The 72,089-nt window shown below is 32.6% G+C and overlaps 5 protein-coding genes and 1 pseudogene across 8 annotated transcripts; 3 read left to right on the plus strand and 3 right to left on the minus strand.

The window, feature by feature from the left end:
* Positions 1–9,992: 9,992 nt before the first annotated feature.
* On the plus strand, positions 9,993–12,013 carry LOC120121802 (NAC domain-containing protein 10-like). Its single transcript, XM_039141094.1, has 3 exons — positions 9,993–10,494; positions 10,581–10,770; positions 11,215–12,013. Exons 1-3 carry the CDS (start codon positions 10,291–10,293, stop codon positions 11,817–11,819), a joined length of 999 nt encoding a protein of 332 aa, XP_038997025.1. The 5' UTR covers positions 9,993–10,290; the 3' UTR covers positions 11,820–12,013.
* Positions 12,014–15,095: 3,082 nt separating this feature from the next.
* LOC120121873 (glutaredoxin-C9-like) lies at positions 15,096–15,652 on the minus strand. Its single transcript, XM_039141165.1, has one exon. The coding sequence runs from the start codon at positions 15,543–15,545 to the stop codon at positions 15,126–15,128; it is 420 nt and encodes a 139-aa protein (XP_038997096.1). The 5' UTR covers positions 15,546–15,652; the 3' UTR covers positions 15,096–15,125.
* A 9,523-nt stretch (positions 15,653–25,175) lies between these two features.
* LOC120121914 lies at positions 25,176–31,135 on the minus strand (annotated as a pseudogene).
* Positions 31,136–51,864: 20,729 nt separating this feature from the next.
* On the plus strand, positions 51,865–54,311 carry LOC120121866 (OPA3-like protein). Of its 2 annotated transcripts, none has more exons than XM_039141158.1 (4): positions 51,865–52,193; positions 52,974–53,108; positions 53,633–53,719; positions 54,124–54,311. In XM_039141158.1, exons 1-4 carry the CDS (start codon positions 52,065–52,067, stop codon positions 54,187–54,189), a joined length of 417 nt encoding a protein of 138 aa, XP_038997089.1. In that variant the 5' UTR covers positions 51,865–52,064; the 3' UTR covers positions 54,190–54,311. The 2 variants fall into 2 exon arrangements, with proteins under 2 accessions (XP_038997089.1, XP_038997088.1); XM_039141157.1 differs by having other exon boundaries at positions 51,867–52,193; positions 54,140–54,311.
* Positions 54,312–57,596: 3,285 nt separating this feature from the next.
* On the plus strand, positions 57,597–61,225 carry LOC120121803 (transcription factor VOZ1-like). 3 transcript variants are annotated; one of them, XM_039141095.1, is made up of 5 exons: positions 57,597–57,753; positions 58,194–58,456; positions 58,625–58,774; positions 59,605–60,130; positions 60,260–61,225. In XM_039141095.1, exons 2-5 carry the CDS (start codon positions 58,229–58,231, stop codon positions 60,811–60,813), a joined length of 1,458 nt encoding a protein of 485 aa, XP_038997026.1. In that variant the 5' UTR covers positions 57,597–57,753; positions 58,194–58,228; the 3' UTR covers positions 60,814–61,225. The 3 variants fall into 3 exon arrangements, with proteins under 3 accessions (XP_038997026.1, XP_038997028.1, XP_038997027.1); XM_039141097.1 differs by having other exon boundaries at positions 57,608–57,842; XM_039141096.1 differs by having other exon boundaries at positions 57,608–57,764; positions 58,191–58,456.
* A 4,361-nt stretch (positions 61,226–65,586) lies between these two features.
* Positions 65,587–67,697, minus strand: LOC120121915 (WUSCHEL-related homeobox 9-like). The gene is made up of 3 exons (XM_039141190.1): positions 67,077–67,697; positions 66,043–66,813; positions 65,587–65,816 (listed from the first exon to the last, which is right to left on the minus strand). The coding sequence occupies exons 1-3, from the start codon at positions 67,204–67,206 to the stop codon at positions 65,587–65,589; spliced, it is 1,131 nt and encodes a 376-aa protein (XP_038997121.1). The 5' UTR covers positions 67,207–67,697.
* Positions 67,698–72,089: the final 4,392 nt, after the last annotated feature.

Consider the following 72,089-nt stretch of genomic DNA (forward strand, 5'->3'; position numbering starts at 1 on the left):
AAGGCCGTTTGGGTACGGTTTACTCCACCATATATATCACCGAGAGGAGAGCTCGTTGCTGTGAAAAGGATACATCCACGTCTTGTTCTGCGCAATGCTGGATTCGTGTTTGCTTCGATAATGAAAACACTTTCTTTAGCTCAGCATCCTCGCGTAGTCCCCATCATAGGGTTTTCACAAGCACCGGGTGCATGAGAGAATCATTTTGATGGAGTTTGTCGGTACGGTGAATTTGGATTTCTATTTGTATGATATACGCACCAATATTTTACTCGAGGAATAAAAAAATAGTGTCCTGTCTTTTTAAAAATGATAAGTCGTCACTAATCAATCTTAGATCACAACAAAATATTTGAATCTGTGAAACCCATAATTAAATTTGGAGACACAATTGTGTATAAGGATCAACACCCTCGTAACGTCCGTAAAAACGACAGTTACTCAATCACAAATACTTTGTTTAGACTCGTGAATACAATGAATCTTATTTTTAGATTAAGCTTAATGTAAAAAAAAAACTCAAACTATACTTCTTTTTCCATTTAGGTGCCTAAAATTTTAAATGTTATCATTTAAGTGTCTGAATCGTGACATACATCAAAAAAAATTCCGTAAACCACTCAGAATGTGACATGTTGTGCCTTTAACATTTTTTAAAAAAATTATTATTATTTTTCAAAAACCCTCAGAATATTTTTTAAATTTCAAAAAAGTCCTAAAATCCTTAATTTCAAAACATCCATCCTACCTGTTGGCCGTCCACTGCCGCTGTTGCCCCCACTGGCTACTTACTCACCGGCCGCCACCTACCCTCGTGATTTCAAACCCTCAAAATTCCTAAATCTAAACTATAAATCCCTAAGTTCTAAAGTCCACCTATCCCAATCGATGGGTGAGTGGTTGGAGGGTGGTCGACGAGTGAGTGGATGTTACCTGTGGTGGTGGTAGTCAATCTTGAAATTGAAGGTCTTGGGATATTTTATGAAAAATAGGAAAAGTTGAGAGTTTTTTTTAATTAATGAATTTTATTTTTAAAAAAATTAAAGAAAATAAAAAATCAAGTCACGTGTTAAATATTGATTGATTTATTTATTTCTAACGAAAATTTTAACGGTCGTTACTGCATAGGCACCTAAATTATAATATTAAAAACATTAGACACCTAAATTGATAAAAAAACATGTAAGCATCTGAATGGAAAAATTAATATAGTTTAAACACTTATTTTTTATATTAAGCCTTTAAATAAATAAATAAAAAGGTATAGTTAGGAGACAACCTATCTTATCCGCTCTCTTTGATCTTTTTCTAATATATATTGTCCCATTGGAAGAAGTGAAGAAGATATTATACGAAGTTATTGAGGAAGAAACTATAAATTGTAGTTGTAATTTCGTTGTCAGCTACGGGCCGAGATACAGTAATGCGGTCGGGTGATTTTGGGTCTCAAAGGAAAATTTGTAAGGCCCATTGGAGGCTTAACCCAAGAAATATACTTACCGATTTCGGTAATATCATATCCCATTGGGTGATTTTTTTTCTTCTGAAGATTTGTTAATGTAACAAAATGAATTAGTAATATCATTTTCATAATGTTATATAACTTATAAATTAAGCCTTTTAAATAAGTTAGTGACAGCTGTATAATAATATTTTTATCTCTCTAAAATTTGTTGAGGAGTCGTAATTTCATTTCATTTTCTTCAATAGATGATCCATAAATATATTAATAAATATTTTCACTCAATTAAAATAAAAAATATATTTTCTATTAATATATAGTGAATATAAGATAATATTTATTCTAATATTCTTAATTATTTGATATTAAACATTTATATTTTTATATACATGATATTTAAATTCGAAATCTAAAAAAATAACAATAATTTTTTAACGACTAAAGTCGTTTGATTCGTGTTAAATATATATATATATATATATATATATGGGTGATAGTTTCATTTGGAATCCCTTAACTACAAGAAATAAATGGATAATGAATGATCGAAACAATGTGGGTCCTCTAAATTGATTCTTAGCTGTCTTCAACTATCGCAATCTCTCTTCAATTCCTGCATCATGTAGGATGGAAAATGTAACACGTTCTCATTTCCTAAATAAATATCTAAACTCATTTTCATTATACTTCAACTCATCAATATCAATATAATAAAACAAGACGCGTTTGCACTCACTTCTAATTTTACATTTTTGAAAAAGATAAACTATAAATTTAATTATATCACATAGTAACTAATAGTTTTATAACTTTTAGAATTTAAAATTAATTTAACCATTTTAAAGGACTCATGTCCCCTCCCAGCACTCTGGCTTTGCACCCGCATTGACTTTAAGTATTGGAAAGTTAGAGGTGAATAAATAGTCAATTAAATTGAATTAATTAAATTGATTTAATCAAATTATTTAATTTTATTTGATTTATAAAGCAATAAAATTAACTTTATTCAACAAAGAAATCTTTATAATTTGATTGTTTTGATCTTAGTAATAAAAGTAGATCAATTTTGGAGTATGGGAATGGGTGTATAAAAAGAGTAGGAGGGACTCATTTTTTATTTAGGGTAAAGTATAGTAATGGTCATTGAATTTTTCTAAAGCTTTCATTTAGGTTCCTCAACTTTTAAAACTTGCAATACAGTCCCCCAGCACTTAGTCCGTTTGCAATATGGTCCCCGACGTTACACTGCCGTTAATACGTTTGCAATATGGTCACTGAAATTTTCAGGCGCTTGCATTTAGCCCCCCAACTTTTAAAACTTGCAACATAGTCCTCAATTTCATTCTAAACCCTAAATTCTTTTTCGATTTCGCTTCTCTCTTCTCATTCCAGCGTAACCGGGGATGCATGGGAAATTCTAATATAACTTTGAATTATGAGGAGGTGTTGACTTGAATAAGGGTCCATTGAGAGAAAACCCGACCAAGAGACTATCGGGACCATCAACGATTCAAGGTGTAATGTTAGATACATGTTATCTCAGGTGAATCATAGATGTTCGATGAAATGATTGTGAGAAAAAATGGGGTTAGAAATGCAGAGTTGACAAATACTACTAATATGAACTAAGTATCATTGTTGAAAGTCACCAACAAAGCTGGAATTATTTTGTATAAATGACATATAATAATTTCTTCGTTTAATCCTTGTGGTTAAAGATTTTCCAACAGATGACCAAATATAATGAAATTCCAAACAACTCATTCACCTCTAAGTCTCTATCGCTCACATGCACTCTCGTTTGATTTTTTCTCTTCAAATTTTCCACTATGTAAATTGTAAACCCAAGCACATCTCTGTCTTTCAGCTTTTTATTTACAAAGAAAAAATGGAGAAAGAATTGTTAGAACGCAACACCGATTGCGTTTATTTCTTAGCCTCTCCCCTCACTTGCAAGAAGGTATTTATTTTCTCTTTTGGGATATCCGGAAGTAAGTTTTTCCTCTTTCGCACTTTCTCATTTTCATCTCGCATTGTGTGTTTTTTTGTTGAAATTTTTATATTTCTGGAACTGCATGTCAATGATCTGGATATTTAGTGTTAGTTTTGAACCAAAACCATCTAATTTTCTTTCTTTCTTCTTAATCAAAACTTTTAGTACTCCTTATGAAAGATATCCAGTTCATCCGAATAGAAGTGAAATAGGGTCCTAGGCTAAATTTTTTTTATCTTCTTAATTGGTTTTTCTTTAAATTAGGGAATTGGTTGTGATTATCGACATAGTGAAATCGCCAGGCTCAATCCGAGATACTGTTGGTACTAGTTTACTAGGAATTGTATTGATCCGACCTGTGGTTTTCGGTGTCCTATGAGCTCGTATTCTTTTTGATAAGTTCATGTTGATTATGAGACTGATATATCGTGAACGAATTGGATTTCTTTACATGTTTTGGAAATTTTACAGTTGAATTGTATTGAATTATAACTTTAGAAGACAATTCTACATGCACGCAACTTGAAAGATATCATGACAGGGTAGTATATTTGAAGCAGCTACTTGACCCTGTCATGATGCCTTTCGAGTTACGAAAGAGACTGAAAGGTGAATTTACTATTTGAGATTTCATTATTGTAACATCCCAAAAAGTGGGCTAGTGACCAAAATGCAAATTTTAAAAGTTTGATGGTCAAAGTAGAAAATTGGTAAAAGTTTAAGGAATTAAGTGTTGATTTTCCCAAAAAATAATGTTATTTCATAAATGGATTTATTTAGTGACCAAATTATAAATTTGGTAAAGTTTGGTGACCAAAGTATAAACTTTGAAAAGTATAGGGACCATAATGTAATTTTAAAAAGTTACATATGGGTCACGAAAATAATAAAATAAAAATATTATTTTCACATTTTTAAAATGTTGGAAAATAATATTTAATGGTTTAATTCCATGTTTAATTTGAACCTTTGCATTAAGGTGATTGAATTGTAATTTTTGGAAATTACAAAGGCAAAAAGGTAAAGTGGAAAACTAATTTGACTATTGAAAGATGATAAGGTTGATATTTCTCTGATTTGGAATATGATAAGGATAGGAATCTTAGTTTTATGGTAATTATGAAGTTATATTAAGGGTAAAGTGGTAATTTGACATTTAATTAATTTTTAATTCATTAAATATTAAGAAAGATGAAGAAATATCATGCTAATGTTCATCTTCTCCATATTCAACGTGAGATAGCTTCCAAGGTAAGAAAAATATTTCTTTTCAATTTTTGAGCCAATTTCTTTGGAATTCGGGTTATGTCGTGAAATAGGAAAGTGATTTATGCGAAAAACACTATCATTTGGTACCAATATTTCTTTCTAATCTTGCTGGATTTCAAAGATCCCAAATTTAAGGGTTTATGTTCATGATATGATTCATGAAATTGATGATAAATCTTGATGAATCAGAGGTTATAGATTCATTTTCAAGCTTGATTTATGGTTAAAACATGTTCGATATTCCTAGAAATTATTATGTAAAATTTGGCTAAATTATAAGTTGGAGAACTTTGTGTTATGATGAAAGTTGATTAGGTATTTGATTGTAGAGATGTTATAAAGTTGATTGAAAGTTGATTTCATGCTTGAATCGAATCAAAATCGAGCAAAATCATGGAAAAACTAGTTTTTGATCTTTAAATCATTAGGCTTTGGTCTTAAAGGATGAGAAAAATTATGGAAAAATTATATAATATCTGGAAATGATGTAGAAAGTATTTTACAAGCTTTGGAAAAAATCAAGGACCATTTTGTAATTTTCGAAAAGTTGAGGGACCAATTCATAATTTTGAAAAAAAGTTAGGAATGGTTCTATAATTGTCTAATAGTTGATGTAATATGCTGGAAATGTTATTTTGGGATTGAAACGAGCATTTAGAAGTGAAATATGACCATTTTAGAAGTTTAAAAGGATTGTTGATTTAAATGCAACAATTACATAATTGGGGTGATTAAAGTTAATTGTACCTTTGTAAAAGTAATTGGTTGGTGATAATTCCATTACTGGAATTTATGGAATTTCTCGAATTTATGGAGTTACTGGAATTTCTGGAATTTTTGGTATTTAAAATTTAAGTGATAAAATGGTGAATGACCATTTTATATAAATTGGAAAAGTTGGTACCAATATTAAAAAGGAATTATTAAGTGTTAAGTATTTTTGATAGAAAATGAGTTTCAAGTATATTATGGATTTTGTTTTAGGGATGTATTTATGTTAGTACAATACTAACATATGTATCGTTATAAAATTGTGATTTGTACATATTGTGATTGATTTGTGACTAAGACAAGTCAAGTATAAAAGGATTGTTGTGGATTATATTGAGGAACATCGTTTGGATATATAAAGTGTCAAGGTGAGTGCAATTTAATTTGTACTTGTGTTATTGGAAAAATATTGGCTTGCGATGAGCCAGTGACGGAGTTACTATGGTAAGAAGTGACTCCTAAAATATTATTTGATTTGTGATGCATGCATAATATTATATATGAATGTTTTGTACATCATTGGGTAGTATTTGCAATAAGTCTATTTCCCATGTTGGAATGCATGATTCCATAAGTACAAGCATGTGATTAATATGGTGCTTATATGTGACATGATTTACATGATTACATGTATATACGATATGTGATACTGAACTACATGAATATATGAGAATATGATATCAGTTGTGTGATATGTTTGACATGTTATTTTATGTGACATGATTGATGTGAACATATGAGAATAAAATATGACATACATGTTTATATGAACACATGAGAAATGATATAAGCTATATGATACGATCTACATGTTACATACACATGTGATATATTTGATATGATATGAACCTATGTGAGATGGGTTATATGAAAAGGGATCTATGAGATCATACAAGAATGATACAAGTGATGTGAACTATTATAAATGATAATGCCCATGTTATGTGATATAAGAGCTAGTGGTATAGTTGGCATGCCAAGAGTCGAGGGTTACATCATTCGGGATGACAGGTCATCCGGGACACAGATTACATCCTTCGGGATGACAGGTCCTTCGGGACACAGATTACATCTTTCGGGATGATCGGTCCTACGGGACATAGATGACATCCTACAGGATGATAGGTCCTTTGGGACACAATTTATATGAGCTGTAGTGACAACATATGTGTGCACAACCTCAAAGTACTCGCATACCTTAAGTTCTCAATACTGTACATGGGCTAATGCATAGATAATACATGGGCTAATACATGGGCTAATGCATAGATAATACATGGGCTAATACATTGACTAATACATGGGTTAATACATGGTCTTATAAAAGATATCAGTACGGTACATGGGATTACAAAGGACATCAAAAGTATACATGGAATAATATATGGATTATTAAAAGAAATAACATAAATACACTATATGTGATGCATATGCTTGGTTATATGAAATACATTACATGATTTATATGTGATATTGCGTGTATTGCTTAGTTAAATGTATTATATGATATGTTACAAATGTTAAGTACAAGATGACATGTTTTAAATGGGTTCATGATAATGATATTGATGTTGAGAATGATAGAGATCATTATAATGATGTCATATGTACATGTATGCATTTTGTTATGTGAAATGTTCTATTGTTTCTATTCTATGTTTTATATGTCTCACTAAGTCAATGACTTAGCGTGTAATTGTTTCACACGTAGGATCCGAGAAGAAGAAGAATGATAAAAGTTAAGCAAGACAAATCAGTTTCTCCTTTCCAGAGATCAGATCAGAAAAGAATTGAATAGTATGTATTTTGTAAACTGATTATAGTTGGCATGTAATTAAAGATTTGAATCCGCTATGCGCTAATAAGTTTTAATAAACTCTTATGATTTTATTTTATGAAAATTATTCATTCATATTTAGTGAAAGTTTTAAAATTATTCATTATTTTATACAAGTAAATGTTTTGAAAAGTCAATGTGACACCTCAGACTCGTATCCGGGTCGGGTACAGGTTGGGGGTGTTACAATTATATTTGATCATCTGTTGGAAAATCTTTAACCACAAGGATTAAACGAAGAAATTATTATATGTCATTTATACAAAATAATTCCAGCTTTGTTGGTGACTTTCAACAATGATACTTAGTTCATTTTAGTAGTATTTGTCAACTTTGTATTTCTAGCAAAACTTAGTTATGCTGGAAATTAGAAGAGAGAAACGAAAAAGGAAATTTGAGATTGAAAATGAATTTGGGGTTTAGAATGAAATTGAGGACTATGTTGCAAGTTATAAAAGTTAGGGGACCTAAATGCAAGCGTCTGAAAAGTTCAGTGACCATATTACAAACGTACTAACGACAATGTAACGTCGGGGACCATAATACAAAGGGACTAAATATTAGGGGACTGTATTGCAAGTTTTAAAAGTTGGGAGAACTAAATAAAAACTTTAGAAAAGTTCAGTGACAATTATTATATTTTATCCTTTTATTTAATAGTATTTTAAGTCTTTATCTATTTAAATTTAGGTAAAATTAGATATTTTTCGACCAATTTTTTAGATTATACGTAATAAATCTTTATTATTTTAAACTTAGGTATTTTATCGCTCTAAATATTTGATCCCAACTTTGTTCTTGTCGAAGTGGGAACCAAATGCTTGAAAATGATGTTTTTGTAATATTTGCTGCCCCGTGTAACTTAATTGGGTTGCTAATATGAATCATTATCACTGGATTTTTCTGTTTTTTTTTTCCTTTTGTAGGAAGAAATTTAAAGAGACAGACACATAGAGCCAAAGAGGAGAAAAAAAAAATCGGTCCCGTCCCCGTTTAAATCCCCGACTTCTCACACAAACTCTCTCCTCTCAAACTAACGCATTATTCACAGAAATGAAATGTGCTCAACTTTGTATTTGCTTTATTCTTAACGTAATATTAGATTATATTTTGATATCTCATTCAAATAAAAAATTTAATTTTTATTTATTGTTTATGTATTATATAATTTACTGCCAAGTGATGTAATAAAATATTATGTGTTGCTCGAGTAGGTTTTAATACGATACAAGTTAATATTTACGTGAGAATTATGATTTTTTAGTCATCTACTTTCTTAAACTTCATTTTAATTTTTTCTCTCAGCCATTCGATCAAAAGCAAAATTCAACCATGTATCAAAGATAAAGATTAAATTAGATTATTCTGCCAAATCAAATCTAATCTAATCCTATTCAATCCAATTTTACCTTGTATAAACGTTATCTTGTATAAACTATTGACTTTCCGTATTTTTGTATAATTTAATTTCCTTGTAATCCTATATTACTCATCACTTTGAAAATTTACAACTATCAAATACATAAATCCTTTACCCTGATAAACATATGTGGATATACTTATGTATATGATAGTTTCAGTTTTAGCAATGTTAGCTAATTATTTAAAATCTGGATTATAAAAATTAACATGTATAAATACAAATGTAAGAAATATATAAAATAAAGCATAAAATAGCAATATATGAAAATACATACACATATATCTTCAATAGCTTATAAAATTGGAAATTTTAAAACTTAATATCAAACTCATTTTCCATTTCATTTCATATATTAATTACATAATTGATAAATAAATAGAGTAATTAATACATACATACATACATACATATATATATAATTATCACCAACTTGAAAGGTTGGAGCGGGCCATGATACATACGAGAAATATATTTAAGAGTCTTTACATCACATTAATCTTTATCAATTATGGCTAGGAGGGGAATTTTCAAAACCATTAATCAGTATTGAAACTTATAAATAAATCATTAATATCATATACACTGCAAAAATAATAAAAACAAAAACTTTAACTGTTAAAAATATAAGGATTCGAGTATTTAATTTGTTTAGAAAAATAATTACACGTAAACCTAAAAGAGACGGAGAGGGAAGAGATGGTTGCTTAACACATAAGAAGTTTACGTGAAGAAATGGAGAAATGGTTGCTACATAACACAACAAGTTTGGTGCAAAACACCAAAATTTTGTTTGATTGAAAATTGTTGTTTCGTATTTTGTATGCTACGGTATTGTATAACTTCACCTATTATTTATTGGCTGTGTTGTAGCTTCAACAGTGCTCCAGTTTGACATTGGAGCTAATTAAAAGAGCTTTCTCATGAGGTAAAATGTCTTGGGAAAAATACCTATAGCTTTGTCTTCTCCACCCCTCTCTCCTTATTATTCTTTTTTTTTACAAAAATATTAAGATTTTAATCCCCAACTTACTGAAAATTAAACTGGCCTTAATGTTTATAGCAAGCCGGAAAGCAAGGTCCACGAATACATTTATTCTGTTAAACAATCGTATCTACATTAGCATAACCAAACTTGGCGTCCAAGCAACATTTATTGTATTATTTTTCTCAAGAAAAGGATTAAAATGAATACATCCCATTCTCTCCTTTAAACTCATTTCTCTGTCTTTTCTTCTTCTTCTTCCAAGACCTAGGAGGCTATAGCAGACACCAGCAATATACTCTCAATCATAAGCAGCAAATTTGAGAAAGGGAGTTCAAAAAAGCGTGGAAGATTTAAATTCCTTTGCCCGACATATCAAGAAAGTGAAAGTGGGTAATTGAAAACGTGCTCTAAAAGAGACAATTTTTGCTTTACTTGTTTATTTTTTTTGTTTTGTTGTTTTTTGTTAAATCTTGCCAGAATTTTCGAATGTGGGTGTTTGACAAGTGGGGAAGATGGTGGAACCGGACATCAGCTTTGTGATGGGAGTAAGATGATCAGAAGAAGAACCGGAGAGATGTCATGGTGCAATAACCCAGACGATGGCACAAGTGCTCTAAACATAGTTACAGCAGTCGCCCCCGAAGAACCCTCAACCACCGTCGCCTCCACCTCCGCCGTTCCCTACCCCAGAATCCATGAAATCCCAGCCATTATTTGCCCTTCATGCGGCTATAACATACCTTACCAAGACCAGGTACCTGTTTTAATCATAATATGCATACTTTTGCTCCCATCTGGTTTGATCTACTAATTAGGTATTCTCATCTTTTGTGGGGTTAGACGGAAATTCATGATTTGCCAGGGTTACCAGCGGGGGTGAAGTTTGATCCAACTGACCAAGAAATTTTAGAGCATTTAGAGGCCAAAATAATATCTGATCTGCGCAAGCTTCATCCCTTGCTTGATGAGTTCATTCCAACGCTGGAAGGAGAAAATGGGATTTGTTATACTCATCCAGAGAAGCTCCCAGGTTCTTTGATTCTTTAGTTTTAGCTCAAAATTTCTCTTTAAATACATTACCTTTTCATTTTTGTGTTGAATTTTCTACTTTTGCTTTTAGGGTTATATCAATCATCCATCTCTCTCTCTCTCTCTCTCGGTATCTATTTATCAATTTATGCATACATATATTTGGTTTGGGATCCAGCAAAGATCTATGTTGGTATAGATGAAAACATAAAGCGTTAATGCATTTTTTGAGAATCCAGTTAAGTTTATTGCAAGGAAATTACCTAAGTCGGTTACTACTAGCTAACAAGCGTGTTGCTTGGGTGGCCTAATTACGTGAGATCCTTTGGTTCTACTTGATCACCAAACATGTGATTAGGGTTAGATATCTTCCATGCTACCTTAATCCTATGATTTAGGCATTGCTCTTCATCATTCAATGATCTGAATGGACCTAATGGTGCAGGAGTGAGCAAAGATGGCCAAATTCGACACTTTTTTCATCGACCCTCGAAGGCATACACGACCGGGACAAGGAAGAGAAGAAAAGTTCAGACGGACGAAGATGGGAGCGAAACAAGGTGGCATAAAACGGGCAAGACCCGAGCAGTTTCAGTTGGTGGGATAGTGAAGGGTTTCAAAAAGATCTTGGTTCTCTACACCAACTATGGCAGGCAAAGGAAGCCCGAGAAAACAAACTGGGTAATGCATCAATATCACCTCGGCAACAACGAAGAAGAGAAAGATGGAGAGTTAGTGGTTTCAAAAGTCTTTTACCAAACTCAACCTAGACAATGCGGTCCAAGTAGTAGTAATAAGTACGTGCTCGATAGAAAGTTTAAAAACCGAAGCCAGCATCAAAGTCCGATTATGGCGCCCAAGAGTAGCAGCAACGCTGGTATCGTTGAATATAACAATCCATCTTTTGTTTCATACGGTGATGGTGGGAGTCACCACCATCATAGAGAAAGCCCACCACAGCTAATCCCAAATCTGCTTGTTCATGGTGATGGATCCTCGTTTATTCGATTAACCTCTGATACAAGCAAAGGGAGACTTGAAAGAAAATAGGATCAATGGGAAAGATGAGCAGCCACGACAAGGACTTAACTGGTTGTTATGTAACAGTCAAATAAATTATGAGATTGTGATTTTTTGCCGAGGAAAGGGAGCGAATATGGAAGAATAAGGTGAATGTCTTCTTTTCTTAAAGATTAAAGAGTCGGATGATTTGGAATATTTGCCCATGATCACACCACGCACTTCATCGCAGCTACATGACATTGGCAAACATATTTATATATTTTTTTACCTTACTTTATCCCTTTATATAATGTTTGATGACATTTTATAGTAGGACTGCACAAACATGACTCCTATACAAACTTCTACTGATAGTCCCTACAGTGTTAATTAGGTTTATCAATTATCATATATTATATATGTAACCTTTTTTATTCTGTCGTGTATTCTTTTTTGTCAATGCAAATCTGAATCTTCCAACTAAAGTTTGTTCTCTCAAACACCATCTCTGGCTTAATACAATTGTCAATATAGATTTTGCTCCTATTCAACTGTCGTAGAAAAAAAACGACAATAAAAAAAGAAAAAGAGAAACGATATATCAATTAAACTATTTAAACAAAATATCGAAAAACACGAAACATCGTTAGATTAACTACGGATGTAAAGTTCTATTGGAGCAATAAAATTATTCTCTTCTCCCAATAGATAATCGTAAAAAAATTCTATTGCTCTTGTTGCTTTATTTCACTTAAGTAAAATCTCGAGTTTGAGTCTTTATATATGCAAAAAATTCTTATTAGAAGAAACACCCACCAAAATTAAATGTATGACATGTGTCGATCCGGATTAGTTAATACAGAGCTTTGGAACCGGAAGTGCAACAAAAAAATCATATTTAATTGAAACAATTAATGTTACGCCATACAGTAACGTAAAAATTTCCAACACATTTAGTCACGTAATATTCCAGCACAGTGTCTTAGTAGTGGAATAAGATATGAAAAACTGGACTTTAATCATTCATTATGAGCCCAGCCCACTGCAAATGAGGATTGAAATCCCAAAACTGATACTATAAGATGGCGTTTGGTTCGCAGGAATATCTTGGAATTAGGGGAATTGGAATCCAATTCTACCAATTTCTCATGTTTGGTTCAAGTTTTCAAAGGGAATTGGAATCCTTCGTGACTTCAACTTTCCATCAAATGAGGGAAAGTGAATTCCATCCATTCTATGATGGAATTCAATTCCCTTGTTGGAGGGAATTGAAATTTGACCATACTACCCTCATCAATTTTTTGGTAACTTATTCATATATTGAATAAAAATATTTTTTTATTATTTCGGGTCGGGTTGGGTTTCTAATTCATATATTCGGGTCGGGTCGGGTCGGGTGAAACTTTATTTTGGTCGGGTCAGGTCGGTTTTTTTAAGTGTGATATTTGGGTCGGGTCGAGTTCGGGTTTAGGGTGAAAAACACCCGACCCAACCCAAAAATATATATAATAATTTACCTTATATATTTAGGAATAATTATAATAATGCCCCTCTATATATAATTTTTTTCAATTAAGTCATTGTTTTTATTGAATAAAAATATATTTTTTTTTATTTCGGGTTGGGTCGGGTGAAACTTTATTTTGGTCGGGTAGGGTCGGTTTTTTTAAGTGTGATATTCGGGTCGGGTCGGGTTCGGGTTTAGGGTGAAAAATACCCGACCCGACCCGACCCAAAAAATATATAATTTTACCTTATATATTTAAAAATAATTACAATAATATCCCTCTATATATAATTTTTTTTCAATTAAGTCATTGTTTTTATTGAATACAAATAATTTTTTTATTACTTCGGGTCGGGTTTCTAATTTATATATTCGGGTCGGGTTGGGTGAAACTTTATTTTGGTCGGGTCGGGTCTTGGATGGAGGTTCTCTTGTTCTCGGGTCGGGTGGACCAAAAACCCGACTCATGTCCATCCTTAATTGGGATGATTTTTTTATAATTTATTGAAATGAATAATCAATCAATAAAATTAAAATTTAAAATTTTTTAAATTTTTATAATATATTGCTATATGTAATTTATAAAACAAACTAAAATTAAGTAAAAAAAAAAGAATGACAATTCTGTCATTTTAAATTACTGAAATCAAATTCATCTGACATGTCTGCGAACCAAACAAAATATGAAATTGTATTCCAATTTAATTTCCTGCCAACCAAACAGAATATGGAATTAGATTTCAATTCCTTCACAGATTCTAATTCCCTCATAGACATTTCAACGAACCAAACGCCACCTAAGTTTCCCCGCAACAATATAATAAGTTGGAATTGAAACAGTGAATGATTAGAGGAAGTTTATAAAATATCCGAATGGTTTACGTAACATAAAGGCGGATAATAGTTGACTTAGGGAGAGCTTTTCAATTTGCTTCTTAATTAGAGCTCAAGTTTGTTACAGATATGATTGCAGATACAAAGGATTTAAACCTAACACGTGCAGTTTATTGCTTGAACATCATATTAATATTTTAATCAGATTATTTATTTATTGTTGAGGTTGGGGGGATGAGATTTGTTAAACTGAGGAATATCTTTTGTGTAGGAGAATTGATCACAAAAAGAGGCCTCTAGATTTTTACCTACACTTGCTTGGCAACTATACGTGTGTGACTGGTGGCCTGTTGGATGGATAGTAGTATCCCATAATTCACGTGCACAACCGTCGATCCTTTGAATAAGGCCACCTAACCAGGTCTATGTGATGTGATTTAATCTTGTGTTGTGAATATGGAATCAATTAATTTGTTCTCTGCACCCATCCTCGTGCATCCTTAATCAAATTTACAAAGTTTTTTTTATTAAATTACTTTAACGTCATCACAATAACAGCAGCAAAACAAACAAAAACAGACGCATAGTGGAATCTGCAATACAGATACATAGGCCACATCCTTAAAACACTCAAATATTCGATTCTGCAGCATTATCATCAGCTTCAATTCTGCATAAATTAGGTGAAAAAATATGGTGGTTGATTGCTTGGTTTTATTCGATTTCTGGTTAATTTTTTGAAAGATCAAACAACTCGAATCTTGAAAGACTTTCCTAGTTCAGGTTTCCCTTATGGAAATCCATATCCATAATCCTTCATCCCCAAACAAAACATAACGACAAAAATGAAAAACCCCAAAAATAATTTTATCCTACATCTTTTTTTTTAATTTAAAAAAAGGTAACTCGGCATGAAGTTTACATCAATTTGAGTTCACCCGAAAGAACTCTTTTATATGAAGGAATGTATAAATCGTGAAAGAGAAGTCCTTTGTCTCTGTCACAAGTTCTTCTCATAGCCATAAAGCACCAGCTTCTTTCAAAATAGGGACCAATTCACCTGTAATATGCGTAGACATGATCCTATCCAAACCGCCAAACAACTTCCCCCCCACGAATACAGCCGGGAATTGAATCCCACCACTGTTGATTATCGATAGTTCATTAAGCACGGCCTCTTCCTTCCCTTCGTCGACTTCGCAGACCGCCGGATTCACCCCAAGCCCTAGTAGCAGCCTGTTCACGACATGGCACATGCAGCAACCACGTCTACCGAAAACTATCACCGCATTCTCTAACACCAATTTCGTTACGCTAGTACCGCTACCGTTGGTAACCAATCGACGACCCCCGTCATTAACAGCGCCTTCAAGGAAATTGTGAAGCCGCGAACGGGCAGCCATCTGTGATTTATAAGGAATTGCTTCTTGCATGGAATATAATATATATGAATTGGAAAGGGGGAAGCGGAGATTTTGGTGTTGTTATGAGAGTATATAAATGGGGAGAGGACTCAAACGTCAACGCCAGTAACGCAATCTGGTACGTCAAGGGGGCGAGGGTGATGTTGGCGTACGTCACCGCTCTTGGTAAACGGATTCCAAGCAAATTGAGAAGTTCCCATATTGAACGTGACATTTCCTTTTATCTTTTACACTGCGTGTCTAGCAAAAAAACCATGACCAAATACATTGATTTCTCGATGGCAATCACACCTTCGCTTCGCTCGATGCAAAAATACCATCTACACAAATATTAAATTTATTCAAAAACTTATTATTTATATAATTTATTTGATAAAATTGATTTAAAAAAATTAAATAATAAAATAATTACATTTATTTATATACTATCATTTATATTTCAAACATAAATTAAACTCTAAAATACGAGCCCAACTTTTTCGATCACTAATAATTTAATGGATTAATGGTAGAAAATAATAATGACTTTGAAATTAAACTCTAAACCTTAAACTAATTTTTTTTTATCGAGGACGTTTCAAGGAAAGGGAAATTTAATGCATAATTACATTTTTTAATTGAAAGGTTACCGCGGTGTCCAAGTCTTCAAGTCAACAATCAGCATAAAAAAAATTACCATACAAATATCTAAACATCATTACTTAATTTATTACGTACTACAGATGGTCCAACATAAAAAGAATTACCATACAAATATATAATGAATTAATTTACCTACTACAGATGGTCCAATTTACTAGCTATATCTACGTCAGCATAAATACAAAATTTATCATGGCGTCACAGTTTAAATCAAAAAGAAAAATTTATTACATAAATCCTTCTCAATGTATCAGCATTTTTATAAAATTATATATATATATCAATCATGAATCCATCCAATAAATTAGTCTTATTAATATATTAAATGATAAATATAACATATTAAACATTAGATGATAAAATAATGCTCAAGTTAATGCGGGAGTTCTCAAAGCACAATGTTGGAGGTGTCAAAGGGATAAAATATGACGTGAAATAAGAAATAAATAAATTGTGTTGGTCGGATAGGCTGAATGACAAATGCAGCAATGTGTTAGTGGCGTGATGGACTCGTTGGACGGCATCTGGTGTTGGTGTGGATAACATTAAAGATCCACCTAATGGTCATCTGATGTAAGACCTGTCCCCTTCCCACACGTGTAAGATCTGGTCATTTCATGATATTCGATAATGCAGATGGGACCCGACCTGATGTGGATATTAATTTATTTCATTATTCAAAATAATAACAAGTTTGTAGTTGGAAATTGAAAACTACCACCGTATATTTCTAATTTTTTCCCCAGATTTATAATGTTTTTAGTTGTCAACCACGTGATTCATGGCCTGCATCGAGATTTATTTCATTATTTTTATATGATTTTAAACTATTTGGTATACAAATTAGACGAGAAATTTAATTTTCGAATCGGTATAAATGGCTTCTATTATTGATTTTATTAGGTAAATAACTCTAATACGTAAGTATTGTTTATATTGATATTGTAATTGTTGCTTGTTGACGGAAGAATAAGAGATTATTTGCAAAGGAAAACGTAATTAAGATTAATATTTAAAAGATTTAGGGGTTGTTTGTTTACTTCAGAATGATTAAGTGCTGAATGATTTAGAGGCTCTGTATGAATTAACTCTGAATGTGACATACTGTTTAATAATAGCTCTGAATAATTCAGAATATACTTTGATGCTGAATCATTCAACACTGAATCATTCAGAGATGAGAAACAAACACGCTCTAAATTATTCCATTCATAGTCAAACAAACAACCCCTTACTTTTTTACTCCGACGGAATGGAAGGGTATATTCCATTCTTTTGTTTATGCGTACTTATATCTTTGATGACTAATTGAGCTGATCATAATTCAACAACATTAAACTATGATTCATGGGCTGATGACATTGGCATATTTGGAAATTAAGCTTCATGTCTGCTAGTTAATCAAATTTAATATTCCTCAAATTGTTAATGTTTCTTTTATTTAATAATTAAGGATTATGGGAGGTTGTTTTGTCCCCCTTAAAGAAAATACTGTTCTTAGTCCTATTAATGATAAAGCAAGACTAAAGTTGGGGTAAAGAATCACTCACTCTCGATGATATTATTAATTAAAGTAATTAAATAAAAAATGAACTTCAATTTATTTGATATTATTATTATTATTATTATAATATATTAGAAGTTATAGTATTATGATTTGAGAGGTTATAGATAATTTAATAACAAAATGATTTTTTTTATTAATTTGAGTAAGTACAATATAATATATTTCAAAGATAATTCTTAATCTTTTGATATTAAACAATCACATCCTTGATATTTCTAATGCTCGAACCTAAATCTTCAATGGATAACATCAATTCTTTTATCATCTACGTCAGTTGGATTCATGCAATAACAAAATGAAAATTGAATCCAAAGGAAATTTAGTTTAAAAAATAAAAAGGCGGGTCCATCCACACTATGAATGGAGGGCGGTAACGAAGTGGTTTTTTCTTGCCCAATAATCAAACAAGATATGAGTAGAGATCAGAACAGAAGCTTCGGTTTTCAATTTATTCAACCAAACCAATGTAGCTGTCAAATGTTCACAGCTGCCAGCGCACATATATACACCGACAAATCTGGGTTTGACTGTTTCTCCCACGATTCCCCTTTGCTTTAAATATATGAACAGTGTTATTTAAGATATTAACACAACAAAACCACTATTATATCATTTACTATAAGATGGAATAAGAATTTCATATTGTATTCTTTAATGTTAAGTTGTCTGACTATAAATCATTCTAATAACATTATAGAATAATACCCCAAGCATAAAGGTTGGTACAGGGCTGTAAACAAGATATAATTGTAACACCCTAACCCGTACCCGACCCGGATACGAGTCTGAATTGTCACATTGACTTTTCAAAACATTTACTTCGACAAAATATAATAAAAATTCAGTTCGACATTTTCAATAAACTAAATAATTTCTATTGTATAAAACATATGGTTTTACAAAACTTATCAGAGCATATCCGACACCAATCTTTTATCTTACATGCCAACTACATTTCATAAAATAAAATACATATAATTCAAGATTTTTTTGATCTGAACTACAGGAAGGAGATGCTGACCTGACATGATTATCTTCGATCCCTTTTTCCTCTTCTCGGAACCTACGTGTGAAACATTCACACACTAAGTCGATGACTTAGTGAGGCATAAAACGTATAATAGAACTCTAACGCATGATCATGCATGAACAATTTCTACTAACATATTATATACAAACATAATACACATATATATACACCTATCATTTCCATACTAATTCCTACTATGCACATTTCATATATTTATTCTAAATTGTCTAACACATTATTCACCAGTACATAAATACATATATATCCACTTTATACCAACTCATATATTCTTTTATAAAACATTTACCTATATACACATATCATCATTTACAAATTTATCATACTCTTATACTATTATCATTTATATCTCTTATCTCTTTATTCCTATGTTCTCTTACATTCATATTATATATCTCATAACAGATTCTAATATCATTATATAAGTCATTTATATTCATTCACATAAACATTAACATACATTCATGTGTATCATGTAACAGATGCAATCACCCATAACACACATATATCATATTATACAATTCATATCACACATCATATGTATATATTACATACGTTGTATTCAAAGTTATCTTTTCATTAGCCCATGTACACATGTGAGAACTATAGATATGTGAGTCTATAGAGGTTGTGCACTAATGTTGTCACCAAAGCTCGTATAAATGCACCGAAGTGCCACGTAGAATTGCACCGTAGTACCGCGTAGAAATGCACCTAAGTTCCATATAAGGTTGTCCCTAAGGACCACGTATAAAATTCCTTAAGAATCATATACATATGCCAAGGATCAAGTATGTGTTTCAAAAGACCTCACACATGTTCCAAAGAATACATATATGTCCCGAAGGACCGCGTAGACCATCGACTCTTGGCATGCCAACTATACCTCTAGCTCTCGTGACACATAACATGGGCACTAATATTTATGTTATTACACATTCAAATATACACACATAGTCTCATTATTACATTTTTATAAGATCACACGTAGTCAAGTAGTTCATTTCCATATAAATCACACATACACTTAGATCACTTGCACGTAGAACATCTTCATAAAACTCACATATCACATAGCTTATAACTTGTTATTATATCTTCTCATAACATATTATCTTATAGCTTTATGTCATATCATTCTCCCCACTTAATTTCACCTAATTCATAGTCATGTGGCTTATCTTATATACCTATATTCACATACCTTATAATTACCTAGTTTACTCCATTTCACACATAGTCACATATTCACAAAATTTACTTACACATAGATCATTTCTATACCTAAATCATATAACACCTAAATCTTCCTCATAAAGTTATACTATATATATTCATATAATCTCATATTATCCTATAAGTAAATACTTATCTTGTCTCACTTTTCCATTTATTCTCATAATTATTTATACCATAACATATAAGTTATATCACATATCTAATATTGTTTGTATACTAAGTTAATATATTTATTTAGTTTAATTTTACATAACTCCTATACCATAGTTTTCTTTAAGTATACTTCTTCTCTATAACACTTATATTATAGTTTGGTATCATCATTTATACTCAATTCCCTTCTGTAACACCCTGAACTGATACTCGACCCGGATTCGAGTCCGAGGTGTCACATTGACTTTCAAAAACATTTATTTGTATAAAATAGTGAGTAATTTAAAACTTTTATACATGTAACTTATTTAAAAGATTTCCAGAACTATTCAGAGCTTAAATGTTTTTACAAAACCGATCAGAGCATATACAATTCAAAACATTAATTACATGCCAACTATTTTCAATGTACAGAATACATCTAATTCAAAACATCTTTTCTGATCTGATCTTCGGTAAGAAGTAACTGACCTGTCTTGCTCCACTTTGCTCTTTACTCTTATCACTCCTGTAACCTACGTGTGAAACAATCACACGCTAGGTCTATGACTTAGTGAGGCAAATAAACATATAATATAAAATATAGCTTGTAATCATGCATGAACAATTACTGCTATCACTCATACCCTTATTCATGTAACAAATCCCTATAACATCTATGCAATATATCATTACATGTAAGAACATATACACACACATATACTCATCACCCATCATTTCCATCATTAGCCTTATTTCGTTATCAATATTATTATCGCTTATATCACTTAATACATATCCTCTTATACCTAGCCTTTCAACCAACATTTGACTCATTTAATCATACAATCCACATATCATCATATAAATCATATAATATCATTCATAGAACAAAATCATACAAGTCATATGTACTATATGTTTGTTGTTATTTCTTTATTAGCCCATGTACACATGTGAGATAAATAGATATGTGAGTCTATAGAGGTTGTGCACTAATGTTGTCACCACAGCTCGTATAAATGCACTGAAGTGCCACGTATAATTGCACCGTAGTGCCGCGTAGAAATGCACCTAAGTGCCATATAAGGTTGTCCCTAAGGACCACGTAGAAAATTCCTTAAGAATCATATACATATGCCAAGGATCAAGTATGTGTCTCAAAAGACCTCACATATGTTCCAAAGAATACATATATATCCCGAAGGACCGCGTAGACCCTCGACTCTTGGCATGCCAATTATACCCCTAGCTCTCATGACACATAACATGGACATTGTCATTTGTCATTTCACATATTCATATATACATATAGTTCACTTACGCGTAGAACATTTTAATGTAATTCACATTTACATGTCACATAGCTTACATACTTTGTCACGTAGTCACATAGATCCATGTCATATAACATATATCCAAAGTGCATATAATCATGTATATCGTATCATCCCTTTATATTCAAGTTTCCTAATTGATATAATATTCCCATTTCATTCTATAATTCAATCTTATTTAGTTCCCCTAACTCTCATTAAATCAAAAAGCTCTATTATACTAATTCTCATAATGGATCATACCACTATGTACTTGTCCAACTCATGTTTCCATTATGCATATACTGTTACACATGTTTACCTAGTTCTTATCACTTCTCATGAACTCACTTTCATCATATTTTCCCATTATTACATATTTTATCTCATAACCATGTATTTACATAGTCTTATATTTCATTATCATATGACTTATATTTGTTCTCCTATGACTCTTTATAAACATCTATTTTCATTTCCATACATCTTTTTGACTTATCTTCTATATTCCTATAATTTCATAACTTATTTTATATTCTCTCATTAACACTTAGTAGTGTTTTTTTTTCATAAACCACATAGCACATACAAAAACATATCAATTCATATAATCAAACATACATACACTTCATATGGTTAACATACTTATAATCAAGACTTAATGAGCTATTACTATAGAAAATAGACTTATCACAAGTCCAATTTCCATATAATCTTATAAAAATAAGATGCACTCACATTGGCCTCACTAAGTTCCAATCCACTTTTATGATTTCCCCTCTTTCGATCGAATCTTAACTCGATAATCGTTCTGGAACTTGTTCATGTTCGATATCTACATAATCATACATTGATACATATTAGTATCCCATTGATATACTTTAATCTATCATTTCTTAGACCAAAAGAAATGTCTATTTCAATTTCCCCTTGAAGTGCATCGATACATTCTATAGTGCATCGATGCATTCTTTAACATGTGCATCGATGCACTACCCATGCATCGATACACAAATCACCTTCGATGTTTTCATTTTAAGGGGGTGCATCGATGCAGTCCTTATGCATCGATGCACTAATTGCATTCGATGTTTCCATTTTTAATGGGTGCATTGATGCACTTCCTGTGCATCGATACACACTGAACAATTTTTGGAAATACCCTTGATGCATCGGTATACATTGAATGTGCATCGATGCACATAGCCCATAATTCATTGCCCGAAAATCCACTATTTTTAGCTTAATAACTTCATATATCATCCCCTTTCTTAATCTTAACTTACATACTCATATCCAAACTCATTTATATTCATTAATCACCTCTTTAACATCAAAATCCTATTCTCCATATGTAATTCAAGAATTACACTAAATTTTCAACATGTTCCAAATTCAATTATATTGCTTCTAACTTCTTAATTAGACCCTTGACAAGTCAAATTCATCCTTATAACTTCAAAAACCTTTTTATCATAAAAGTTTATTTATAAACTCTTAATAGAAATTCTTTTCTAATTCTCTCTTCTTGGTGTTTTAAACTTATATAAACTTTCCTTAAGCTTATATAACCCCCAAAGACTCAAATCCAACTTAAAAATTCAAAAAACCAACAGCTAAATCAAACTTACCTTTTCTCTTGGCTTCCACGTGAAGAAGAAGAAGAAAGGAGAAGAAGAGAACTCTAGAGAAATCTCTCCCTTTCCACGTGGTCCCCTTTTCTTATAAAGGAAGAATAAAAATATTACTTGTCAATTGACCATTTTACCCTTTAATTCATTTCATAATTAGTAAATAACCTTCATCATATATTTGTAATAAATCGTTAAACTAATCCATGGTTCTAATCTAGTCACCAAATTCTAAAACTTTACAATTTGATCACTAACCCGGTATCGAGGATGTTACACCTTCACTAATATATTATTCTCATATTACTCTATAGTATAATCTTATTTAACTCATCACCCTTCTCATGTAGTCATATAAATATATTATAATGATTCTTATAATTGATCACATATACTATGTAACATGGATGGTCACCTATCATATAACCTATTTCACATTCTCATATAATCATATAGATCATTCATATTAGTTCCTATAACTTATCACACTACATGTATTCATACAAATCATTTTGCACATGATGTAATCACATATACTCAAATCAAACATATGCATATGATAATAAATTCATTCATTCTAATATAGGAAATAGACTCGTCGCAAGTCTTATTTCCATTAAACATCATAAACTAACTTGTATGCACTCACCTGGCCTCACTAGTTAATATCGATCTCTCATCTTTCCCTTGATCGATCTTACTTGTCAAATGTTCTGGAATTTGTTTAGACTCAATATATACATAAATATAATTTCCAAGACGATTATTAGAAGCCTAAACCTTATAATTTGATACTAATAACTTAAATTAATTTATTGAACTATAATTTACTTTTTCCTTTAGGGGGTATCGATACCTTCTTAAGGTATCGGTACCCTCATTGCATTTTGTTAGTTTTTTCATTCAAGAGGTTATCAGTACCTAACTGGGGTATCGATACCCTCATTACATTATGTGATTATTTTCATTTGAGAGGGTATCGATACCTGTTGAATGGGTACCGATACCCCTAGCCCAAAAATCATATTTTCAGCACGAAAATTACTTCATTTCATCTCAAACACTTCATATTTCAACCCCTTTTGTATCCTTAACTTGTATAAACTTACTTAAACCAATTAATTTTCATTCAATACATCTTTAACTTAAAAATCCACCACTCCACATAGCATTCAAGAATCATACCAAATTTTTTATATGGTCTAAATCCAATTCTATCACTCCAAATCTCTTAATTCAACTATTGACAAGTCAAATTTAACTTCAAATTCTACTTATCAACTCTTTTCCAAAATTTCATTAAAAAACTACAAATCTTTAATCTCCCATAACTCTTTTATTCTTTGTTTAAAAGCTAACTTAAGCATTCCTTAAGCTTTTCTATCATCTAATGATCATAACCAATCTTAAATTCAGCTAAATATCAACCAACAAGAAATCTTACCTTTGCTCTTTGCTTTCATGCGTGAAGAAGAAAGGAGAAGAAGAGAACTCTAGAAACTGGAACCTTGTCTCCCTTCATTTCCACGTGTTATATCCTATATAAAGGAGGAAATAAAATCTTTCTTATAAAATTACTATTATACCCTTCAACATTTCCATAATTATCATCCAATCCAATAAGAAATTATTCCTATTTAAGTCATTGAACTTTTAACTTGTTTCAAAATCGAGCACATAGTTTTCAAAATTTGTAATTTAGTCACTAACCCTGATTTGGGATATTACAATAATAAACACAACTCATGGAGAATAATTACAATTCTTCAAATTTAGGTTAGAAAATCAGTTGACTTATAATGATTTTTGGGATAAAATCTAGATACTTGTAAACTGCTCACAATACAAACTCACAAAATATTACTGTTAATGGAAAAATAAAGCTTTTAGATGTTAATCTTCACAAACCACCACATAAAGAACAACCTCAACCTTTCTCCCTCGAAATAAGTAGACCTAATAAAGTTACAACTTTTAAATCGCATCATATTCATCATGCTCTAGCTACAGGTTCAAAACCCATGTATACAGAATTCCTTGTTGGTGGGTCTACAACCACTCTATTTCATCACAAAACTACATTGCAACAACGAAAAGCATATCTCTAACAACATAGAGGTTGTTTACTTTGGTATAATTGCTTTTAACTGCGTTTGTCACCGCTGGAGGTCGTGTGTTAAACCGTTCTCCTATACTTGGTAAGAAAGCTCCGTGCCCAATGATGAGGTTGCTTGCACCATCTTGTCCATCTTGTCCTTCTTAGTACTATCATGCCCTCTCTCTGTCAAGGAGAAACCGAGAAGTTTGCAGCTGCTTTTACATGAGGTAACTAATTCTTGACTCGTCCTAAATGTTGGTCGAGCCACCAGGGTTTGAGAATCACCAAGCTGGACATCATCCATCGAATGGCCAAATGAATACATACTTCAAAGATCCCTCTATGGGAACCATGTTTACCAGTTGAAGAAATCAATAAATTTCCACCATATGTTTCAGGAGCATGAAAAGAACTTCGTTTGTTAACTCCTTGCTCCTTTTTCAGGCTAATGAAGTTATGAATAGGATTGAAATTTGAAAATGGATTGCTTGCATGTTGGAACTTTAGCACTAAAGATGGTGAGGACACTTGTGCAGATGGTCTTACTTGACCAAGAGTATTATAACTCTGCATCAAAGACAACAATCCACCTCTTATTCTTTCATGATCATGAGATATACATAAATCAGAGAAGATAGGGGAGAATTGGGAATCAAAGAGGAAGGGTTAGGGATTTTATATGAAGATTTGGGGATTTTTACTTACTCTGCACGTGAGGAGGCCAAAAGTAATTACAAGGGGATTAACATGGATCAGGTGGATTGTGAATATGCCAAGAATGAGAAACACAATATCAGCAGTGACCGTTGAGGTTGTTAGCAAAGAAAAACAGCTGGCAAATCCATGGATTCAGTACATGTAAATAAATAAAACAGAGTACTGCCATATAATGTTTATCTTATGTAATCAATGAATGAAAAGTTTATTTCCTAAAATCTATTCTTCTCTTCTTCGTCTCCCTCTTCTATTTTTTTCTAATCGCACCAGGGTCACAACAATTGGTATCAGAGCCATCGGTTCCCGGCAACTTGCAACAAAGAACCAAAGCATGACAAACTTCATTAATATTTTTGCAATTTAGAGGCAACTTGATGATCTCACCAAGATGATAAAACATACAACGGCTAAATCAACTCCTCCAAAAATGGTGAGAGGCATAGAATGCTTGCATAACTAATTTAGAGACGAAAATGAACACAACCCAAAGATCGGTGGAGCATATCTTCTAGATTCTAGCTAGTACAAAGAGTGAGCAAAACAAAAGTAGAGGGGTGATGGTAATGTATCTCAGGTGTTCGACAAAATGCAAGAAAAACAAGCTGAGCCATTCTTTATTGAATTATCCAATCTTTTTGATGGTCAAGATCCTACAGAAATAGAAACTGAGCAGAAACAAGCAACAGAAAATGAAATAAAGACTACTATAATAGATGATGCTTACGGTAAGAACATCTACCCTGTCTATACACTTGAAGAAGCTTGATTTATGCCCAAAACTGAGTTAGAAAACATTGATCCATCAGTTAAATGTTATGTTGAATCCCAATAATGGTGATATGATACTTCACTGCAGAGGGCATAAAATATTTGAGAAAATGTTAGAGCTTCAGCATTGCGTAAATCATAGCAGTGGTGATAAACTTCTCGGTCGTGGTGCTGAAAAATTCAGCAAATGTGAGTCTAAAGGGGGTACACATCCACTGGTTAAATTAATACCAAAGTCCGAAGTCTTACCTCTACATGGATAGAACAAAAATTTGGGAGGAGCTAAATTTGAAACAGAGACTTCTTCAAAATCAAATGCAGTTTCCAGAAGAGTTGAGAAGAGAATATTCACTTATTATGATATCGGATGGAGGATGAACTATTATCAATCGAAGAATGTTGTTGCTAATGTTAACACTTTCGCTAACTACCGCCCTACAAAATTATCTATTGGCCCTCCTCACCCGGATCTTATTGTGGAAACATCTTCTTTATCGACAATGCAGCCACCTGAGCCCACATATGATATAAGAATCTAAGATGATTTTGGAAGTTCAAAGGCTTTGTCATTCTTGCATATTGAGACTTTGGTTTATGCTTGTCAGAGATATCTGCAGCACCTGCCAAGTTGTGCCAGGGTAGGATTCTTTGCTGGAGATGGAGCTGGTGTCGGTAAAGGTCGAATAATTACAGGGTTAATATGGGAGAATTGGCACCATGCAAGGAGGAAAGTAATATGGATTTGAAGTTCGATGCGAGAAGAGACTTGGATGATGTTGAAGCACCATTAGAGGTTAAAATGAAGGATATGTATAAAAGAGCAGCAAAGCTTTGAGTGTAATTGATGTCAGCAAGTACTTTTCATAGTAATGATAAACCTAATCCTAATCAGTTATGGAGAATGTATTGGTCAAGTCATCAGCGTTTTTTTAGATAGATATGTATGTCAGCTAAGGTGTCTTATACGGTGAGGCTTGCTAAACAAGCACTAATGGAAGATAAGTGTGTAGTTATAGGCCTTCAGAGTATTGGGGAGGCTACCTTGCTTGCTCTAGCCTCTTTGTTCGAGCAATTACTTGAGGCAGAGCGAGTTTTTGAACTTATAAAAGTGAGTTTAGGGAATCTTCTAGAATAAGTTATTAATTAAGATTTATTTGAGACTATGAATATTGATGCTGACAATCATGGCTTCAAGGAGCCAAGTGATTTATCTTAAGAATTTGGGGAAACAAATCAAATTGGTACCAAGTGGGTGCTTACATTGGAAAGGGAATTTCTCGGAAAAGGTGAGTTTTGCATGCAAATTTTTTTCACAAAGACTGAACAAAATGGAATGCACATCATTGTAAGGAAGAAATTATTTGATCCTTGGGGACAAGGATCATTTCTAGGGAAGGGGAATGTCATAATTATATGGGAAGTCAACAAAGAAAGCAACAATAATCAGTTAATAAAACAACAAATTTTGAATCTGAAATTTTTTCGTAAGACTCAAGCAAGGCTAAATTTTTTTTGCTAAAATAAAATTGACAAACAAAGGTATAAAGACAGAGGACATAATTTACCTGAATTTTCGGTTTTACCATCAAACCTCACTTGCTCTTCTAAAAGGATTAAGGCTGGCAATAAGAGTCTATGATACCTACATCGTTTTACATTGCATGAGGTTAGTAGCATATAACTTGTTATATGAGTCCTTGAAGGTGCAAACAATGAATTATGATAGTTTGTTGAAAAAGGAATTTAAAGATCAATGCATTACCTCATTGGAGCCTTTCAAGTTTGGACAGAAAGGACAGTTGAAAGTCCAATCTGCTATGAAGTTTGACAAACATAGGGGGAAGAAGTACAATCTGCTGCAGTGGAAGAACTTAAGGTTGGAAAATGTCATTTGGGTAAACTATATTGTGCTTAAGGAACAATTATTAGGTTTTGATCCTTGGGAACAAAGATCCTTTCATGGAATGGGGTATTGTCATGATCATGAGAGATACAGAAATCGGAGAAGATGGGAGGAGAATTGGGGATCGAATAGGAAATGTTAGGGATTGTATATGAAGATTTGGGGATTTTTACTTACCCTGCACGTGAGGAGGCCATAAGTAATTAGAAGGGGACTAGGATGGATCATATGGATTATAAACATGCCCAGAATGAGAAGCCCAATATCAGCAGTGAACGTTGAGGTTATTAGCCAAGGACAACAACTGGCAAATCCATGGATCTGGTATATGTAAACAAATAAAACAGAGTACTGCCATAGAATGTTTATCTTATGTAATCAATGAATGAAAAGTTTATTTCCTAAAATCTATTCTTCTCTTCTTCGTCTCTCTCTCTTCTATTATTCTTCGTCTATTTTTCTTCTCTAATAGCACCATGGTCACAACATGTTCCTGTAAACTGAGTTGCATCAGGGACACCAAGATTGGCATTTTCTCTATTGTCATCTGCAGTTGTACATCTTCTAAACCAAGGGTTTACAAAAAAAATTTGACCTTGCAAGATCTTATGCAATCTAAAAGATTCCTCAAAGTCTACACCTTTATAGGATATATCAGGATTCACCAGTGTGTCTCTACTAACATTTCATATTGCGGTAATAGTAGAACCATTATAAAAGGGAAAGCATTAGCACCATCATGACAAGTGTTAAAACCCAAAATTTTTTGATCTTGCAAGACCTTCTAGAACCCCAAAGATTCCCCAAAGTCTGATGCTCTAATTCCATCTGTTGTCAAGGACTATGTCAAACAACGTTGCATAACACATGAAAGAGAATTAGCTATGCATAGGAGTCTACCAGGAATGACAAATTCAGGTTTCCCTGAAGGCATCCCAACCCTGTTCCTTTTAGAACCAGGAGAGAGGAAGTTGTTAGAACTAGATAATGATGGTTCAATTTCCCAGCGAGAAACCCTGTTATGCCTTTCGGTGTCAATATCATCCCACCTTACCTGCAAAATAAGTGGCAAAAAACTACTAGCTCAACTTTCTAGTAATTATTTTTATAAAATCATAAACTAATGAGGAGATATTCAAAACATCGTGTAACAAAGACAACTAATTAGCTAGAACAAACCAAAGCATCGAAAACAATCATGTGAAATTCCACATGCGAATGAACTGAAAACATTATTTTTAAATTCCAAAGTACAAGCACCTTACAGATATGCAAACCATAATAATTTGGCACTAAGAGTGGTCGCAGCATTTCCCTGAGCAAAACGGGTGCACCAAACAATACCACATTTTTTATTGTTCATTCTGCTTAAAGCATGGTCTAGGCTGCATGAAGAAGGGGTAATTATTAATTACCCAATAAGTATTTTGCAGGATAAAGCAGTAATTATTAATTACCCAATAAGTATTTTGCAGGATAAAGCAGTATTGCTTGACACTGCTCCTAAACTAATGTAGACTGACACTCTCTACAGATTTTAAGCAAAAAGCAGGAACTCTACGTGAACTAACAGAATAAATATTGAAGTGGAACAGTATCCTTTCAGATATATATCAGCTTAACTTCAAGGATGGACAGATAAATAATTAAGAGAATTTTCATGTCTGTAAATACTATAGTCGAGTGAACCCTTTCCTATAATAGTAACCTTAAGGCCTAACAGGAACTTTATTACGACTTATAACAATATTATAAGTTGATAGCAGTAAAGCATACTTCAATATGAACTTGCACAATATTTTAACATGTATAAATTATAAACAATGACTGCAGCAATACCAGCAGGCATCTCCATTTTGAACCAGACCATCTAACAGGGTCCATATCACTAATTTCAGTTACAACCCCTGTGTATATGGAAAAAGTAAAGTTCAATTAAGAGCCTGATAGCTTGGTAGTGTAGGTATTTCATCACTTCTTTAGGGAAAAGATCATCTGATTTAATAACTTAAAAGTTGCAGGTTCAAACCGATCAGACCTTCCTTTTGCTGCATCTTCAGTTTCAAACCGCATCTTGAATCTCATTCCAACAGGAAAAAAATGATCAAGACTCTTCCAGAACTTATGCACCGGTATTATGATCTCTGATGAACTGGCCCTGCAAGATATCAACAAGAAATCTTAGTTTTTTGATCACATCATGGAAGTTACTGTAGAGAATAACCGAGAAAGCAAGAGAACAAGTAGAACATGCAAGTTTCAACAAACAAAAAACTTGAAAGTACAGTAAACACAAATTGATCATAAGCACTAGATCATCAATAATATATAGCGGGCATAGGTATTTTTTAACCATTGTTGATGATCATACACGAATGACATGGGTATACTTACTTCGACTTCAGAACAATTCCTTCATTGTTCTTAAGCGAATTCTTTCAATCCATTGGAGTTGTTCATCAAAGTTCGTGCGTTAATACACCTCAACAAAATGGTGTAGCCGAACGCAAACATCAACATATTCTTAATGTTGCTCATGCTCTAAAATTTCAATCCTATGTTCCTACCAAATTTTGGGGAGAGTGCATTTTAGCTGCCTGTTATATAATAAATAGATTACTTACAGTGGTTCTTGAATGGAAATCACCTTTCGAAATGTTGCATGGGAAAATTCCAAATTTGTCTCATCTTAAGGTTTTTGGATGCTTGTGTTATGCCACGGTTACAAATTATCATGATAAGTTTACAGCCAAAGCAATTCCATCAGTGTTTATGGGGTATTCATCTGTGCAAAAGGGATACATTTTGTTTAATATTCAGTCCAAGCAGTTTTTGTTAACCGATCGAGATGTCGTTTTTCATGAAACTATTTATCCTTTCCAATCTCCTGCTAAAACATCACCTTTGTTTCCTCTTACTTCTTTGCCTACTAATGTTGATCATGAGTTTCTTCATCTACCTGTTATTACTCCTGACCCTGTTCATACTACTGTCCCAATATTGGATAATTTTCTTGTTGAGGAATCTATTGTTCAGCCAACTACTCCGCTCCCTGATCAACTTACTGTTCAACCTAGTGTTCAACCTACCGATCAATCTATAGTGGCTGTTCCGTCTCGTGATCAGCCCCTTAGGAAGTCAACTCGCGTGTGTAGACCACCTACATTGTTATCAGACTTTGTTTATCAATCCTCTTTTTCTGCTTCATTGCCACTAGGTACGCATTCTATTTCAAATTGCATCTCGTATCTTCATTTACCTTTACATACTTAAGCTTTTGTTGTTGCCTTATCTTCGATTGCTGAACCTAAAACTTACCGTGAAGCTGTTACTGATGAACGATGGGTAGACGCCATGAAACTGGAGGTTCAAGCTTTGGAGGCCAATGGCATATGGCAGGTGGTTCCCTTGCTGCCCCATAAAAAGCCGATCAGTTGCAAGTGGTGTATAGAGTGAAATATAACTCTGATGATTCGATTGAACAGTTTACAGCCCGATTAGTTTCTAAAGGGTATAGTCAACGCGAAGGTATCGATTTTCATGATACATTTTCTCATGTGGCTAAACATGTTACAGTTCGTACTGTCATTGCTTTGGCAGCTATGTTCAATTGGTCATTGTTTCAAATGGACGTCTTCAATGCGTTTCTTCAGGGGGATCTTCATGAAGAAGTTTACATGACTCTTCCTGAAGGATTTCGCAACCAGGGGAGACTCGGGTGTGTCGGTTGCGCAAATCTTTGTACAACCTTTGTATGGTTTGAAGCAGGCTTTAACAAAACATAACGAAATGTTATAAACATGCATAGAAATAAAGAATGAAAACCTTATAGAAATGCGGAGAGAAGTGCTTGAGAATTACCAAGGGAGGGAAGCAATCCTCAGCAGCACGGCAAGGAACTGAGAAGCCTCTGTGACTACTTGTGTCAGAAGCCGTAAGAGTCTTGCAGAACATGTGGGGTGTGGTCGACTTGATATCTGCTTCGACGGCATCCTCTTCACCATCCACATCTGTGCAGACCGTGCTCCCTTCTTTAAACTTCTGCTCAATTTGCTACAGATGACATTTTTTTGAATAAAACTAAAATTTGGAGGTAACTAGAAAAAGGAACAATGAACAAGTACATTAACCTAGATAATCACAAACCACAGTTATGAATTAAGTTCAACTTGTGTCATTATCCCATCTCCTATAGTTTAAAGAAAATGAAACCTCTAACCAGAGCAGCTTGGTTCATACTGATTATAACCGTCCAATGGTTCCTATTTCTATAAGAAACCATTAATTAAACAAATAAGAAACTAGAATAAAGCCAACCTCATTTTCAGGAACCAGTGAAACTTGAGCGTAAACTTCATCTGTAGCACCCTCAGCCTGCCAACAAAATTAAACATTTCATACCAAACTCACATTTTTAACACACACACTATAACACTCTCCATTGTCGCCCTGGACCTTATTGGGAAAACAAGTGAAAATATGAGAACATAAAAAGATTATTTTTAGTATTTTTATTAAAATTATTTTGGAAATTTGAAAAATACTAAAACATGAGATCTAGAAACAGAAAATAAAAAATAAAAATTATTTTCTAGAACCAAACATATCCTAAGGATTCGTTTGTTTCTGAAAAATATATACTATTTATTATTTTTTTACAAAATAAAAAAAAGTTGAAGAAAACTTGTTTGGTTGTAAAGTTAAAAAAATAATTTTTGAAAAATAAAAAAGTGAAAATATGAAAACATAAAAAATATGATTTTAATATTTTTATTACAATTATTTTGAAAATTTGAACAAAAAGGAAAACAAAATATCTATATTATTAACTTAATTTACACAAATTCAAGTCCTTCTAACAATATCTTCTTGACTATGATACCTAAAACTTTCAAATTTTTATAAAAAAAACAATGTGATCCCTGAACTTATTTTACGCTCAATATGATCCTTAAATTGATTTTTTTAATAATTTAATTATGTAGTATTTTTATATTTAATGTATCGAATATATTCATAATTGTTTATATTTTATATTTTAAATTAAAATAATTTATTAATTTTTCTAAAAAAATTAAATAAGTCCTCAAACTTAGCAAAAAAAAATCAATTAAGTCCATCTATCACTTTTATCGTTCATTATGTACCATCACAACAACATCTTTAACTGTCACATCAACATAAATAAGTAACTCACTACCCATTAAAGCTCTAATCCAATAAAAATTATGATATTTAATTATTTATTGTGTGTGAGTAATTAGATATATATAAAATATAATATATGCATCGAATAAGTTATATTAAGTCACAAAATATAAAATTAAAGAAATATTTTTTAAATTAAATTTTATATTCGGATCTTAATAAGTTATATTAAGTCACTATTTTAGGTATCCGAAATTTTTGGATATCAGAATTTTCGGAAACATTCCGATATCCTAATTTGTACACCCCTAATTGCAAGCGTTGTCCTGTTCTTATAATTAAGGGAATCGGATTGTGTGCAACTCATGTTGAATCTTAATCTTGAAGTCATGGATCCCCTTTAAGGATTATTCTGTTGAATCAGGTGGGAAATGTGAAGAAGTCTGTAGTAGCTTGAAAGGAGAATGGTAGTACAGCAAGTGCGATGAATTAATGGAACTCCCAGATTTGCCTCAACCAGATAGATTCAACGAGTATATTGCAGAAGACAACTATGACTATTGAATCGGAATCAGATAGACAAATGTTTCAACAACACGTTTATTTAATTGGTGGTTGTAGGCAGCAAGATGAGGAGTTGGATGAGCTTAGCGTTAGTGTTGAGAGAACGGGAGGTTTGGGCTTACACACAGAAAACTTAAGCACAGGTGAGACCGTGGATCTTATTCATGAATGGATTGTTACTCTATTTGATAAGTTCTGTTCAATATCAGTGTAGGATCTATATAAACTATTTCATATGCTAAGACTTTGGTGTTAAAGGAGAAAACAATAGACAAGTAGGATACTGAGATGAACATCACAACAAACCGACTGAATTTTGTTCAGGTGATTCTTTTTAATGTGGAACCGTAGATATAAAAACAATCCTATCTACAATCTGAAAACGATATGTATAGGCTTTTATGCTTACGTAATTACATTTAAAGTTAAGTTGAATTTGCTACCCGTTAATCACAATGCTGTCTTGAACTATTAGTTTGATGAAAAATTCATATCTTTCATTATTATATTCTTTCCGGTTTTCCTCAATCTGGAGGAAAGGCTTAATCTTCTGATAAGGGTTTAAAATAATGAGACGAAAATGTAATAGCGTCCGCTATTTCGCGATAGTGTCACCGTCCGAATCCGAAATCCGGGAAAATAACGATGGGCAACGGATTCACGTCAAAATCGGTCGATCACGTCTGCAATCTAACGGGTAACAAGGAATAGCGTCGATAACGGGATACTATTACCATTATATACCGTTAATGTGAAGAGAAAAAAATTTGAATCAAAAGTTTTTTTTGTTTAAAAAGATGAAAGGTTTCGGGGAGGGGGAGTTGAGAGAGTGGAGAGAGTTTTGTAGAGAGTTTTACCGTGAGATTAGAGAGAGCTTTACAGTGAGAGTAGAGAGCTTTGCCAAGGGAGGAGGGGTTGAGAGACCGGAGAGAGATTGCCGTGGGGAAGAGATTGGAGAGAACTTTGAAGTTTGGGAAGAGACTAGAGGAGAAGATAAGAATTGAAGTTGCAGGTGCAACATTCTTTTCTTTTTTGAATTCCCCCCCCCCCTTCAATTTCTCTCTTCCCAGCTTATGTTACAAAAACGAGTAAAATTACCAAAGAAGTCTTTCACTAAATGGAATATTATATTCTGGTCCTTTTACTAAAAAAATAGTAAAGCAAGCTTGTTGATGAATTTCTTACATTTAAATTTTAAATTTTTATTTTTTAAAGAAGTCATGCATTTCTCTACCGGTTTAATTTAGTCCTAATTTCAGTAATATAAACTTTTTTACATTTAAATTTTATATTTTAATTTTAATTATATTTAATTTAGTTATTTTGTGTTTTTTAAATTTATTCAAATTTCATTCAACATGGTAAAGAATTTCTTTTCTCATAGTTATAGTAAAATTTATTTTTATCCATTTTAATTTCTTAGAGTTTTTCCTATGTTGATAGTATTATTTCTTTTAAATAATAATGTATTCAAAATCTCATCGTTAATTAATTATCTTATCATATCATCAGATTTTTAAAGTATTCTATTTGGTTAAACTATATTATATATATATATATATATATCATTTTCTCTTATAAAACATTCTAAAAATCATTAAAAATGATTCTTTATAATTATAATTATTTTTATTATATTTTAAGATAAGTTGTGTAAATTTTAAAAAAATTCAAGACCGCGACACACGCAGTGATCACGATGGTATTCATTATGTCCACAATCGCGATAAACGTGATCGAAAATGTGACCGCAAACGCTATTTAAATCTCTGTTTCTGATGTTTATTCAGGAGGCAGCGATCTTGATATTTGGATACAACCACGGAGTTGATGAACACAGGAATTGGTTGCTGTGATATGACTTGTTGAATAAACTATGATCTGAAAATACTGAACGAAGGAATGACTTCTTTCTGTGTTTGCAAAATTATTACCCTTGATTTATTAGGACTATGTGTAAGACATGCATATGTATCCATGTTTTTTTTAGCGTTTGTCTCTTTTGCAATGTGGTTTCTTCTGTATTTGGCTATGGCTAGATCTTAATGGTTTCTTATTTGAAATATATGGCATGCGTTGAGTTCTTTTACCATCATCTTTGCGCAACGTTTTTGCAATATTTGAGAACTTTTACTTGTTCAATTTTTGTCGATGCCTTTTTGCAAGTAAGATAGATATGGTACTAAACATTAACCATTAACAGTCATTCTCAAAGCATATTTAAATTTACCAACAATTCGTTGGTCTAGTGGGATACTAGATCCCTCAAGCAAGATCAGGAGTTGATACATGCATCATAAGACTCGCATTAAAGGAAGATAGACTAGCACTTCCAATTGATCTACACGAACAAGCCTTGGAAAAGAACAATAACAGAACAACAGACTTGCGACTACTTTTCGAATGATATCCTGATCTTATTCGATCAACATTTATTCTAGAGATATGACTGAGTGTCTCTTAGCTTTCCAACAGTTTTTGAATCGCAACAATCCGATATTGGGAACTCAAGATACGTCCATTTTATTGAAGATAACGCATGCAGAAATTCTTATGCGGGATTAATACGAGATTTCATAAATATTACGAATTTTTAATATTTTTATTGATTATTTGTAATATAATTTAATATATTATGATGCATTATCTTTTAGTATTAGATTTATTATTTTATTAGGAATTAAGATTGAATTAAAAAATTATTCTTAGTTTATTATTATTTTATTAGGAATTAGGATAGAATCGAAACATTATCTTTATTCATTAGTCATGTTACAACAAGGACTCCTCACCTATATAAAGGATGCTTCATTCAACTTTGAAAATGAATATTTCTTTGATTAATAATACAACGAAAGTTCGTTTTTACAAGTATTGATTGCCTTGTGCCTTCGAAACATTCTTTTCATTAAGTTATTTCAAGTTCTTTGTGAGAGAGATCTTCACACTCCGGTTTGCCTTCTCATTGTGATTAGGAGGGTTGGTTAGAGTCGATTATCGAGTTTGCCTAGTTAATTGCGGCTAGAAGGGTTCGTAGGAAAATTGTCTATCAAATCACCATTCTCGTCCATCACTAACAAAACCCTAACTTGGCTAAGTTATTTTTAGCATATTATTATTATTATTATTTCCCCTTATCTTTATTTTATCTTTACTTTTTAATTGTATTCTTCTTATTCAATTTCCAGAAAACCCTAAAAAACCTTATTCGTCACTGCCCCTCATTCTCTTCCTCTTTCATTCTTTGATCGAGTCTAGATCTTTCTAGGTTTGATTCTTCAACGACGAGTAAAGTTCATAACTCCGTTGCTGCATTATTTACCAATCGATATCATATTTAGGCCGATTCTTGGAAAGAATCAAGCAATCTTGTTTGTTCTTACACACAAAACCACCAAGTACCCCAACGGAGCTAGTTCGCAAAGATTCATCATTTTCAGGATGGTAACAGGCGACGACGTTTCTAAGGAATTTCAAAACCTCATAACTGCTATTAAACGAGATACAAATGTGCTTAAGTACATTAACCAACAAATGGTTGCACAAACAACTCAAATTGATGATCTGCTCGGAAGGCGACAACAAGAAAATAACAATGTCGATATTCAACCAACAAAAGCTCCACAAAACCTAATGCCACCAAAAGAAATCCTGAAAGATCAAATGAGAATTTGTGACGAGGTAGAGAAAGCTAAAAAAGAAAAGGCTGAGAAAGAGCCAAAAGCAAAAGATGTCACTAGTTATAAATGCAAAAAAAAAAAATCAAGACCCACGGGTGGTGAGTGAACCTAATTGTGAGAAGAAAAGAGTGACTCAAAATCTATGTGTGAGCACAAAAAAATTGAGAGAGAACCTTCTTCAACAACCTTGCATCCTTGTTCACTTTAGGGAATCAATTCTTTCGATTTCTAACATTAACAAGGATTTTGCTAGTGTGTTTTCATCTCGTTTACAGAATTTTTGAGAAGTGTTAGGTGGCCCTTCTAATGAATTATCACTTGAAATCCCTAATCATAGTGCCATATCAGTGAAGAGTCATGATGCAAAAAAGTCCAAAGATTCGTGGACAAATCCTGTTGAGGAGAGTGGGATGATACATGCACCAAAACCCATAATGACAAAGCCTTCATCTTTGGAGTAATGATTCTACTTGAACCTATTACAAGAACAAAGTCCCCAAGATTCAAAGCACATCTTGTAACATCCCAAAATCAGGGCTAATGACCAAAATGAAAGTTTTGAAACTTTGAGGTATGATTTCAAAAGATTGAAAAGTTTAGGGATTTATTTAGAAATATTCTGTAAAGGATTGTTTAGTAATTATATGATGGAGTAAGGGTAAATTGGTCTTTTCTAAAGAAAGATTTTTGTTCTCTCTTTATAAGGAATTAACCATGTGGTATTGGGAAGGAAAAGAAGAAATGAAGAGTTGGAGATGAAACTTATTCTTCTTCCTCTTCACGTGAGCCATTTCAAAGGCGAGTCTTTACAAACTGATTGTAACTTTATTTTTAAGTTTGGTTTTTTGGTCTTTGGGTATTAGAAAAGCTTAAAAAAGCTTAAAGATAAATAAAAACTTAAAGATGGATGAGTTATGAGAGATTAAGTGAAATTAGTTTTTAAGTGAAATCTTGGAAAAGAGTTATTAATTGAAGTTGGAAGTTAAATTTGACTTGTCAATGGTGGAATTAAGAGATATAAAGTGATAGAATTAAATTTAGAACAAGCTGAAAATTGAGGATGATCCTTGAATTCCATATAGAAGATAGATTTGAGGTTAAAGATGTGATTAATGAGTAGAAATGAGTTTAAGCATGTGTATATGAGTTATGGATATGTAAAGGGATGAAACATTAAGTGTTTGTAAGGAATTGAGTGAATTTTTGGGCTTAAAACGTGAATTCTGGGCTAGGGGTATCGGTACCCATTCAACAGGTACCAATACCTCAAGAGTAAAAATTCAGGAAGACATTCAAAGGGTACCGATACCTTAAGGATGGTATCATTACCCCCTTGAAATGAAAAATTATCAAATGTAATTTGGGTATCGATACCCAGGCAATGTATCGATACCTAGGCAGTGTATCGATACCTTAGTTAAGGGATGTACCGATACCCTATAGAGGGTACCGATACCTACTTTAAATAAGAAATGAAAGTAACATTTTCTTTAGTTAAGAATTGAAAGAGTAGAGTATACCATTTGGAATAGTAATATGTATCAATGTATGATTATGTAGACCTCGAGTGTAAGTAAGTTTCGAATCGACCACTGAGTTAGAATTTGATCAAACGAAAAGAAGTTGTAACATCCCAAACTATGGGTTAGTGACTAAATTGTAAAATTTTAGAATTTTGTGATTAAAGTGGAAAAGTTAAAAAGTTCAATGATTTATTTGAAAATAATATCTGAAGGGTTATTGGTAATTATCAAAAGAATTAAATGGCAAAATGGTCATTTGTTGATTTAAAGGTTGGGTTTTGATCACTAGATGATAACTAAGCTTAAGGAAAGCGTAAGTTATCTTAAAATCAAAAGATGAAGAAGTTATGAAAGATTAAAGAAAATGGGTTTTTAAGTGATTTTTTGGAAAAGAGTTGATAAGTTGAATTTAAAACTAAATTTGACTTAATATCAACTTAATTAAGAGATATGAAGTGATAGAATTGGATTTAGAGCATCTTGAAAATTTAGAATGATTATTGATTTCCATATGAAAGATGGAATTTTAAGGTTAAAGGTGCATTGAATGAGTAGAAATTAGTTTAAGTATATGTACTTGAGTTAAGAATAGAAAAGGGAATGAAACATGAAGAATTTTAATGAAGAGTTATGGAATTTTCGGGTAAAATCAGTTTATAATTGACGAGTGCATCAATACACTATGAATGGGCATCGATGCACTAAGACAAAATTTGAAGGTACATCGATGCATTAAGGGGTGCATCGATGCATGGGAATTTCAAACCTAATTTGGGTACCGATGCATTCATAGTGCATCGATGCACTCCTAAAGAAAATTAGGAATATAAGTTTATTAAATTCGTTTAAGTTAATAGCATCGAAGTATAAGGTTTAGGCTTCTGATAATCATCTTGAAAATTATATTTATGTAGATATCGAGCCTAAACGAATTATGGAACAATCGAAGAGTTAGGATTGAATCAAAGCAAGAAAGGCTAATGTGAGTGCAATTTAATTGTACCTAAGTTATTGATCAAACATTGGCTTGAGATGAGCCAGTGACAGAGTTATTGTAACATCCCAAACTATGGGTTAGTGACTAAATGGTAAAGTTGCAGAAATTTGGTGATTAAAGTAGAAGAATGGATTAGTTCAATGATTTATCTGGAAATAAATCCTAAAAGTTGTTAGTAATTATCAAATGAAGTAGAGGGAAAAATGGTCATTTGACTAATAAATGAATTAAAAATAGATATGATAAGGATATATATGTTAGAGGGGATAAGGATGAAGAGATATTCTCTTCATCTTCTTCTTCTTCTTCTTCATGTACGAGAGAGAGAAGAACCAAGCTTGCAAAGGTAAGATTCCTTGTTAGCTGATTATTTGTTAATTTTAAGAGTGACTTTTGATCATTAGGTAATACTTAAGCTTATGGAAAGCTTAAGTTGTCCTAAAATCAAAAGATAAAGAAGTTATGAAAGATTAAAGAAAATGAGTTTCTTAAGGAAATTCTGGAAAAGAGTTAGTAAGTGAATTTTGAGAAGGAATTTGACTTGTCATCAATCTAATTAAGGAATATGGAGTGTTAGAATTAGATTTAAAACATGTTAAAAATCTGGTATGATTCTTGAAGTTAATAAAGAGGAGAGGATATTAAGGTTAAAGATGAGATAATTTATTATAAATGAGTTTAAACATGTATATGAAAGTTAGGAATATGAAAGGGGATGAAATATGAAGCATTTGAGTGAAGAGTGAATGATTTTCGGGTTCAAAAGAGGATTCTGGGCAGAGTGCATCGATGCATATTCATTGTGCATCAAGGTTAAAACCCAGAAATTGTTTGAATGTGCACTGATGCATTGGTAGTGCATCGATGCACTCTTTTAAAATAAAAACATCGAATGCAATTCATGCATCGATGCATAAGTAGTGCATCGATGCATCCCATTAATAGTGAAGAATCGAATCAAAGCAAAGCTAAGGTGAGTGCAATTTAATTTATACTTATATTATTGAATAAACATTTGGCTTGCGATGAGCCAGTGATAGAGTTACTATGGTAAGAAGTAACTCCTCAAATGTTAATTGATTGGTGATCAATGTTATGATTTGTGTGATTATGATATATATAAGTTATATGGAAAGTATATATGAAATAAGATATGAGTTTATATGAATATGTGATATGAATAAAGCTATAAGAAATGATTTATGTGAATACATGCATTTGTGATGCGTGTTATATGATATTAGATATATGTTTACACATACATATGGTATGTGACCGAAGAGAATGAACATGTGATTATAAGATCAATGATTACACGTACATTTGGTACGTGACTGAAAAGAAAAGATATATGTTCATAAGAGAAAGGATATGAATAAGTAAATTGAACTGTTATGAATGTTAATGCCCATGTTATGTGATAAGAGAGCTAGTGGTATAGTTGGCATGCCAAGAGTCGAGGGTCTATGTTGTCCTTCGGGACATATATGTATTCTTTAGAATATGTGTGAAGTCTGGTGAGACACATACTTGATCCCTAGTATATGTATATGATTCTTAAGGAATGATATGTGGTCCTTCGGGACATATGGACTGTTTACCTATGTTCTTCGGGACATATGGACTGTTTACCTATGTTCTTCGGGACATATGGACTGTTTACCTAGGTTCTTCGGGATATATGGACTGGTCCTTCGGGTCGAATATTGAACTAAGGTTCGGTGCCCCATGAGAGAATTGATACGAGCTGTGGTGACAACATTAGTGCACAACCTCAATGTACTCGCATACCTTAAGTTCTCAAATGTATACATGGGCTAATGCAAGGGCTTTAAAGATAATAAATAACTTGTTATGATACTATATATATGCTTTGTTGTGAAATGACATGGATACTCAATGGTGAGTATAGAAAGGTTCAATATATGCTTACGTGAAAGAAAGAAATTAGTAATAATGATATGAGTACTGATAAGTGTATTAATGATATACGTATACGTATGCATTATGTTATATGAAATGGTTTGTGGTATTGTTATATGTTTATTTATTACCTCACTAAGTCAACGACTTAGTGTGTGATTGTTTCACACGTAGGTTTCGAGAAGAGTAAAGAGTAATGCGGAGCAAGACATGTCAGTTCTCCTTACCAAATGTCAGATCAGAAAATATATGTACTGTATATAGAGTGTAGTTGGCATGTAGTCTAAAGATATAAATTGTATGAACTCTGATATATTTTGTAAATGTTTTGAATAAGTTAAATGTTATTAAAGTTTTTAAATTACTCACGATTTTATACGAATAAATGTTTGAAAAGTCAATGTGACACTTCGGACTCGTATCCGGGTCGGATACGGGTTGGGGGTGTTACATTTAATGGTATCAGAGCTACGGTTTAGCCGATTCTAGGCTAAAAACGAAATCAAAAGTGTTTTAAAAAGTACATATGCCAACACAAAGTGAAAAAAAAATTCTGATATGATAGGGTAAGGAGTGTGATGTCTTGTTAATAGAGTTAAATTGATATGTTATATGATATGATAGATGATATATGAACATATGCAAATGACATGTTATATGATATAAATTGGATGATTATATGCACACGTGATATGTGATAGAAGAAATGATATGAGAGTTTGTAAAGTGAAATACAAGACGATAGACCTGAAGGTAATAGCATTCACCTGCCCTGGCCAGGCAGAGAGAAGAGCGAAAACCTCAGGGAATGTCTGTATAAGATTAGAGAATAATTCATGATGTTGAATGATATTCCGATGTGTTTTCAATTGTATACTTCGTTAACTCATAGAATGAATGTATTAAAATAGTTAAAAGAGTTATGAGCACCCGAGCTCAAGGGTGAATTTGAGGAAGGCTCTGTTGTTACAGACCTTTGGATAAATGATATGAAGATAATGATAGAAGATGTTCATTTCTCCATAGTGGAGAAATTAAATTGAGAAGTTTTTTATTATGTGGATAAGATGGAATATAGTGAACGAGTGTCACCATAAGGACGTTAAAAAGATCAAATGAATTAGTGAGAATTTGTAAAAGAGTTCAAGAATGAGTGCATCAGTAACAAGTGTATAAGGTATATGAAGCCAGAGCTTATGAGTTTGAAACGAAGGGATAATATTGGGTATAAGCAAGAGTGTGGATATGATTAAGAGAATTGGTGCTTCATAGAGTTCAGTACCATTAAAGAGAGTCAGACAGACTCAATTAGTATGGTCTGGTACTGAAAGATTAAACAATGATTTAATTGATAATAAACCAAGGTTAAAGACAACCTTTGTGAATTAGATTAAAAGTTCTGTTAGAGTTATGAAAATTGAAGCGGGAAAAGTGTTATAAAGGGGTGAGATGAGTATTGAGATTTGGTAATTGTTGAAATAATTCCAATTGCAAAGAATGTATATGAATGGTTAGATGAAGGTTTTCGCTTTAGATTAGAAGAATCGATGTTGTTTAACAGAGTTATGAAGTTGGAGTATATTAAGTTAAAGGATTAGAAGTTGATGAAGGAAAATACAATTATAATAAGATTTTGATAATAAAAGGATAAACGGATAAAGAAATGAAAAGATGGTGTTTAAAGGATTAAATATGATAAAGGGTTATAAGGAAGTGCAGATTATAAGTTTGATTAGAAGTAAGAAAAGTATGTAAGGTTATATGAAGAGATTATGTGTATCGTAATACAAACAATGATGAAAGAATGAGTAAAAGTTTGGATTGTGGTGAATTAATTAGAAAATGAGGAAAGAAATCAATTGATTGATTTTTGATTTAGAGTGATAAGAATTGATGTTACTGTCTACAGGATAAGTAACATTATATGAATTTTAGAAATGTCAAAGGAAAAATGCATAATCGAATGAGAGAAAAGACAACAATGGATTGGTATTACTGGTTATTGTTTATATGATAAGCAACAGAAGATGAATGTATAAACGAAAAAAATAGTTGGAAAACTAAAGGATTGAAAAGTAAGTTTCTGATGATGATAAGAAAGAATAAGTCAGAGAAGCAACATAAGAACATTAGAAGATATGTTCTTATTGAGATGTGCAGTGAAATTCGAGGACGAATTTTCTTATAAGGAGGGGAGAGTTGTAACATCCCAAACTATGGGTTAGTGACTAAATGGTAAAGTTGTAGAAATTTGGTGATTAAAGTAGAAGAATGGATTAGTTCAATGATTTATCTGGAAATAAATCCTAAAAGTTGTTAGTAATTATCAAATGAAGTAGAGGGCAAAATGGTCATTTGACTAATAAATGAATTAAAAATAGATATGATAAGGATATATATGTTAGAGGGGATAAGGATGAAGAGATATTCTCTTCATCTTCTTCTTCATGTATGAGAGAGAGAAGAGCCAAGCTTGCAACGGTAAGATTCCTTGTTAGCTGATTATTTGTTAATTTTAAGAGTGGGTTTTGATCATTAGGTAATACTTAAGCTTATGGAAAGCTTAAGTTGTCCTAAAATCAAAAGATAAAGAAGTTATGAAAGATTAAAGAAAATGAGTTTCTTAAGGAAATTCTGGAAAAGAGTTAGTAAGTGAATTTTGAGAAGGAATTTGACTTGTCATCAATCTAATTAAGGAATATGGAGTGTTAGAATTAGATTTAAAACATGTTAAAAATATGGTATGATTCTTGAAGTTAATAAAGAGGAGAGGATATTAAGGTTAAAGACGAGATAATTTATTATAAATGAGTTTAAACATGTATATGAAAGTTAGGAATATGAAAGGGGATGAAATATGAAGCATTTGAGTGAAGAGTGAATGATTTTCGGGTTCAAAAGAGGATTCTGGGCAGAGTGCATCGATGCATATTCATTGTGCATCGATGCATCAAGGTTAAAACCCAGAAATTGTTTGAATGTGCACCGATGCATTGGTAGTGCATCGATGCACTCTTTTAAAATAAAAACATCGAATGCAATTCATGCATCGATGCATAAGTAGTGCATCGATGCATCCCATTAATAGTGAAGAATCGAATCAAAGCAAAGCTAAGGTGAGTGCAATTTAATTTGTACTTATATTATTGAATAAACATTTGGCTTGCGATGAGCCAATGATAGAGTTACTATGGTAAGAAGTAACTCCTTAAATGTTAATTGATTGGTGATCAATGTTATGATTTGTGTGATTATGATATATATAAGTTATATGGAAAGTATATATGAAATAAGATATGAGTTTATATGAATATGTGATATGAATAAAGCTATAAGAAATGATTTATGTGAATACATGCATTTGTGATGCATGTTATATGATATTAGATATATGTTTACGCATACATATGGTATGTGACCGAAGAGAATGAACATGTGATTATAAGATCAATGATTACACGTACATTTGGTACGTGACTGAAAAGAAAAGATATATGTTCATAAGAGAAAGGATATGAATAAGTAAATTGAACTGTTATGAATGTTAATGCCCATGTTATGTGATAAGAGAGCTAGTGGTATAGTTGGCATACCAAGAGTTGAGGGTCTATGTGGTCCTTCGGGACATATATGTATTCTTTGGAACATGTGTGAAGTCTGGTGAGACACATACTTGATCCCTAGTATATGTATATGATTCTTAATGAATGATATGTGGTCCTTCGGGACATATGGACTGTTTACCTATATTCTTCGGGACATATGGACTGTTTACCTATGTTCTTTGGGACATATGGACTGTTTACCTAGGTTCTTTGGGATCTATGGACTGGTCCTTCGGGACGAATACTGAACTAAGGTTCGGTGCCCCATGAGGGAATTGATACGAGCTGTGATGACAGCATTAGTGCACAACCTCAATGTACTCACATACCTTAAGTTCTCAAATGTATACATGGGCTAATGCAAGGGCTTTAAAGATAATAAATAACTTGTTATGATACTATATATATGCTTTGTTGTGAACTGACATGGATACTCGATGGTAAGTATAGAATGGTTCAATATATGCTTACGTGAAATAAAGAAATTAGTAATAATGATATGAGTACTGATAAGTATATTAATGATATACATATAAGTATGCATTATGTTATATGAAATGGTTTGTGGTATTGTTATATGTTTATTTATTGCCTCACTAAGTCAACGACTTAGCGTGTGATTGTTTCACACGTAGGTTTCGAGAAGAGTAAAGAGTAATGCGGAGCAAGACAGGTCAGTTCTCCTTACCAAATGTCAGATCAGAAAATATATGTACTGTATATAGAGTGTAGTTGGCATGTAGTCTAAATATATAAATTGTATGAACTGTGATATATTTTGTAAATGTTTTGAATAAGTTAAATGTTATTAAAGTTTTTAAATTACTCACTATTTTATACGAATAAATGTTTGAAAAGTCAATGTGACACTTCGGACTCGTATCCGGGTCGGATACGGGTTGGGGGTGTTACAGTTATTATGGTAAGGAGTAATTTCTAAAATGCATGTGATCTTTATGTGTGCATTAGTATATGGAAATGGGTGTATGTTATTATAGGTTACATGATCTACATGCTTACATGAATATGCAATATGTTATATATGATGTATATATGAACATATGCTAACAAGATATGACATGCATGTTTACATAAACACATGAGAAACAATATAAGTTATATGATATGATTTATATGATTACATGAACATGTGATATATGTTATATGATACGGATCTATGTGACTACGTGAGAAAGAATATATGTCCATGAGAAGACATAAAGACAAGGTATAAGCTATGTGACATATGAATATGAATCATATGAAAATGTTCTACGTGTAAGTGAACTATGTGCCGATATGAATATGTGATAAATATGAAAAATAATGCTCATGTTATGTGTCATGAGATCTAGAGGTATTGTTGGCATGCCAAGAGTCGAGGGTCTACGCGGTCCTTTGGGACAATTCTACGTGTTCCTTCGGGACATATATGTAATTATGTGGAACATGTATGTGGTACTTCGGTACACTTATTTGGTCTATTGTATAATGTATATGGTTCTTAAGGAGTGGTCCTTTGGGACATATGTGATATGTGGTCCTTCGGGACATTTCTACGCGGTCTTTCGGGACAAATATTCAGTCCCCCTAGTGGGAATTTATACGAGCTGTGCTGACAGCATTTGTGCACAACCTCAATGTACTCACATACCTTAAGTTCTCAAAAATATACATGGGCTAATAAAGCAATAATATAAATATATTGTATATGATATGTGTATGTGTGATATGTTATAAAAATGGATTACAACGATTATAGGATGTTATGTGTGATTCTTTATGAAATAAAATGTGTATGGTTTAATTAAGAATGACTAAGAGATATAAATGATAATGGAATGAGTTAAGGATGGAAATGATCAGTTAGGTATACGAATACATTTAATTATATGAAATGTTTTATGGTTTTATTATATGTTTTATATGCCTCACTAAGTCTATGACTTAGCGTGTGATTGTTTCACACGTAGGTTTCTAGAAGAGGAAGATTGATAAAGATTATGCAAGACATGTCAGTTCCTCCTTTCCAAAGATTAGATCAGAAAAGAATTAAATAGTATGTATTTGGTAATAATGATAGTGGTTGGCATGTAATAGAGATATGAATAATATATGCTCCAAATGGCTTGTAAAATCATATGATTGAGTTTTGTAATGTTTTAAATGTGTATATGTAAATGGTAATTTTTCATAATTTATATTCAAAATTTTTTCATTGTTCATGGTACAGTTTATGGTACTGTTCAATGTATTGTTCATACCGTATTTTATTGATCATAAATATGTTTTTACCTTAAAATTTTATAATAAATACAATTCAATAATATATGATCGTATTTTCTTAAAATGAGTTCAAATGTTTTGATATTTTGTAAGAATATCGTTTTAAAAAGTGAATGTGACATCTCGGACTCGTATCTGGGTCGGGTACGAGTTGGGGGTGTTACAGAAGTCATAGGGGTAATTGATAGCAAGTGAGGCCGAGGTGAGTGCATATTGGTTGATATATAGTGATTAAGGGAAATAAGACTTGCGATGAGTCTATTCCCTATATTATGATGCATGAATTTATGATTATAAGTACGTGAATGATATGATTTGAATGAATGCATGATTATATATGTTGACATGTTCTTGTATGTAATGATATGATGATAAGATAAAAGTTATGTGACAAGATAAGTGTAATAAATGAAAAGGTGATATAAGTTGTGTAATAGACCATGTGAACTGGTATAAATAATTAAGTAAATAAATGGAAATGTGAGATAAATAAGTAGTATTTACTTATAAGGTAAAATGATATATGAACTATATGAAAGGATTATATGAGTTATATGAAAAATATGATTCAAAGTTATGTGATTTCATGATCACAAAAGATAAGCGATGCTATGTGAATGATATGATAAAAACCTATGAGCATATGAGATATGACTATGAGAATATGTGAAGTATTATGAAAGAGAATGCCAATGTTATGTGAAAGGAGAGCTAGATGTATAGTTGACATGCTAAGAGTCGAGGGTTACCTATGTCATTCGGGACATATGGACAATTTACCTATGTCCTTCGGGACATATGGACAGTTACCTATGTTCTTCGGAACATATAGATAGATCCTTCGTGACACATATTTCATATCACTTATTGGATTTTATACGAGCTGTGGTGACAACATATGTGTGCACAACCTCAAAGTACTCACATATCTTTAGTTCTCATATGTGTACATGGGCTAAGATAGAGATAATAATAAATACTTTATATATGTATGTTGTATATACTTATGTGACATAAGATGAATTATAGAAACAGTATGATAATATATGTATTCCTTTGTAAAATGATATATGTATTATATGATGTGTATAAATGATAAGTACATGATTATACGATAAGAGGTATCAATGATAATAAACATATGATAATGATAGGAAATAAGATAATTATATATGTACATTTATGAATTTGATATATGAATGGATATATGCTTGTGTATGATATGATAGTAGTAATTGTTCATGCATGATTATAAGTTAAAGTTCCCATTATATGTTTATATGCCTCACTAAGTCATCGACTTAGCATGTGAGTGTTTCACACGTAGGTTCTAGAAAGCGAGAAGAGAAGCTAAGTGGAGAAAGACAGGTCAACATCTCTTTTACAAAGTTCAAATCAGTAAAGAATTTTGAATCATGTGTACATTGTTATATTTTGTTGGCATGTACTAAGAAAATTGTATTGATTATGCTCTGATAGGTTTTGTAAAACCAAATGTTTTAATTAATGAAAATTATTCATTTTCTTGAATTATGGATTTAAATTTTTACCAATTTGTAAAGAAAACGTTTTGAAAAGTCAATGTAACACCTCGGACTCGGATCCGGGTCAGATGTAGGTTGGGGTGTTACACATCTACTGGATTCGAGGTCGAATCCTTTTGAAGAAAGGGAGGATGATACATACATCAAAAGGCTCACATTAAAGGAAGATAGACTAGCACTTCCAATTGATCTACACGAACAAGCCTTGGAAAAGAACAATAACAGAACAATAGACTTGTGACTACTTTTCGAATGGGATCCTGATTTTATTCGGTCAACATTTATCTAGAAATATGACCGTATGTCTCTTAGCTTTCCAATGGTTTTTGAATCGCATCAATCCGATATCGGGAACTCAAGATACGTTCATTTTATTATAGATAACGCATGCAAAAATTCCTATACTGGATTAATACGAGATTTTATAAATATTACAAATTTTCAATATTTTTATTGATTATTTGTAATATAATTTAATATAGGATGATGCAATATCTTTTAGGATTATATTTATTATTTTATTAGGAATTAAGATTGAATTCAAGCATTATTCTTAGTTTATTATTATTTTATTAGGAATTAGGATATAATCGAAACATTATCTTTATTCATTAGTCATGTTACAACAAGGACTCATCACCTATATAAAGGAGGCTTCATTCAACTCTGAAAAGACGGATTTCTTTGATTAATAATACAACGATTGTTCGTTTTTACAAGTGTTGATTGTCTTGTGCCTTCGAAGCATTATTTTCATTCAGTTCTTTCAAGTTCTTTATGAGAGAGATCTTCACACTCCAATTTGCCTTCTCATTGCGATTAGGAGGGATGGTTAGAGCCGATTATCGAGTTTGCCTAGTTAATTACATCTAGGAGGGTTCGTAGGACAACTATCTATCGAATCACCATTCTCGTCCATCACTAACAAAACCCTAACTTGACTAAGTTATTCTTATCACATTATTATTATTATTTTCCCTTATCTTTATTTTATCTTTATTGTTTTTATCTTATTCTTCTTATTCTTCTTATTCAATTTCCAGAAAACCCTAAAAAACCTTATTTGTTATTGTCCCTCCATCTATTTCCCCTTATTTCTTTGATTTAGTCTAAATCTTTCTAGGCTCGATTCTTCAACGATGAGCAACGTTCATAACTCTGCTGCCATCCTTTACCAGGAGTTCAAATCATGACGTATGTGAATGGAGTAAACTGAGTTAGGAGAGTCGCTTTTGCCTCTGCAATAACCGACCCGGATTAATATTCTATTAATAAATCGAAAACCGATGATTATTAAAAAAATTAAAATTTTAATTTGGGTAGTATTACTGGACGATAAACATATGATTTCAGATTTTTAGGTAGGTTATACGTACTCAATGAAGAGAATGAAATATTTTGGATAAAATTGGCCAAGAGTTTCAATACCCAACTAGGGTTGTAAATGAGACGAGACAGATCGTGAGCTACTCGAGATTGACTCGATCAAGACTCGATAAATACTCGGATCGAATAGATTCGACTCTAGCTCGAGCTCGACTCGAGTTCTTAATGAACCGAAACGAGCTACTTGATATTCTACTCGAAAAGCTCGTGAGCAGCTCGAAAATATAATATATTAAGATTTTATTTTTTTAAAAAAATTATTAATAATATTAATATTTATGTATTAATTTTTTAAAAAAAATACAGTAAAATTTTTATGTATTTAAGGTTCAGGTTCGAGTTTGAGACTTCAATCGAGTTAAGTTTAAGAATTTTTTTCATTTCGAGCATTTTCGAACTGCTCACGAGCTTTAGTTTAGGATTTCGAGTTTGAGTCGAGCTTGAAAATTTTAAGCTCGCGAGTTTTTGAGTCGAACTCTATTTCATAATTTTCGAATCAAACTCAACAATACTCAAAATAAACTCGACTTAACTCGGCTCGGCTCGTTTACACCCCTAGACCCATCCATCGTACCCTAAGCATCTGCAAATGTACGCTCTTACGTCTCGGCTACTTTTAGATTCCACTTTGGTGGGAGTTCGATTAAAAAAAAGGTCTAATTTTCTTCCTTCTCAAGAAACTTTGACCCTGACAAAGTCAAACCAGCAGCGATCACCCATTTTCTCATTTCATTCTCGCTAATAAGTTTTGCGTTCCCTTCGTCTGATTACTAATCGAAAAAGAAATATAAAGAAAATCAGATCATAAAAAATGGTACTGCCGCTGTTAAAGCTAGGAACTTTGGCCTTAAAAACCCTGAGTAAACCGGTGGCTTATCGTCTCAAGCGACAGGCTGCGTATGCCCCTAAGTTCCGCCAGTTCATCGTTAGCATTGCTCAGGTACATAATTACTCGTTTGTTTCTTATGTTTCCTGATTCTTTTCAATTTGATTTGGAAGGTTAAAGCTAATAAGGGCTTGCTTTTCCAACGCTTTTCAAAACCAATCTTTCTTGTTTGCTCTGGAGATAGATTCTTGTGAGCGTGGGATTTGACGGTGGAATCTTATAATAAATGAGTTTACTAAGTAATAGCACAACATTTGTGTAAAATCTGCTTCTGCAAAATAATCTACACATTTATGCTGACTGAGAGTGCGAATATAAAAAACTGTAATTAAATGCCTGTAGAAGGGGATGATAAATCATGGGTATATCATTCTTGGTCTTAATGTTTCTTCTGTGTCTAATTAAGAAGTTGATTTAAAATATTTAGCCAGTTACCTAACACGAGGATCCCTTTTGGTTGAAGGATGGAATCAATCATATATTGCCATTAGATTATTAACTCCTTTTTAGTAATTTGAATCTGTAGTGTTGCCTTTCTAAATTCTTACTGCCAGTGTTCAAATATGCATTTCCATAACATTGATACATTGAATTCAAATTGTGTGATCTGTCTCTTGCTCCTCTCGTTTATTTTCTCCTGATACTTTAATAATTTATGTTCCCTTCACTGTCTGACACTTGCGTTTAAATTAAGCTATGAAGTTATGTTTCTTATATGGGCTAAGTTTTCACAACATGTTTATCAAGATTGCAGTATGGTACTGCTAGTGTATGTTTCTGCTGCAAATTTATAGATTTCGTAATATTAATCCCAGTGCCAATGTATGGAACTAGGCAAACCATCAAATCACAACTAGAATGCAAAGAAGCATTTACAGTCATGCAACAGATGTTGAGATACGCCCCTTGGATGAGGAGAAAGCTGTTCAGGCTGCTGTAGATCTTATTGGGGAACTTTTTGTCTTCACGGTATTAGTTGTTCCCTAGCTGTTATTCCTATTACTGTTATCCCTAGCTGGAAACATGCTAAAATCACACACACGCACATATATAATTGCATGTATGTTGCTGTTTGTTTGTATACCTAACAAAAACTGTTCTACATATGGTACTGCCTGCCAATACATTGTATTAAACATACACTCACCTGGTAGATCCCCCCCCCCTCCTCAGCACATGGTATAAACATTGCATTTAAATATTTAGCATCATTTTTTAACTGTGGTCTAACTAGATTCCAGATATGTCACTGGTTCTATCGAGTAGAATATGTATGATAGCCTATGGTTTAGCAACTAGTGGATATTCTTGGTAACATTGAAGGATTTTTGCCCCTTTAGTTGGTATTTCTGCCTCTTCATACTTGATTTGTTCTTGCACTTAATGTGTTTATGAAGTGGTGGTATTTGCATGAAATGCCAAAACTTACCATACTTGCTCTTGTCGAGCTCGTGAAGGCTTATGATTTTGTACATGTTGGAGTTTGCATATAGGTTGCAGGAGCTATCTTGATCTTTGAGGTTCAAAGAAGTTCTAGATCGGAGGCCAAAAAGGAGGAAGCACGTCGAGAACAGTTGGAGGTATTCATTGAACAATCTCCTTTGTTTTGTTGTTGCTTCTTTCTCTAGGTGATTTTAACATGATGCTAACCAAGACGGTTTTTAATCCTCTGTTACTTTAAGTCTTCATTTTTCTTGCAGTACCAGTGTCTGACATACATGTCCCTTGTCTAACACATACTCAGAAAATTATCCTCCAAATACACTGAAAAGGTTCTAAAAGAATTTGAACATACTTGTGTTAGATACATACATACATCTGAGACTCGTCTGAATCCGAACAACGTAGGTTTAATCTATGACTTATTTATGCATGAATATCTTGAAAGGTTTCTTTATCTATGAAAGAAGCATGGTGATGAGTATTTTGCATTTCCTACTTGGGGAATAATTGATTTTCTAATTCCTGTAATTCACAAGTCCAGTTCATTATTATTTCAGGCAATGAAGAAAAGAAACGAAGACTTAGCTACACAAGTGGAACTTCTTAGACATAAACTTGAAGAACTGGAGCAACTTGCTAAGCAACAGGGACTCGGTGGTATTTTCAAATTGAAACATGCTAATATGGACCAAGGGGAAAAATTGGCAAAACCAGCATGATGTAAACGGGTGACTTGGCAAATAAGTTGAGTTTTAATTTTTTGATTCCAATACAGGCCTCTAATCAACATCTTAATAAGGGAATCGTTCTTCTTTTTCATTCTTTTCAACATTGAGCCTTCTTTTTGGACTGTATTCTGGTTTCAATTGTTCATTGTAAAGATTATACAACTAAAACCATTGTTTTAAACATTACTGAAAAGAACATATATAGAGATAGAGATTTTGTATCTATGATGCTTTTATGAGTATATTCAAGGATGTTGGTTGACATGACATCATTCTAGTTTACTTCTACGAACTGAAATGTTTATTAACTTTGCCATAACTTTACTGAAAAACAGCTCTGCCTGCAGTGTGAAGCTATCATTAGAACAAATTTGCCCTGTCTAGAACTCTTTGACACCCACACAATGAGCACATGCTTACATGTGCCAAGTGTGGGGTGTCGGTATAGATTCATTTGTGCCTTAGAACTTGGCTGATAAGCATTGGGTACTTTTAGACTTCAGGCATTGGAATTTTGAGGAGTCATAGCCTTTGATATTTGATTGGTGTTTGTGGCGTTCCTTTGTACTAAATCTGGTGAGGTGTAAAATTTGTACACTTCTTTGGGTGGAAAAGAAGCTAGTCTTTCTCTTAAGTTGACAGCTTCCCCTTTTTTCCGAGGAGCCATATAGATCAAGATGAGTCACCATTTTTTCACAAATTTTATTTTTTTCACGCATACATATTAGCTGATCTGATTTATGTTAGTCAATAGATGGAGAATTTCGTGGTGTTTATTAGTGAGTGATTGAAGGGTTGTAAATGAATACTACTTTGGTCAGTTTGGTGAGGAAATTAATGGTGTGCTTATCTTGAATAGCGAGTCATTCTCTTCTTAAACACTGTAATCCCCATTCTATTAAATGTGAAAGAAAGAGAGGCATCTTTGATCTTAGCTGCAAAGGATAAAGGAATCTGGTGATGGGCTGCTGTTAGTGGGACCTATCGTTATGCCTTCCTTGCCCAACTTGTTTTTCGCTTTCTAACCCCCACTGTTACAAAAAGGGATCATCCTTTTTTTTTTTTTCTTAAGGTCAGAAAATGATTTTTTATTTATGATGAAAATCTATTTGGATATATATGAAGTGTTTTTAAATTTTATGTGGATTACAAATTATTAAATTTGTTCTGATAAATGTGTGAAACCACAAAATTCTAGGTCTTTCTCTAATTTATTTAAACTTGAAATGATTTTTTCAATGTTAATATATAATATTTAAGATGAGATTTGAACACTATGTATCATTTTTAAAAAAAAAAACTTTTAATTTTAATATCATATTATTAATTATACGAATCAAATAATTTGGGGTCAAAGAATTGTTATTATTGCTTAAAGGTTTAGGTTCGACCACCACGTATGCAAAGGTGTATGATATGAACATTCAATATTAGATGATTGAGAGTCTTTAAACAAATATTACCTTATATTTATCCTAGACTAATAAAAAATCATATTATTAACTTAATATTTTTACAATATAAATATAAAAGTTAGTATTTGATACATTATCAATGTGATATTTTTACAACATAAATATCATATTTCTATTTTTTTATTTGTTGTGCTACACTCTCTATACTAACATTTAATATTGTGAAGTTTCTCAACTCCACTAATATGTAATAATTTTCCTAAACTGATGGTAAATTATTAATTATTATTTTATGCTGAACAAATAAATATTTTACAAATATATTTATTTTTTATTAATATATTTAAATGATCATAAATTTTAATCTCTATATTTTAAATCCTATTACTCTAAATTATAAAGTTTAAATAGAATATGATAATAATAGAATATTCTTTTTCGCCGACCAATTATTCATTGCTAAATCACTTTTTTCTTATAGAAGCTAAATCACTAATTTCCTTGTTAAGAAACCAATAATCTATATCCAAATTATAGAAAACTAATGTCTACGATGCTAATTTCATTGGCTTTAGGCCACGTTTCAATAATGATTCTTGTTGATGAAAATATTAAAAAACACACACAAAATGAGGATTTAATTGGAAAAAACCCCTGAAAATAATATAAGATGAAAATTAAAAAAAAAGTCAATATAAATAATTATTTGTCATTAAAAATATTGTTAATTAATTACAATTTATTTATTGTTAATATCATATTTTCTTTAAAGAATTATATTTAAAATTATATTTTATTTAAAACAAAATGTTACTAATACCAATGAATATATTTAGATAAAGTGTTATTTATTTTTATTTAAATCTTGATAATATAAAAAATAAATTAAATTAGGAGTATCTCCTTGTATAAATCACTATAATATCTGATTTAGAGGATTGTTCATATATCCTTATATAAACTTCTTGCAATATTAAGTCAGATTGATTGGTAAATAGATTAATTATAAAAAAATATAAATTAAATAGTTTTTAAAATAATTAAAAGTATAAAATGAAAATTTCATAATTAAAAATAAATATAAATAACAAATATTCATAATAAGAGGATAGTTTTTATATTATCATGTTCGGAAAAATTCTCATAAATAGAAAGATCGAAAATTTTTCTATATTTTCCTCATGAGATTTGTGAATAAAATTAAACAAAAAGAAAACTCAAAAAGCAAAATTCCACCCAAAGAGAAAAACACAAAGGACTAAGGGTGCGTTTGGTTCACGGAATATAAGATTATCAGTGAGAATAAAAGATTACCAGTGAATAGGATTACTGGGAATGTTGTATTTTGTGCTTGGTTGGTTTAGCAGGAATGTAAGATTACCGTGTTTGGTTAAAGGAATAAAATATTATTGGAATATATATTTGACCAAATTGTCCTTATTATAAATTTGTATAATATTACAAATTGTAAAATATTTATATATTTTCTTTAAAAAATTAAATTCATAATATTTATATAATTTTTTTTACAAAATTAAAAATATAAAAAATGTTTAATGAAAGGGTAAAATTTTTTTTAACTCTTGAACTTCATATAAAATTTTAATTATAGATTTTTTTTTGTAAATCTAAAATAATTTAAGGATAAATTTATAATTTAACTTTCATAGAATTTTTATTATTTAATAACATAATAATAATATTTTTGAAAAACAATAAAAATTTAAGAACATTTTACTCCAAAACGCCGGTAATGTTATAATACCTAAGGAAAGAAATGTAATGACATCCCTGATAATATACTCAAAAAATCTACAATTAGTAATAAAATATTACCGAAAATAAAATTTCCGACTATACGTAACGAGCATCTATTCTTCTAGTTTTTTGTTTCATCGAATAAATTACTTTTCTATCTTTCTTTTTGTCATTTCCCTTCGCTTACTTTCTCTATTGCTCTTAATCTACTTTGCCTCGGCGCTTGCTGCATTCAAAGTGAGGAACTTCGGTGTCTTTGATCACTCTCTGGTTAGCTTTCTTAGATAAACTATTTACATCTCTTTTGATTCTACTATTTACCTTTCACATGGTGCTGCCTAAGTAATCTCAGTTTTAAGGTACTTGGAAAATTGGGTTGCCTTTCTTTTTAGATGTAATTCAGTTTTTTTAATTGTTCTCTAATATTTATGTGTTCATAGGACTTCAGTTTATCTGGATATGATGTAAATTTATCGATCATGATTTTAGTAATCTTTTCTAGCTTGGTTCCCTTTTTTTAATTAATAAAAGTTATACAAACGTGGGAATCTCAGTTGCTTTGATCGCATATGGGGATTTTCTTTTTCCCACTGTTGTTAGTTGTAAACCGGAATTTACGTATAAATTTTAGGAACAAGAGTAGCGATGATTGTAGTAAATTTAATCTGGGTTGATCTTAAGTTTGTGATTTATTGCGTTTTGGATTGCAGGGTCTTGGTGTGAGTTGTTGAGGGTTGTTTATTTAATGGGGAAAGGTTCAAAAATCAACTGCAAGTCTGCATCCCACAAACTCTTCAAGGACAGGGCAAAAAACCGGGTGGATGACCTGCAGGGGATATTCTTGGATCTGCAATTTGCCAGGAAGGACAGCCGCAGCATAGATGTCGTAGTCCTTGAGGAGCAAGTCCATCAGATGCTCCGTGAATGGAAAGCTGAGCTCAACGAACCTTCTCCGGCATCTTCATTGCAACAGGTTAGCACTGCACATGTACTTTTCATTTGAATCACGTATATTGTTTGAAGTGATCTGCCTCTTACAAATTGTACCTTGATAGATGCTTATTAGTTTTGATCTTAAGAGGTTGAAAAACAGTATTTATGATGTTGTGATTGATAATTGAGATCTTCATGTGACTTACAGGGAGGGAGTCCTGGTTCATTTTCATCGGACATTTGTCGGCTGCTTCAGCTTTGTGAGGAGGAAGATGATGCAACCAGTGTACTAGCTGCTCCAAAGCCTGAGCCTAATGATCAAAACCTGCAAGTAGGAGATACTGCTGCTTTCCAAGAGGCAGTTTCGCTTTGTACTTGGATTCTTTTCCGTTTATTTTGTTTGGAATTTTCATGATGATTGGAGTGATAACAAGTTTATTCAATAAGCTCAGGTCAACATGAGCATCAAGTTAATTTTTCCATCCGAAGGGATGAGATTTCTTTTGTTTGAAGCATTTGGTTTCATTCTTATGTACATACGGGATTGGGAGTCGTATATGTTTATATAGTATATACAAGATAGTTATAGTTTCTAGAATGTAGTGAAATACTGAAACGATGAAAAATCATATTGCTTGATGACTGTATCTAATTTGTTTCTTTCCTTAGAGAAGGCTACTACAATACGCTTGTTATTCTCTTCTAGTTGTGGTAAGCAGGATTTCGTTACCTTAAACTTGAGTATAATGCTATTGGTTTCTCTAATAACTAATTGGGTTTTTCTGTGATAAATACGGGAGGATATATGATATTTTTGGAAGTGGCAGAGCATCAATAATGTTATTGGTTTCTCTAATAACTAATTTTGTTGCACACTCGATGAATAGGACAGGCGCTGCTAGTGAACTTCATTCTAAGACATCCTTTCTCAGCACAAATAATTGTTTATCTTCCTCGTCTTCAACATCATGCAGGCTTTTGTACCTAGATCTTTATTTGAGCTTACTAGGGCTTTTATTTACCATTTTTTTTGGCAGTTTTGCATTAAAGTTCACTAAAGAATCCTTTGGCTATTCTCTGATTATATTTCATGAATGTTTTCTAGTTAACAGTTTCCATTTTCTTTGGCATGCTATAATGTTGAAAAGGCATTCACCGGCAAGTTTTATAATCAACATGTTCTTACAGGGTTATGGAGTTAATCAGGGGCAGCATCAGCGTGGCTTTCCATTAATTGATCATTGCAAAAATTCGCCTTCAGGAGTCCATGCCATGCCAATTAACAACTTGGAAGGGGCTACTCAATTGGAATACCATCAGATTGATTTACATCGGGATTTTGAACACTTCTACACAGGTTACAATGGTACAGGTTTCGTTGGGGAGGATGCCATGCTTCATACTCCTAGCTATCTGCCAAGTGTATGCCTGCCAGTGCCACCATCTGCATTCTTAGGTCCAAAGTGTGCACTTTGGGATTGTCCAAGGCCTGCTCAAGGGTTGGACTGGTGTCAAGACTACTGTAGTAGCTTTCATGCTAGTTTAGCAATGAATGAAGGGCCGCCTGGAGTGGGACCGATTCTGCGACCTGGTGGCATAGGCCTCAAGGATGGACTGCTCTTTGCTGCTCTCAGTGCTAAGGCACAAGGAAAAGATGTGGGTATACCAGAATGTGAGGGAGCTGCAACTGCAAAGTCTCCATGGAATGCTCCTGGTATGTCTTATTAATATTGCTTTACTTGGTTCTAGTGGCAACATTTATGAGTGGGAACAGAACATGATAAATCAGATGTGATATTCTTTTTGACTTGTGAAATTAACTAATTTTCTCCTGTGATTGCAGAGCTCTTTGATCTTTCAGTTCTTGAGGGTGAATCAATGAGGGAGTGGCTCTTTTTTGATAAGCCTCGAAGAGCATTTGAAAGTGGGAACAGAAAGCAGAGGTCTTTGCCGGATTACAGTGGGCGTGGCTGGCATGAGTCAAGGAAGCAAGTTATGAATGAATTTGGAGGACTAAAGAGATCATACTACATGGATCCACAACCATTACACCATTTTGAGTTGCACCTCTATGAATATGAAATCAACAAATGTGATGTTTGTGCCTTGTATAGGTTGGAATTGAAGCTCATTGATGGCAAGAAAAATGCGAAGGGGAAATCAGCAAACGATACAGTCGCTGATCTGCAGAAGCAGATGGGAAGGCTCACTGCAGAGTTCCCTACTGACAACAAACGCTATGTAAGAGGAAGGGCTAAAACTAATGCAAAGGTCTGTGTCGGAAATCATTATTCTACTCAAAACGTGGTGGCACCATCAAGTGAGAAGTTTGATTGCGGACATGGATTACAGTACGACTATCTTGTTGACAATTTAAGTGGTTATTATCTAACATAGTCAAAGAAAGTGGATAAAAAAGCTGAAATAGCTACACCCATTCATCTAGTTTTATTATATATATCTGCTAAAGCTTTTATCGAAGAAGTGGTGGGTGGATTCTTCATTTTCACTAGTCCATTCTGAAGTTGTTAATTACTCGAAAACCAGGTCAAGCTCTTATTTTTTGTGGCCATAAATTTGTACAGCACATTTGCTCATTGAAGTGCTCGTATTATTGGGTTGATGCCTCGATCTAACTTCTGGACAAGCAAGAGAATTGGCTGTTTTTCTTCAGACCATTTGAAAACCTTTAAGCAAATTATATTTCTAGGGTTGTACCGAAGTCTTTCAGCTGCTCATGAAAGATGACCTCAGTCTGTAACTGAGTCTATGTGAATGGAATACATTCATCGAGTCTTTATAACTTGGTTTATGCTAGCAGAACTAGTCAATCATTTTGGATTTAGGTTTGCCTCATACAGGATTTTCGCCCGATTTCTCGTGATGAGGGGTCAAATACAAGTTTCATGTTGTTATCTCTTCGTTAAAAACCTAATAGTAATATTGACGTGTCACTGTAAGATAATGTCACATTATTATTGAAAAAATAAAAGAATGTCACTCTAGTTTTGTTAATTTTTAATAGTAGGATACTAAATTAGAACTTAAACTAAATGTTAGGAAAAAATACAGTTTAGATATCAAATTAAAACAAAAATGATAATTTAGATACTAAACTTGTAATTTACGTTTTTAAATATCAATCTTAATCATTCTAGTTATTTGGACGCAAAATTAACAAAATAAAGTTTTTTTTTCCGTAAGTCTAAACACTATTTTTCTTCATGATTTACTGTGTTATCTTACAACTAAGTAACTAAAATGTACATTTAAAAAAAAGTATAATATCAACATTTTATTTTAAGAGAAAAAGATTAATAACATTTGACAGAATAGTTACTCTAGTTTTTTTTTTCTAGAGTATTTTAACCTTCAATGTTTTATTTTAAGGTAAAAAGATCTCTATTGTGGAGTGTTAGCCGTGTGTTAACTAATAATTTCCATCTATAGAAGGGTTTTTGCATCAAAATAAAATGTTGAATGCTAAAATACTCCAATAAAGAATAGAGGACAAAAATAATTGTTTAAATAAACGTTTGGGGGGTTAATTTTGACATTATACCTTAAAAATACAAAACTTATTTGGTAATTCATAAGTCTACATTTAAAATGTATACTTAAAAATACAAAATTATTTATCTTCATCAGTCTACTAGTTTTCTCTTTCATTATCAGCATCACTAAAAGTTTCTTATTGAGTTTGAGGATTGGGGTATAAGCTTCGACACCCCAAATTCAGCATTCTGAATAGCTTCAGTCCATCTAGTGTCATGCCTAAACTACTCATTAAAGATGTAAACGTTATCTAGTGTCATGCCTAAACTACTCATTAAAGAAGATGTAAACGTTCGGTTTTTCTATGAAAACCTGTTCTAATTCGTTTAGCCTTCACAAAAACCCAGTAGGAGATTAATGTTGAGAGGGAAAAACATTCTCACATCTTGTCAATGGTTGAATTGCACTCATTTATGATAAGGCTCACCTTTTTTTTTTCTCATGAAATACTAGTTTTCAACAAAACAATCGTGACTGCAATTTTCACTTTCAGACACAGCAACAATCAAACAAACAGCTATATATATATTACTTGGTTCTTTTCTATGCAATTTGAAATATTGTTTAACCATTTGAACAAGCGAATAAAACCCCTTTATAGTAATTTACACACCATTTTTCTCTATACAACCGCCTTTAAATCACATAATTCACACTAAGCCAAAATCCTTTGTGGAAAAATTCAAATTTAATCTTTTTTGTATGTGGATAATTCAACATTTTATTACCTAAAATAGCGAAGTTTTGCTACAACCAATCAACAAAATAAACAAAAACAGCCTAATTACACAACCAATGATTGGTTAGACTATACCCCAAGCATTACAAAGGCAAAAGTTAGTACTTTCTAGTCTATTTATGGATTTTCCCCTAAGACGGATTCCAACCACATCGACGATTTCTTTAAGTAGATCGTCTGCAGTTCGGAACCGGCCCTGAAACATTCTCTGGTTCCGTTCCTGCCATAAGAAGTAGATGAAAGCATTCTACGAAATCTTCAAAATGGTGGTAATGAGAGACTTTCCTTTCCAAGAGGAACAAGCTCGAGCGACCATTTCATCCCAAGTCAAAGCAGAAAAGTTCATCCCATTCATGTTAAGGATAGATTTTCAAAGACTAACAGCCAAGGAGCAATGAGAAAAAAATGATCTCTAGTTTCTTAATGAGTGCTGCACTTAACACAAAGTCCATCCGTACAAATTCCTATTCTTTGTAAACGATCTCTGGTAGATAATCTATTCAAAATGTCCATCCAAACAATCAAGCCAAATTTAATCTTTGTCCTTCTGATGGAAGCATAAATATATGTATTGTGATGTGTCCCATTATTACGTGGAGGATTGTGAGATCCTGCCTGCCTAACCTAGCAGCAGCAGCCTTACCAATCTATGTTTTGTTTGAACTTTGCAGTATAATTAGAAAAAGACCTCTGCCTACAGCACCACCACTATCCAATCATACCTTCTGTTGACCCACCTAATCCCCACTTATTGATTAATCCAGTCACTCTTGTTACGCCACGTGTCCTGTTCATGAACCTTAGCCTCCTGAACCTCCCCAAGCTAAACACACTGGGAAACATGTGGGAGAGATTCAAAAGTTGTTGACCCTGCAACCGCCGTTGCTTCTTTCTCCATCTACTTTGGAACTATTCCAAGTTTGAATTTTGGGGTTGGAAGGAGTTGTCATCACCCTCAGTCATGATTATCATCGCCGATTGTTCATGCAAAACCACAGTCACTTTTGCAAATTGTGACGCAAGGGAAACTAGAAATAGCCAGGGAAATGATTCTTTTTATCTTTCTGAAACACCCCAACACTTGCTTTGTAAAATCCAAACTGTTCTCATCAAAGTGCATGTCATATATCTGTACCACCCACTCTCTCCTTCTTTAACCCACTCCTCAGGTTCATAGCTTATAGCTCATTTGTCGCAACACGAAAACACGACAGCGAAATGTTTAGACCGGCCAACCTTTTTGGGGGGTCAGTCAGAGTTTTCAGTCTTTAAGATTCGCGTAATGCAATGAGTTTTTAAAAGTTGAAACAAGATCGAAGCTTACATGGAAGACGGGCTTTGAATACGTTGTGTGATATTTGGATGAATCCTAAGTAAAACCCTATTTCTGAATGGAAAATTTGTACTATACAGACAAATTTAGAAGCCCACAAGACATACGTTAGTTGTACATTAGGTATCATGATCCTGTCTCTCATGTTTTATTTTTGTTTTTGGATAAATCTCTCATATATTTCATTTGTCTCTTGACATCTCTTCTTTTTCAAAAATCAAAGGGTTGACAATAACAATAGCGCAAATATATATATATATATATATATATATATATACACTACCCTCGTAAATTAAAACCACATGACCTATGTACTGATTGGTCCAGTAATTAATCATTTAAAATATCGAAAATATTTCTAATTAACCAAAATATTGATCATTTGAACAGAGTCTTGCTTGCATGAAGTACAGCTGCCTTGCATTCATGTATTAGATTCTAAAATCTCAATAGGTTTTTGGGTTGCTGAATGGTCTAGCAATTAAGGAAGTCAAAGCAGCTTTCAATTTTTTTTCATGACCATCGAGGAGGTAATTAATCACTCTATATATTTGTTGCTGGGTATGTACCAAATTTAATTGCTGAGAGATGAGATTATTACTTCCATGCCAATTAAGAGGTTCATATCAACAATTTCATACGCGCACATTGTAGTGTTAGATTTTGAAAACTCAGTAAAAAGAATACTAAATTTTTAATGAGGTATAACAATAGAATTCTGGAAAGTATGAATGCGTGAAACAAACATAGTTTTTTTTTATAAAAAAAAAACAAATACTCATTTTAACTTGGAAAAGCACTCTGAACCCTAAATATTGGAAAAGTTAACCATTAAATCTTCACTCTAATTGCTTTTTATCTGCAACCGTTGAGACTTTGAGAGGGCTGCATTTGTGAGTAAGTATATATAATATGAAAAACTGAGTTTTAGCCTTACTTTCCGAAGTGAACATGCTAAGTAAAATGTACCATAAGTTAAAAGTAGTTATAATTTGCAACTTTTATGGCTATTTCATGCACATCAAAAGCTAAATAGCATATAATATATATTCCATACACATTGTTTAACAAAGAAATTTGATAATACATTTGTCCGGAAAGTTTCCATAGTCCATACTACATAGCATCACACACACACATATATATATATAGAGAGAGAGAGGCTTAAAGACTAGTTAACCTAATTTCAACATAGAGATTATACATAGAGAGAAACGAGGGTGGGATCAGAGCGAGAAAAAAGCTTCCATTTCCACATCTATAAACCTGCAATTCAAGAAAACAACACAATGATCAACAAGCTTAGTTGGTAAGCGAAAGCTTCCAGCGTTTACACGAGGAAAAAGTCCTAAGTGATCTCTTTTATGAAAAAACAAGTTGTCATGCACATTACTAACATAAAAATAGTACTGCATATCCATTATGCTCCGTAGAACTCGAATATGTAAATCTAAACATACATATTTGAGTACATGCAGAAAAGAAAAAACTTAAAAGGGAAGAATTTTCAAAGTTAGCCACCTTCCTTAGATGGAGAAGGGGCTTAATATGAGCGAACCAGATAGTAACATCCACCATGTTGAAGGGACTGAAGGGTTAATCCCCACTCGTTCGTGAGAACGGGTTGACCATAGGAATTGATCAAGATTGCATCATCACCAAAAGCCTCCCTCACGTTGAAGGGACCCGCCGTCACCTCAAACGCTACATCATTGATAAACACTGTCCATCTACCCGGATTAGCAGGGTCAACTGCTGCCGATTCTCCAGCACCTGCCAATAGGGAATCACTCAACGTATAACACCAAAGCAATAGTCAATTTCTAGAGAGAAACAAGCCATGCACACGTTCGTCCAGAGACAAATGAACCCAAATCCTGGTCCTAAATGACGCTTTTATCCTCTTCCTTGAACATCTATATATTCCTGTACTAATCTTATCTACTAATAAAGATAAATCTCGTATTAATAATATCCTCAATTGTGAAAAGAAAAATACCGTGAATGTGTTGGATATTAGATGGAACAGTAATTGTAGCACTGGCGGACGCAGTATGAGGAGCAATAGAGTGAGTACTAGGAGCAGTGGTCACAGTACTGTAACTGAGCTGAAGCTGCATATTCATCTTTTCCTCTTGTTCTTTCCTTGAATCCCCATGGCTTAACATCTCACTCAGCAACAGGCTTGTACAGGGTCCAACTGGTTGTTCGGGGATTTGAATCACATTGGTTAGCTCTGAGAAGCCAAACCCTTGTGTAATTCCGGTTCCTGCAGAAGCCTGTTGCATAGGAAAGAAAAAAGGTTCGTTCAAGAATTCGTTCTGAGGCTGATGAAAGTAGGTCTGGTTCACACAAGCAGTTGCAGAGTTGGAAACGTCAATGATATTTGCAGAACTCAAAGAGAGAGTACTGTTTCTGTTAGCTCCTTTTGGCGAGGACTTCTCGGATGAGGAGGATGAAGAGGAAGGTGCAGTGATGGTGGTAATATTAGTGATGGGAGGGATTTTTTGGTTCTGCTGAGACTGTTGTTTAGAGTTTTGGAGATTGCGCATCTTGTGTTTGCTTCTTGATTTTCTGTTCTGGAACCAGTAAAAGACATTGGCATCGCCTACTTGGCCATACTCTTGCAGTTGAGCTCTGATTTTCCTTATCTCATCCCTAGGTGGGTTAACCATCCCTGAATTGAATATGGCTTCCAGTATGAGAATTTGTTCGGGTTTCGGATTCCATCTCGGTTTCGGCTCCGGACTACGCTCTTCATATCCTGCAACTGTTGCAGAAAACATTAGCATCCAATAGTATACATATTGTGAAGAATTCAAACAAACATATTTTTCCTAATTAAGGTCATGTCAGCATAAAATTATGAACATCATTTTAAAAGGAGCAAATTAATGAGATAACCGACCATTTATTTATGTAGGTAAAGACAAATCCATGATGTCTAACGTATGAAAGATTTCAGGTGACAGAGAATAGTTCAAGAACAAGAACAGAAGAAACCTTGGATTAAGGTTCTCAGTTCTCACTTACCTGAGGCGTAAGGGGCTTTTTGGCAACCAGTTGACATGAGAAACGGGTTGGTGTCGTGCTGCCATTGATGGTGAGCGTTGCAGGGCTTGGATTTGAATATGCTAGGCCAGTGTCTGTTTGATGAAGACATGACGATGCTGATGATAATGGCCAAAATCTAAGTTAGATATCCAATCCAAAGTAGCCAACCAAAATAGAAACACAAAAATATAATTTCCCTTTTGTTGTTCTAGACCAACATATTTAACATCTCTTCTTATAAGCCTCCTCACTACTCCTGTGATATTTGTTCTTCCTTAATTAAATAAATAGTCATGACGCATTCCCAACTCCCAAAGAAAAAAAGAACATTTAATAAATTTTCATTCTTGATAAACAAACCACGTAACTGGCCAAACCCACAACAGGAGTCCCCTTGAAGAAGATAAACAAGAAAGGAAATCAAAATAAATGGAAGGAGGAAGATTGAAAGTACTCCCCCATATCGTTCCTTACAATTTTAAATGCTAAAACGAAGAAAACACTTCTTTTCTACTCAAAGTACGAGCTAATTCCACCCAAACAAGAAGCAAAAGGAAACAAGGGTATCAATACTTGGTTGGTGTTTAATTAGAATCTTCCATCAATGGTGACAGAGAAAGTGAAGGTTTGAAGAGTCCAAAGAGGAGAGAGAGATGATATAAAATAGGGCTTTTTCTTTGGTTTTTGCTTTAGAGAAATGGGTTATACTGGTCAGCTTGTCTCACTTATTTTATGTTTGGAGTTCTATTGGGTTTCTGGCTGCAGTGTATTAATGGAAGGGTGTAGGGGGCAGAAGTAAGCATTGGATTATTCTAATGGAAAAGGTTGTTGAAGAATAAATAGGGGTGTTTGAAAGTCAAGAAAGGGGATGTATAGATTGTAGGGTTGTTGATACTTTGACTCTAGGCCCTTTATTAATTGTTTTCCTTTTTGCATATATGGACTTTCTTCCTCATATTCATAGCCAATTAAATTGATTAGTTCTATAATTATGGCGAAAATATTTGGTGCTGAGAATATTATGGGGCAATTGTGCGGCCTTCAGTTGAATACATGGTATGAATTAGCAACACCAATGCAAAAGCTGGGAACCGAGGTGTCATATGGATTAACCTATGTTCAACACACCTTTTTTTTTCTAAATCATTTCGTGAATTTACGTTTACATAGAGGACCACTCTGTTTTCATGGGAACTTGATTTTTTTTAAAGAATGACACGTGAAAAGATGAGCGAAGCAACAAAGTTGAGACTGCCCATGCAAAGAATAAGGGTTAATTGTTTGGTGAGTAAATTTGTGTGTCGGTCCCTTTCCGACATGAAATTTTATCACCAAGCTTTGCCGCTTGCCATATTACTTTCCCTTCCCTTTGTGATTCCTTTATAGTTTTGTGCTTCTTTTTCCATGCACTGCTCCTGCAACTTTCTAACTGACTAGCCGCTTGAAAAGGTTTTCTTTGTTTATTGTAATTTTCAGGACGTGAGGTTTTGGGTCATACCCTGAGATACGCATTAAAATTGATTTTTTAATATCTATAAATCCTTTAAAAAAATCGTCAATGCCTAGAATAGAAGGAATTCGTTGGTAAAATATCTTAAAATTATATAAAAATAATTAGTAAAGATATATCATTACCATATGTCATGTTGTGATATTAAACGATACAAGTTATCAATCATGGAACTGATGTTCCCATACATATTTAGATTCAAGACCCATTATTTAGCAGATTAAAAAGCAATGTATTTATTAAAAAGTGAGAAATAGACATAGGATAAGAGTGTGTTGTTAGACAATATGGTGAAGAGGAACACATGGGACCATGGCAGTGTTTCAAATAGTGTAATAAAGCAGAGTCAGCCGTTCTTTACTCTGTGTTTGGGGGAGACAAAGAGGAAAGTTTACAGAAAGTTGGGAAGACGATCCCATCAAAGGTCTCTACCAAACTGAAACAGAAGTTGTAGTTCTGGCACCTACATCGGGCTTTGCCTTCCTTATTTATTGATGAATTAGTGAGAGCGAAGCCGATACCCATCACTTATAAATAAGGCCATTTTCCCCTGCACTTTCCTTTAAATTATCTTTGCATGACTGTGGTTATGGGGATGGGATCTCTGCTGCTATTCCGTACATTGCTGAACTTTCGTTTTTATTTTTTAAAGACTAAAGTTTCTATTTTTGCCTAATTTTCTACTTTCTGCTCATCTTTTTTATCATCTCCGGTTCTACCCGTTTGTCTACGACAAATTTTGAAATGAATTAACTCTCGCCGGATATTAAGATTATAGTACGAGAACCACACAGATGACTGTTAAATTTATTTATATTTTTTATCATTCTATTTATTTTTATAAATATTATTTTTTATAAAAAATTTATTTCTTGGCATAATAACTGGAATAGAATTTTATAGTTACTTTATCGTATGTATATTGGACGAAAGTAAGGAAAACAAGAGTTAAAAGTTTTTAAAAATTCATTAAATGATTTCGGGGTAAATATAATGTTGTTTCTTCTTTAGATTTTTTTATTAATTTAAAGTGATTACAAGTAATATTTATTCTAAATATTCTTATCCATTTGACAATTTAAGTTTAAACACCTTTTGATGCTTGAACATGAGATCTCTAGAGATAACAATAATCCTTTTTACGACTAAGGTAGTTTGGTTCGTACTCTTCCTTGAGATTTTAAATTCAAACAATTACATTTACAAGATGTATGAATTATTAACGATTAAAACAAATATTATAAATAATCAACAACTACTTAATCCAGTGAGATTATGTATTATATTACTCAAACAAAGTTAGGAATCCAAATTCATGATGTGTGTGAATAGAATATACTGACTTAAGAGGATTAATTTCGATTCTGCAATACTCGATATGAATTAATTAATTAATAAATCATGTAATAATTATTATATACAAGATATTATAAATAAATATTATTTTATAGTTATTTTATTCTATTGCAAAAAATATAAGTCGAAAGCACATGATTACAATCAATGTTATTAAAATCGGACTGGACCGGCCGGTTCGACCGGTTGAACCGTGAACCGATGGCCTGTCCGGTCCGATTAACTCCTAAAACCGGATTAGCACAGAACCGGTAAAGAACCGGAAGAACCGGCTGAAAACCAGAAAAACCGGCTAAAAACCGACAAAACCGGTTTGAACCGCCGGTTCACTTTTTTTCTTTTTTAAAAAATTAAACCAAACAACGTCGTTTGTTCAACGAGCCGAGTCAAATTCGAGTATTGCTGAGCTCGACTCAAACTCGAAAACTTTAAAAGTAAGCTCAACTCGACTCGAAAACTTTAAAAGTAAGCTCAACTCGACTCAAAAACTCACGAGCTAAAAATTATCATCTAGAAATATAATATTAAAACTTGAAATCGAAAAGGCTCGAACTCAAAAAAAAATTTAGAAGTTCGATTGAAGCCTAAAATTTGAGCTCAATTGAAGTCTAAAATTTGAGCTCAATTGAAGCGAAATAATAGTTCGCTTTGTGCTCACCAAAATGCTCTATGATTTTGAATGTCAAATTACCTCTATTATTTATAGAAGTAAGTTGTGATGCTCTTCTATGTTTCTTAGCCATGTGGGATTGTTTTGTTCTCATATTTTTACTCTTTAAACTTTTGGGATAATCTTCTATGTTTCTTAGCCATGTGGGATTGTTTTTTTAAAACAATTAAACTAAATGACATCATTTTTTATGATTTTTTAAACCCTAATTTTATTTTTTTGATTATAGTTATATAATTATATTTATTATTTAATATGTTTTACCTTAAATATTATGTTGTAGTTGATTTGAATCATTTTTTTCCACTTGATTTTATGGTTTTTCATTTATACATGTTATGACTTATGATATTTTTATACCTTTTAATATTATAAACTTAAAAAAAGTGTTACATATATATGAATATTGCTTTGAATATTATGTAAAATTAAAAAAAATATATAATTTTATATAAAATCCGATTCAACCGCAGTTAAACCCAGTTGAACCAATGAACCAATACCTTCACCGATTCAATGTCCGGTCCGATTTTAAAAACATTGATTACAATAAATGAGTCCGTACTTAACCAATAAAGGCAACATGAAAGTGGACGTGATAGGTAAGGAGGAGGTCAAGAGAACAGTTTCTTAATGCAAACGTGGTTGTAGTAAATACTAACATGGCTATGCCTAAATGCCTAAATTTGAGTGCACATACACATCATCTTCTAATATTTCGACATTTTTAATAAAAAAAATTCAGACTCGGCTTCTACTTTTTAAAAGGTAAAGTACACAAATAGTCATCTAACTATAGGTATTTTTTATTGAAGTTTCTAATTATTAAAAGTTATAAAATGATTTTTCTTTACAATAAAGTGTTGATTTGTTGAGTCACTCGACTATTAAAAGTTATAAAATGATCATCCAACTATTCATATATTCCAAACTCATCATTTTCCATTAAAAAATTGACGACAGTATGAGTTGAACGTTAACATAATAACTAAGATATGATAGTTGTTTAAGATTCTGGGATCATATTTTATCATATCTTAATCAACATGTTAATGTTCAGCTTAGATTATCATCAATTTTTAATGGAAAATGATGAGTTTAGAACATATGAATAGTCGAGTGACTATTCTGTAACCTTTAATAGTCGGGAACTAAAAAATATTACTCTATAGTCGGGAGACCGTTTGTATACTTCACTCTATTTTAAATGTGACGTCGTTTATTCATTTTTAGTGCATCAACTAAAAAAATGAGTTTTCACCCACCAAAATTAGGTGTGCGATGCGGGTCAATCCGAATTAGTCAAAACTAAACCTTAGAATCGGGAAGGCAATAAAAAAAAGAAAAATGAGTTTTATTTACTAAATAAATTATTTTTATGTTATTTAAATTGAAACTACTACAGTCTACACATAATTGTAGTTATTTTTCCATTATATGATAAAATTATTTTCTT

Source organism: Hibiscus syriacus, unplaced genomic scaffold (assembly GCF_006381635.1).
Source record: "Hibiscus syriacus cultivar Baekdansim isolate YM2019G1 unplaced genomic scaffold, ASM638163v2 tig00110383_pilon, whole genome shotgun sequence".
Taxonomy (NCBI): Eukaryota; Viridiplantae; Streptophyta; class Magnoliopsida; order Malvales; family Malvaceae; genus Hibiscus; species Hibiscus syriacus.

What these genes read in the sequence shown, in the direction of transcription:
- LOC120121802 (XM_039141094.1), top strand. Translation starts at nt 10,291, where the DNA reads ATGATCAGAAGAAGAACCGGAGAGATGTCATGGTGCAATAACCCAGAC. An exon ending in ACATACCTTACCAAGACCAG is followed by an intron (nt 10,495 to 10,580) that starts GTACCTGTTTTA and finishes TTGTGGGGTTAG; the next exon opens with ACGGAAATTCATGATTTGCC. An exon ending in TCATCCAGAGAAGCTCCCAG is followed by an intron (nt 10,771 to 11,214) that starts GTTCTTTGATTC and finishes CTAATGGTGCAG; the next exon opens with GAGTGAGCAAAGATGGCCAA.
- LOC120121873 (XM_039141165.1), bottom strand. Translation starts at nt 15,545, where the DNA reads ATGCAAGAAGCAATTCCTTATAAATCACAGATGGCTGCCCGTTCGCGG.
- LOC120121866 (XM_039141157.1), top strand. Translation starts at nt 52,065, where the DNA reads ATGGTACTGCCGCTGTTAAAGCTAGGAACTTTGGCCTTAAAAACCCTG. An exon ending in TCATCGTTAGCATTGCTCAG is followed by an intron (nt 52,194 to 52,973) that starts GTACATAATTAC and finishes GTATGGAACTAG; the next exon opens with GCAAACCATCAAATCACAAC. An exon ending in CACGTCGAGAACAGTTGGAG is followed by an intron (nt 53,720 to 54,139) that starts GTATTCATTGAA and finishes TTATTATTTCAG; the next exon opens with GCAATGAAGAAAAGAAACGA.
- LOC120121803 (XM_039141095.1), top strand. Translation starts at nt 58,229, where the DNA reads ATGGGGAAAGGTTCAAAAATCAACTGCAAGTCTGCATCCCACAAACTC. An exon ending in ATACTGCTGCTTTCCAAGAG is followed by an intron (nt 58,775 to 59,604) that starts GCAGTTTCGCTT and finishes ATGTTCTTACAG; the next exon opens with GGTTATGGAGTTAATCAGGG. An exon ending in GTCTCCATGGAATGCTCCTG is followed by an intron (nt 60,131 to 60,259) that starts GTATGTCTTATT and finishes CTGTGATTGCAG; the next exon opens with AGCTCTTTGATCTTTCAGTT.
- LOC120121915 (XM_039141190.1), bottom strand. Translation starts at nt 67,206, where the DNA reads ATGTCTTCATCAAACAGACACTGGCCTAGCATATTCAAATCCAAGCCC. An exon ending in AAAAGCCCCTTACGCCTCAG is followed by an intron (nt 66,814 to 67,076) that starts GTAAGTGAGAAC and finishes TTTCTGCAACAG; the next exon opens with TTGCAGGATATGAAGAGCGT. An exon ending in TAATATCCAACACATTCACG is followed by an intron (nt 65,817 to 66,042) that starts GTATTTTTCTTT and finishes CCCTATTGGCAG; the next exon opens with GTGCTGGAGAATCGGCAGCA.